The 62,623-nt window shown below is 53.1% G+C and overlaps 3 protein-coding genes across 6 annotated transcripts; 2 read left to right on the plus strand and 1 right to left on the minus strand.

Moving 5' to 3' along the window:
- Positions 1–5,698: 5,698 nt before the first annotated feature.
- On the plus strand, positions 5,699–18,413 carry LOC102933392 (glutathione S-transferase 2). The gene is made up of 8 exons (XM_037885131.2): positions 5,699–5,881; positions 9,690–9,768; positions 14,962–15,026; positions 15,534–15,615; positions 15,855–15,955; positions 16,593–16,688; positions 16,812–16,922; positions 18,103–18,413. The coding sequence occupies exons 1-8, from the start codon at positions 5,846–5,848 to the stop codon at positions 18,196–18,198; spliced, it is 666 nt and encodes a 221-aa protein (XP_037741059.1). The 5' UTR covers positions 5,699–5,845; the 3' UTR covers positions 18,199–18,413.
- A 2,473-nt stretch (positions 18,414–20,886) lies between these two features.
- On the plus strand, positions 20,887–30,699 carry LOC102933164 (glutathione S-transferase Mu 1). The gene is made up of 8 exons (XM_037885130.2): positions 20,887–21,136; positions 24,356–24,431; positions 27,434–27,498; positions 27,747–27,828; positions 27,932–28,032; positions 28,729–28,824; positions 28,907–29,017; positions 30,392–30,699. Exons 1-8 carry the CDS (start codon positions 21,101–21,103, stop codon positions 30,485–30,487), a joined length of 663 nt encoding a protein of 220 aa, XP_037741058.1. The 5' UTR covers positions 20,887–21,100; the 3' UTR covers positions 30,488–30,699.
- A 4,687-nt stretch (positions 30,700–35,386) lies between these two features.
- On the minus strand, positions 35,387–60,280 carry EPS8L3 (EPS8 like 3). Of its 4 annotated transcripts, none has more exons than XM_043533667.1 (20): positions 60,215–60,280; positions 58,006–58,067; positions 57,475–57,548; positions 51,878–51,942; positions 51,343–51,501; positions 50,904–51,053; positions 50,453–50,529; positions 49,761–49,942; positions 49,308–49,393; positions 47,425–47,539; positions 46,332–46,396; positions 44,745–44,822; positions 43,372–43,520; positions 42,567–42,675; positions 41,500–41,534; positions 40,201–40,285; positions 38,228–38,347; positions 37,770–37,855; positions 37,140–37,272; positions 35,387–36,097 (listed from the first exon to the last, which is right to left on the minus strand). In XM_043533667.1, exons 2-20 carry the CDS (start codon positions 58,041–58,043, stop codon positions 36,080–36,082), a joined length of 1,824 nt encoding a protein of 607 aa, XP_043389602.1. In that variant the 5' UTR covers positions 58,044–58,067; positions 60,215–60,280; the 3' UTR covers positions 35,387–36,079. The 4 variants fall into 4 exon arrangements, with proteins under 4 accessions (XP_043389602.1, XP_037740939.1, XP_037740941.1 ...); XM_037885011.2 differs by lacking the exon at positions 60,215–60,280 and adding an exon at positions 59,768–60,082 and having other exon boundaries at positions 37,140–37,267; XM_037885013.2 differs by lacking the exon at positions 60,215–60,280 and adding an exon at positions 59,768–60,078.
- Between the last annotated feature and the right edge of the window lie 2,343 nt (positions 60,281–62,623).

Genomic DNA, 62,623 nt, shown 5'->3' on the forward strand with positions numbered 1-62,623 from the left:
CTTAGGACTGGATCCTGCAGAGGGCTACCGAAATATACACTGTCACCCAAAATATAAAGAGCCCTCCTGGTTTATTTTGGGCCTGCATGCCTGGATCCCACAAAAAAACAGCAAAGGTCTCATCAGCGCTTTTCTGGGGACCATGGGCAACAGGCAGCCATGGCTTGGTGTTACACCAGGGATAAATATGGCCCCATCCATCTAACAGGCTTTCATATCATCCTACTCGCAGGCTCAGGCGCACCTGTCTTTTACAAGCTAAATTTCTTTCCTGTACTTGCATCTGCGTCCTCAGCGTGAAATTCACCACCGCTGCCCTGTATCTGTTCCCTGAGGCTAGTCTGTCGCTGCAGCAAAATAAATCTATTTAAAATTTATGGAGAGTCATGAACAAATATCCTGGATCAGAACTCTCCCGGGTTTAGCGGCATGGTTCCATCTAATGTTGTGGATCCAGCTAGTGGCCAGAGAGAACCTGCTGCAATCAGCTAATTGAGTTACCCCTATGGTTCACGTGTAGAAACGTGCTTTAGTGCTGAAGCTGCAGGGTTCACAGCCCCCTGCCAGTCCAGGCTAGGTGTTTATTTCACTGTAGATTGCTGGGTGGCAAAACATACAGGAGGCCCTCAAATCTCCTGGCATCCCTTATGGATGGGGAGCGATGCTTTCAGTGAACACCCCGTTCCCCTAACACGCTTTGTGAGCATCCCAACAGCCGGACACTGCCTGCCCTCACCACAGAGGCCGCAATGCGGAGGACAATCCAAGGTGAATGGTGCCTCTGAAATGAAGGCTTCAAACAGTGGCACGACCTGGCTCAGACCTGGGGTGCAGCAGGATCCGGAGCCCAAGAGTGTCCCTGAGCCTAGAGACAAGCAGCTGGAGATCCCGAAGGTCACAACCCGGCCGGAGCAGCTGTGAAAATAAACAGGGGCCTGTGGTAATTGTGCTTCTTGGCTTGACCTGTAACCACAGCTGTATTCGCAGCCAGGACGCCGCCCAAGAACACTTCGGTTCCGGTCTCAGGAGAAATCTGCTTTTGGCCAGAGGAACCCAGTCCCGTGGAGGCCTTGCAGCTGTGAATGTTCAGAAGTTTTCCCCCCTCCCTGGCTTCAGGCAGCCTCAGCAGCTGTGTGGAATAAAAAGCACCGTGGGGGATGGGTTGGGCTTGGAACATGGGGCAGATAGGCGGGGAGGATGGGGACTTGGTTTAACCAGGGGAGAGAGACGCTCTGCAAGCTAATACCCAGGAGAACACTGAGTAACCGTATACGCTCCAGCTAACCAGAACCCTGCGTTAACTGTCCCGCAGGGGTGTAACGGGTGGGTTAATGCCAGCCTACCCCAGGTCATGCAGTAGGTCAGTGGCACTGACAGGGTCTCCCAATTCCCACTCCAGGGGTCTAGTCGCTGGACCATCACACCCCTCATCTGGCCAGCGCTCTCGACCCTGCTCGCCACAGAACAAGTCAATGTCAAGGGCTCAGTCCTTCCCTTCAAGGCACTCACCAGCCTGGGCCCAAGCTCCCTAGTAAAGCTCCAGGATGAGCACAAAGGTCGATAGCTCTGCTCATCCAGCCGTCCACCACAAGGGACCATCACAAGCTCATTGGTGGAGGAGGCAGAGCTTCCTTGGGGCCCCTCAGAGACTGTGGAACCCCCTGTCCAGGAGCCAAGGACCATCACAGGCCTCCCCAGCTCCGGCTCCCAGTGCCAGGCACACATCTCCAGCCGGCCTCCTCGAACACCAGGACAGAGCAGTGCAATTGTTCAAGAACTCAACCGCCAGCCAGCCCTACCAAAACAAACCACTACACTGCGCACCCAACCCTCCCCCTGGGGAGACGCCGAGAGAACAAAACACACGGGATTCACGCTGCTTAATGCACAGCCGCACAGTGCTCCGACACCACCAGGATGAGGGTGGGATGAGACACCAAGTAGATTCCCACAAAGCTGGGATGCCTGCAGATGACTGTCCCCCGCTTGCGGGTTAACCTCTGCACATCGGTACACGGCTCTGCCGCGGTATGAGGAAGAGACCCTGGGAGCAGCTGTTGCTGGACAGAGATGGTGAGGACTTGACCCCACGATAAGGGAAAATGTTGAGCTCAGCATCTTATGGCTGCCAAACACATGCCAGCCAGTCGCACCTTTTGCTGTGGCTTGGCTACAATGACGAAGTAGCTCAGGATAACAAGACGCCATGCAGGCCAGTGGAGAGGGCGGAGTCTGGAGAGCTGGGTTCTGTTTCCACTCCTCTTTAACTCCAGGCCGATACAAGAGGCTTGGAAGCAATCAACGGGAGTACCATCTAGCTGTCCACACCTCAGGGAGCTGGGATTGCTGCTGGAGGTCGGTTACTGCTCGGGTTCACTCAGCCAAGTTGAGAAGCAAGATTTGTTTAGCCAACCATGAGCAGTAGCTGCTGCAGAGCACTGGTCAACAGGAGGACAATGGCTACCCACCGCTGCATGCAACTGGTAATTTCTCCTTCTCATGGCCATTCTCACCTTCCTTCGGCCCAGCTTTGACCCAGCATCCCTGTCTGGTTCCACCCCATCAACACTGACTCAGCCTATTATGACACTTATGGCAGTAGGCTCTCTTGGGTCCCTTTCTACAGGCATTTTGGGGTCTGTGACTACACCTTTGAACTTTCCTTCATGCAGAAGAGGAAAGAGAGGAAGAGGTGGAGGGTGAAGTGCATTAATGCTCTCTGGATGTGTGAGAAACTTTGGAGTAAGGGCGCAGAGAATTGTGGGACATGGAATCCTCACTGTTGGATGGTTCTGGGATCACACCTGGAGACAGTTCGGGAACCCCTGCTCTGCCCTTGCAAAAGATGGAGGAATGTGAATCAATAGGATCCTCTGACAGTCCTACTAACCCTGTCAGCAGCACTGCAAATGGGAACCAGAGAAACCGCTGGGAATAAAAGGTTTCAGAGTAACAGCCGTGTTAGTCTGTATTCGTGAAAAGAAAAGGAGTACTTGTGGCACCTTAGAGACTAACCAGTTTATTTGAGCATGAGCTTTCGTGAGCTACAGCTCACTTCATCGGATGCATAGCATATCGTGGAAACTGCAGAAGACATTATATACACACACAGAGACCATGAAACAAAACTTCCTCCCACCCCACTCCCCCGCTGGCAACAGCTTATCTAAAGTGATCATCAAGGGCTTTCTGTGACCCCTGAAGGTCTTAGAAGGCTGCCCTGGGGTAGGACAGGATCTGACAGTGGTACTGGAACATTTTTTATAGTGTGGATGCTGAGAGTCGTTGAACCAAACTGTAAACCCTGTATATAATGGAAACCACTTAAAATCAGGGGGTGCTGCTGCACCCCCAGCACCCCTACTTCCAGCACCTATGGGATTTGAACCATCCAGTAAAATTCAGTATTAGGGAAACTTGATTTACTCCAAACTCGGTCAATTCTTCTCCCTTGGGAGAATCATTAGCTAGTTTTCAGGTCAGCTGTAGCAAGCCGTCTATTACAATACGACCCACTACGGGGGCTTCGTGTGGCAACAATGTCTGTGTCAGGTTTGACTCTGACAGAGCAGGGGGCTTGGATTTGTCTCTGGAGGAAGCTGAGCCAAGGAATTGAGTCCTAGAGAGCTTGGCGAGAACTAAATACCTTCAAGTCTGCAGAGTTTTAGAGTCTGAGCAGAGTTAGTTAGAGCTCTAGAGTTTGGAATAGGAAGCTCACTGCCATCTACGGAACCCGGACTCCAGGTCAAAGATCCTTGGCTTTGGAGGTTGTACTATTTGATTTCCTTTCCAGATACAACAGAAGCACCCTTTGGATGAAAGTCCGAGTTCTCCAGTGTTCCCCTGGCTCTTGGTTTTATAGTTGTTGTTGTTCTCAGGACTCTTCCACTCCTTGCCTTGGAAATCCTGGGTCAGGGCAGAAGGGTGCACTAGGACGTGGGGTTTTCTACCACTTCCCCAGAAGGGTTTCTAGCATAGGCATTGTCCAGTGGGCAGGATCAGACCCATGAGCCATCTGAGCTAGTGTCCTGTCTGTGACGCTAGCCAACACCAGACATTTCAGAGCAAGGGGGACAGAATCCTGAGCTGAGCAGTTCCAGAACTGCCCTAGAGGCAGCTTCTCCTTCCTAAACCCCCTCAGTCAGAGGATGGTCTGTGCCCAGAAGCAGGAGGTAGTCACCCTGTGTAATGTAACTGTGGATGGTCTCACTATCCACAAAAACGGATAATCCTGGTTTGGGTCCTTCTGCAGTCTTGGCTTCAATTGCATATTGTGGCAATGAGTTGCAGGGTCTCATTATGCACAGTGTAAAAAGACTATTTCATGCCTTTCAATAATAATTTTAAAAAGTGTGTGTGTTGTGGGGGGGGCGGGGTAGGAGTTTTAGGCAGAAAGTGGGGAGGGGGAATGAGATTTTAAAACCCTAGAAGGGGAGTATTAGGGAAACCTGTATTATTTCATATGTAGTTGCCACTGGGGCAAATCTGATTATTGTGACATCTTCCGCTGATGGCTGGCTAGGACAGACACCAGTGTCGGGGCTTAGCGGACATAGCAAGGCCTTACATTTCCCACGGCAGAAACCGAGCCAAAGCCAAACAGATGAAGTTCTAACCTCAGGAAGGGGTAAGCAGGGGTCCCCTTCATTCATCCATGTCCACAGAGAGTCCAGGCTCCACGTCAAATACCCTTGGATTTTCTACATGTTCCGTCTCCATTTCATTTAAAGCAGAAAAAAGCGTCTTCTGGCCCTGGCCCAGAGGCTGCATGTTCTTCCATGCATCCCTGGTGAAAGGACTGGGTTGATAAATGCAAAGTAAGGCACATTGGAAACCATAATCCCAACGATACATATAAAATGGCGGGGTCTAAATTAGCTGTTACCATGCGAGAAAGAGATCTTGGAGTCACTGTGGATAGTTCTCTGCAAACATCCACTCAGTGTGCAGCGGCTGTCCAAAAAGCTAACACAATGTCGGGAACCATTAGGAAAGGGATAGATAATAAAACAGTAAATATCATAATGCCTCTATATAAATCCATGGTGCGCCCACACCTTCAATATGGACCAAACAGAAATGAACAAGTAAAGTAACAAGAAGTCCCTCTCAGGGGCTCCAGACCACCAGATCCCTTCAACGGCTACACTCAGGCCCTTTTCAGCAGGAGGTAAGGACCTAGTGCCTCCGGTGCCCCCTCTTCTCTGGTCCCAGTCTCACCACCGTCCCCCTATCTGCGACAGGAAGGGGACAGTGGTTATGGATGCCAGAGCCACCTCTGCTGCCTCCTGGGCTCTATTTTCTGCACCCAGCGGAGCTGAGCAAAGCGACTGCCCGAAGCTGGATGGGCAGGGTGCGAATGAAGGGGCCCAGGTGACCAGGGAAGGAAGGGTCAGTCACACCAGCTCAGAGTCCTGCCAACACACACGCTGCCCCACTGACCCCCAGGACGCGATGGAGAGAGCGCCATCCTGCGGCAGGGAGCTCCGCAGGTTGGCCAGCACCAGGGCATAACACTGCAGGGAGCCGCCAGCTCAGCGACCAGCTAAATTAACCCCAGCCCCCCAGAGATGGGGGGTCGGTCCCCCCGGGGGGCAGGGAGCTTGGGGGGCCAGGGGAGGGGTCTGGGGGGCTGCCCGGAGTGCAGGCCGCCAGGGCAGGGTTAACAGGCGGTCCGCAGGATTCAGGATCCGCCCCCCCCGCGACCGCCTGGGGCTTGGGAAAGCGAGTTTGGCCGGACGGGCAAGTAACCGGGTTCCGGGGCTGGACTCGGATCCCCGCCCCCGCGTCCCCACCCGAGCGCATCGCGTCGAGGCAGCCGCAGCGGGAGCGGAGCAGGGGCAGCATGGGGGTCACGCTGGGCTACTGGGACATCCGCGGGGTGAGTGCGGGCGGCCCCCCGCCGTGGGGAGGGGCGCGGGTGCAGGAGTGGGGCGGGCGGCCCCCCAGCTATGCGGGAGGGGCGGGGCTGCAGGAGTGGGGCGGGCGGCCCCCCAGCTATGCGGGAGGGGCGGGGCTGCAGGAGTGGGGCGGGCGGCCCCCCAGCTATGGGGGAGAAGCTGGGGTGCCGGAGCGGGGCAAGTAGCCCCCCAGCTATGGGGAAAGGGTAAAGGAGTGGGGCAGGCAGCCCTATCTATGGGGGAGTGGTGAGGGTGCAGGAGTGGGGCAGGCGGCCCTAGTTATGTGGGAGGGGTGGGGCTGCAGGAGTGGGGCAGGCGGCCCTAGCTATGGGGGAGTGGTGAGAGTACAGGAGTGGGGCAGGCGGCCCTAGTTATGCGGGAGGGGTGGGGCTGCAGGAGTGGGGCAGGCAGCCCTAGCTATGGGGGAGTGGTGAGGGTACAGGAGTGGGGCAGGCAGCCCTAGCTATGGGGGAGTGGTGAGGGTACAGGAGTGGGGCAGGCGGCTCTAGTTATGCGGGAGGGGTGGGGCTGCAGGAGTGGGGCAGGCGGCCCTAGTTATGTGGGAAGGGTGGGGCTGCAGGAGTGGGGCAGGCGGCCCTAGTTATGTGGGAGGGGTGGGGCTGCAGGAGTGGGGCAGGCAACCCCCTAGCTATGGGGGAGTGGTGAGGGTGCAGGAGTGGGGCAGGCGGCTCTAGTTATGCGGGAGGGGTGGGGCTGCAGGAGTGGGGCAGGCGGCCCTAGTTATGCGGGAGGGGTGGGGCTGCAGGAGTGGGGCAGGCGGCCCTAGTTATGTGGGAGGGGTGGGGCTGCAGGAGTGGGGCAGGCAGCCCCCTAGCTATGGGGGAGTGGTGAGGGTGCAGGAGTGGGGCAGGCAGCCCCCCAGCTATGGGGGAGGTCTCTGTAGGGGAATGTATGGGTTGGCTCTATCAGGTTTCCTTGGGGTCACTTGTCATGGTAGCCAAGATTTGCCTGGGAGAGGGGAATGGGCTCTGGCAAGCAGGTCAGTTGACTTTTTGCTGTGAGCCCTAGCAGAGCAGGGCTCCATCCCGTGAACCGGTCCCTCCCCCACCCTCATCCCCTCCCCAAGGGTGGGGCTGGGGGAGAGTCGTCCCTGCAGGGCAGCCAGTGCTAGGGTGACCAGATGTCCCGATTTTTGGGTCTTTGTCGTATATAGGCTCCTATTACCCCCCACCCCCGTCCCGACTTTTCACATTTGCTGTCTGGTCACCCTAGCCCAGGGGTCCCCAACGCGGTCGCTGGGGCCGTTGTGTGTGCCAGCAGGACACTGGGCACGGCCCCCGCAGAACCGCCCGCCGGAATGCGTTGCCGTTTCTCGGCGGCGGGGTGTCTGGCGCCCACCACAGTCTCCTGGGAATAGGACTATGCTATTCCCACAGCAAGGTTGGGGACACTGCCCCAGCCAGTGCCCATGTGCGTCCCTGCAGAAAGCCCTCCACATTCCTGCCCCTCTCTGCAGAGAAACTCTGATGGACCCGTCCCACTGCCAGGCCCTGACTGCGCGCTTCATTTGTAACAGTCTTTAAAAGTTTTCAGAGTAGCAGCCGTGTTAGTCTGTATCCGCAGAAAGAACAGGAGGACTTGTGGCACCTTAGAGACGAACAAATTTATTTGAGCATCAGCTTTTGTGAGCTACAGCTCACTTCATCGGATGTAGCTCACGAAAGCTTCTACTCAAATAAATTTGTTTGTCTCTAAGGTGCCACAAGTCCTCCTTTTTTAAAAAAGTTTTGTTTCCCAATAGCAGGTGCCTTGGGGAGGGGAGGAACGTCACTGGTGGGTGTAGTCCCCCCAGGGGCTTGAGGAAAGGAGCCCCATTGCAATTTTGCATTGGTTGCCGCAGGGTCTCATGGAAAAAGTCCCTCTTGGGGTCCACAGTGCAACGCAGGGTTCCAAGCTTGGCAGCACCTAACGCAGGCTCCTGAAACCCCAGAGCCAATGAATAGAAACAAATTCAGGCTACTGAAACTCCCCCGAGCATGTGAACGCCGTGGGGCAGGTGTGTTGTCAGTCTCCCCTCACGCGTACGTCTGCGCTCCATGGTGGATTTGAGTCTGATAGAGCTTTAGCTCAAGCTACAGCAGCTTGTGCTTTTACAGTTCCCCATGGGAACATTATTCATTAAATTGGAGAGGATGGGCATTAATTGAAAGGTGGATCAAGAACTGGTTAAAGGGGAGTCTAGAACTGGCCATGCTGAAAGGTGAACTGCCAGGAGGTTCCTAGGGGTGTCCCACTCAGGGATCGGTCTTGGCACTGATCTGATTTAACATTTTCATTCATGACCTTGGCACAAAAAGCGGGAGTGTGCTAATAAAATGTGTGAGCGACACAAAGCTGGGAGGTGTTGCCAATATGGAGGCGGACCGGAATATCGCACAAGAAGATCTGGAGGACCTTGAAAACTGAAGGAATAGAAATAGGATGAAATTTAATAGAGCAAAGTGCAAGGTCATGAATTTAGGGACTAACAAGAAGAATATTTGCTATAAGCTGGGGATGTATCTGCTGGAAGCAACAGAGGAACTAAAAGACCTGAGTATATTGCTTGATCACAGGATGACTATGAGCCCCCCGATGTGATGTGGCTGTGAAAAAGGCTAGTGCAGTCCTAGGATGCATCAGGTGAGGTATTCCCAGTAGAGACAGGGAAGTGTCAGTGCCGTTCTACGAGGCACTGGGGAGACCTCCCCTGGAACACTGTGTGCAGGTCTGGTCTCCCACGGTTAAGAAGGATGAATTCAAACTGAAATAGGGGCAGAGAAGGGCTACTAGGATAATCAGAGAAATGGAAAACTTACTGTACAAGACGCGACTCAAGGACTGTGGCTTGCTGAGTCTGACCAAACGAAGGCTGAGGGGAGATAGGATCGTTCTCTATTAATACATTTGGGGAGGGAGAGGAGTTATTTAAGTTAAGCGCCAATGCGGACACAAGAACAAATGGCTATAAATTGCCCATCAACAAGCTGAGCCTTGAGACTAGATGAAGGTTTCTGACCATCAGAGGAGTGAAGTTCTGGAGGAGCCTCCCAAGGGGAGCAGTGGGGGCAAACCACCGAACTGACTTCAAGACTGAGCCTGATGAGTTTATGGAGGGGATGATGTGATGAGGCTGACTACAGTGGCCCATCTGAAACTGCTAGTAGCAAAAATCCACAGTGGCTGGAGATGGGACACTAGATGGGGAGGGCTGTGAGTTACTCCAGAGGATTCTTTCCCAGGTGACTGGCTGGTGGGTCTTGCCACATACTCAGGGTTCAACAGATCACCATATTTGGGGGCGAGAAGGAATTTCCCCCAGGTCAGATTAGCAGAGACCCTGTGGTTCTTTTTACCTTCCTCTAAACTTGCAAGTGACCCATGCTGCAAACTAGTATCAATGGTGGATTCTCAGTAACTTGAAGTCTTTAAATCATGATTGGAGGACTTCAGTTACTCAGCCAGAGGTTAGGGGTCTGTTACAGGAGTGGGTGGGTGAGGTTCTGTGGCCTGCGATGTGCAGGAGGTCAGACTAGATAATCGTGATGGTCCCTTCTGGTCTTCAAGTCTGAGCAATGGAGGTTCCCTGGTTCAATCCTGTTTGGTGCGTTGGCTAAGATAGAAGCCGTCATGCTTGATCTGTGAATAGTTCTAGGCTCCAGCAGCTGTGAGCAGAATTGGGAGGAAGGTCAATTTATCTTGCTTTCTTGAAGAGGGGCAAGCTCTGGGCTCACCCAATGGAACTGGAGGGGCCCTGGGATGTAAATGCTCTCTTGTTCCTCTTTGCAGCTTGCTCACGCCATCCGACTGCTGTTGGAATACACGAACACTCCCTATGAGGAGAAGAAATACTGCGCCAGCGGGGAAGGTAAGGTGTCATGGGTGGAGATCACACCCCGGGCTGCCTTGGCCTGTGGAGTGTGAGACGGACACTTGCAACGTGCATTGTCTTTTGCAATCTTGGCAGGGAACCTGTGTGGAGATCAGAACTGGTGCTGGGGAAGGATACAGAAGTAGTTGGGTCTGTATCAATGCACTGGAGATCACATTGGGAGAGAGGGGTGCGCTGTTATCCTTAGGGCTAGGGAATGCTTTAAGATCCATGCTGAACAGTGTTAAAGTGTCCAGGTCCTTTAACAGCACTGAATGATGCCATCTTGGATCCCGAGTCACCTTTGAGCAGGCCCTTCACTTGGGGTCTAAACTTGTTGAAGGCAATAGAGAGGCTGATGCTGGATCAAGCCCAGATCGCTGCTGGAAATTGCAAGGAAACATTGACACAGGCCAGATTTTTTCCACGGCAAAAATCGATCAAGTTGCAATTTGCTGATCGCACCAGGCAGGAGAACAGCAGCTTTTGCTGCAGTCCCTGAAGTTAACCAGGAGAACTCTGCCGGGCTAGGGGTAGAAACCAGTTCTGAGCAGGCTGTAACCTTAGACTTGTTGTTAGCAGTGAGCTCCCTGGAGGTGCTCAGGTTTCAGCAGCTGTGTTAGAAGCTGCCTTTTACTCTCTAGCTGGGAATGGGAGGTGAGGATTTGTCAGCTAGCGAGGTCAGTTCTGGAGGCCCGTCTGTACAGCCCCTCCGGGGTTACCCCAGTGCCACTTTTACAGTCAGCACTGGTGGGACTGGGTGGAGTATTTGGCTCTTGGGCTGTTAGACTCAAGAAGGTGGCGTGTGCGTGTGCGTGCAGTGGGGGTGGGGGAATGGTGCGGAGTGGGGCAGGATGGCTGGAAGGGAGGTGCATTAATGGGGAGGAGGGTCAGACCCTCTGCTCCCTCCTGCCTTAGGTCGCTCCTCCTCCAAAGTCTGGTTTGGCCTGGCCTGTATCGGCTTCTATTTGCTGTTGCTTACAGGGCCCGGTCCTGCTCCCGTGGCAGTGGATAGCAGAACTCCCCTTGCTTTCAGCGAGAGCAGGGATCTGCCCTGTATTGAGACAGTGCCCTCTCTCCGAGCTGGCCTCTGTGCCGCTGTAAGGGACGGACTTTGAGGGGCCCAACGCCAGCTGGAGTCAACGGGAGCTGGGGGTGTTGCTCAACCCTCACCAGCCTGTTTCTAGAAGGCAGCTTTGTAAGAGCCACTTCCTATCTCCGCTCTCCCATGGGCCTGGGTTAACTCTTCGGTGGCTGCAGAGAGATTCTGTGACTCTCTTGGCTTGGACTAAGTTCCCACCTTTTTTTTTTTTTTTTTTTTGCTGAGTCACGCATCCCCAGGTTTGATTATATAATTCTGACGGTCACAGGGCTGCTCTTTGTTACAGTGAGCGATAAGAAACCCCAGTTGTGTCAAAGCAACACATTCTCCCCGAGCTGGATTAGTGCAGGGGCAGGGAGTGGCGAGGGGAGGAGTGATGAGGTCAGGTTGCTTTTGGGCACGGATGCTCTATTACAATGACATTCCACATTTCTGACCCTTGAGAACCACGATAAAATTCCACCTCACAACTTCCCGGGGCACCATGAAAGTAAAATTCCCCTTTCAACTGAGACTCAGAAAGGGCGAGTGACTTTGCGTTAAGGTCACAGGGGCTTTGTCCTCACTACAAAAAGGTGTGTTTTTTACATAGTTATTTCTCTCGCTGTAAACTCATGGCGGAGACAAGAGCCTGGAGTTTTTACCTTGATGCAGCTAGTTAAGGTCTGCCCTGTAGTCCACCTAGGCCTCAATCAGCCGTTCTCACCCTGTTTACCATGGTGGGCCACGTCCCAAAGCTACCTGTATGGCCCTGAGGGTGGCACATGGGCCGCAGCTCTGTGCTGATTGAGCCACAGGTTGAGAACCACTGAGCTACATCCAGGTAAGAACCGCAGTGCCTTGGCTCCACCAGAATATTGCATCGAGACAGCTATCGCTGTGTAAAAACACCCTTTCTTGCAGTGAAGACCAAGCCACAGTGAGTGAGTGACAGAGCTGGGCGTGGAACCCAGGTGTCCTCACTCCAAGTCTGTGCTCTGACCACTAGACTGTGCTCTCTTTTTGGAAAAGAACTAGCTGTGCACTGGACAGGGAAATCCAGTTCTTGCAGATTGTCCTCAGTATAAGGACAATCACAGAGCCTATCCTCTGGCTGGGACGCGGGACCCTGGCTGGAACCTGTACCAGGAGGGGCTTGTCACAAGCACTAGCATCATTTGTCTTGATTCAAGACCGTAAGAATTACAATACCTGCCTTTCGTGGCTGGGGAGAGGGAGATTCTCAGCTGGTGTAAACGAATCTGCATGGATGTACAGAAGCTGAGGGTAAGACCTTAGGTTTTTATCAGGGTAAGTGGCCCATGGGGCCCTATGAGTATTCTCAGGAACTCGTGCCTTGCCTCTCCCCTCTGATTCGGCTGGTTTTGGACTCTCCCTGCCCTCCCAGTAAATCCTCTCAGGGTCTGTCTACACTGCAGTTGGAGGTGTAACTGCAGCATGTGCCTCTGGCTAGCATGCATGCCAATGGCAGTGCCGGCTAGACAAGCTCCCCAGGGACCCTGGGTAGGTACGTGGGCAGCTGGCCCGTGCTGACACAGCTTTTCCGCTATCGGTACCCGCACGGTCGAGATCAAAGCTAGTTCGGGTATGTCTACATGTGTTGCAGTTACACCCCTAGGTTGCACTCCAGACAGACCCTATGTCCCAGGGGTTGGAGGACAGCCAGCTTATATCCCAGTTCAGGCTGCACGAGTAGGGATGGATTTGCTGCGTGTTTTATTTCATCGCTAGCATGGCACCTGCAGGTAAATAGCCCTTTGAGCACTGATAAGCAAAGCTGGATTGCATGTGGCCAGTTATGCTTTGCTTATTGCCCTGTGTCAGACTAAGTGGTGAGGGTTTCATATCATTCGGGCTTGCGGGCACCCTGCCTGATTTTAGAGGGGACCTGAGCCAGCAGGGAAGCGGTTAAATCCAGACGCAGAGCAGAGCACGGTGAGCTGGACTATTCATACTAGCTGCCAAGTCCTAGGAGGAAAGTGCAGTTTTAAGGTGGCCTAGAGCAAGGTTTCTATGGGATCCAAATACAGCTGAGGTTTCTGTAGGATCCACAGAAAATCCCTGTTAATACCACCTATCCTGGGGGCCTATATGGCCCCCAGAATCATAGTATCTGAGTACCTCACAGTTTTGACCGTATTTAGCCTCGCAATCCCCCAGTGTGGTAGGGAAGCGCGGCAAGTCTTGGATCTGTGTGTTACAGATGGGGAACTCAGGCTCGGAGCGGCTTTGTGATTTCCCCAAGGGAACCCAGGGAGTCTGGAGCAGAGCAGAGATTTGAACTTCAGTCTCCCCAGGCTCATGCTGTTAACTACTGGACCATCTTATTAGAGAAGGGCTTTGATTCTGTGTTTGTATGGAACCACTCCCCCACCTCCATTCTCAGCTAGCCCCAGACACTCAAGTAAGAAGCACCATATTGTGATCATGGTGTCTAGCCTTGGCACTGAGCCATTTCATTCTGTTTCTGGAAGGTTGGTAAATGGCACTGTCAGGGAACGAGAGGCCAGCGTGGGCGGGAGTGTTGGCTGAAAGGATCAGAATGTGGGACTTGATGTTGGGCACGTAAATGAGCAGCGTGAATTTTCTCAGAGTAGCTGCAACTCCCAGGGATTTCGATGGGAGCAAGGGGTGCTCGGTACTTCTGAAAATCAGAGGCCAGTGGGGAAAATTGTGGCCGTTAAGTATCTATCGCTGCAGCGCTGCTCCTTCATACTTAGATGTCCTGGGGCTTTTCCCTGTTTTTTCTAGGCCCAGATGCCAAGCTGCATGTCTGGAATGGCACAGCTCTGGAATGGGAGGGGGAACACCGGTGACTTTCAAAGTGGCCTGGCCCAGAGTGTTAGAGCAGCCCAGAGGGTGCTCTGAGCTGCCACAGCCTTGAGTGGCTGCTCTGTTATGTCAGAACAGGCAGGCCCCGTGCCAGGAGCTGAGCAGAAGTGTGGTATAGGGCAGGGGTGATGAGTTGTATGGGCCCGTGGTGCCTGGGCTCCAGGAATATTCAGGGCCCGTGGTGCCTGTGCTCCACCAATGTTTGGGGCCGGGTCTCTCCCCTGGCCCTGCCTGCTGCCCCCAGGGGATTTAAAAGGGTCTGGGGGACCCTGGCGGCTGCTGCCACCACCATCAGCAGTGCAGTGGGGCTAAGGTGGCTTCCTGCCCGGCCTCGCTCCTTGCACTCCTGGAAGCGGCCAGCATGGCCCTATGATCCTGGGAGGGGAGGGATGGTGTCTCCGTGCGCTGCCCCGGCCCCGAGCGCAGACTGAGCACCTCCCATTGGCCAGACCCCTCACCCTCTCCTGCACCCTTGCCCCAGCCCAGAGCCCGCACCCAAACTCCCTCCCGGAGCCAGCACCCCTCCCGCACCCAAACTCCCTCCCAGAGCCTTAGGTAGGGGTAGGGTGGGGGTGGGACTTGGACCCATTCTGGGCACCACCAAAAATTATACAAACCTGCTGTCCCAAGTATAGAGCTGTCCAGGGGTTTCCCTGGTGGGAAGCTCTGTCTGGGTTCTGGCCCTTTTCTGCTGCTCGAGTGGTGAAAAGGGGCCAGCTTGGAGACCTAAGTCTTTTTCTAGCCCTGGACTTGGAGAAGTGTTGGTTAGAGGCGAGTCATGGGCCAGGGCCTTCTCCCCTCAGCTCCTGGGTGTGGGGAGAGGGAGAGAGCAGGGGAGCTCTGCACTGGAAGAAAGGCAATTGGAGATTGAGTCTATCTGACTAAAAGTGAGGACTCTCGGCCTAGAGCCGCGGTGGAGGATGGGGAAGGAAGGAGACGAGGGGAAGGGAAGATGTAGGCTCGGGGTGAAGAGGATGGGAGGGAAAGGAATACAGTGAGTGTGTGGGTGGCAGGGGAGAGATGCAGTGGTGAGGGTGTTTGTGGGGTGGCAGTGCTGGTTGGAGATGCAGTGAAGGGGTTGGGATGCAGTGAGTGGGTGTGGGGAGTGGGGTGGGAGATGCAGCGGTGGGGAGGTGATGTTGATTAGGAGATGCAGTGGGGCGGGGGGTTGGTGGTGAGGGAGATGCAGTGTGTGGGGGGGGGTGGGGGGCAGGTCTCCGTGCCATAGGACTTACCATCCTGTTCTTTACCTCCAGGTCCTGATTATGATATAAGCCAATGGACTAACGAGAAAGAGAAGCTGGGGCTGGATTTCCCGAACGTATGTAGCAGCCTCCTTTGCCCTTACCCGTGTGTCACCAGGGAGGACAGGGTCAGAGGGGGAAGTGGCTGGGGACTAGCAGCTGGCTCTGAGCTGGAGCCAGGCTGTTGGCTGGAGAAGAGCTCCCGGCTCTCCAGTGCCCCCTTGGCTGGCGCAGGAGTCTCAGGCCTTGCGGTCTTCGCGGCAGTGACCACGCAGCCGCGCCCAGCCTCAGTGGGATCAGTGGTTGTGCGTGGCCATGAGGTTAAATGCCAGGCACTGAACAGGGAGTGTGGGGCCCTGGTGTCCACCTGCTCTCCCAAGCAGGGTAAAAGGGGCAGGAGAGGCTGTCTGAGCACAGGTGGACTCCAGCAATGTGCAGGGCCTGCTCATGAGACACTTGGCTCTGCTCTTTGACCTCCCGCCGACTAGGCGGCACAAGCAGCTTGGTGGCTGCAGTGCCCTCCGAGAGCAGGATAAATGGGTGGGGAGAACTTATCCCCTGACATCCTCTCTTTGCCCTCCCAGCTCCCCTATCTCATTGATGGCCAGACAAAGCTCACGCAGAGCAATGCTATCCTCCGCTACATAGCGCGCAAACACAAGATGGGTGAGTATCGCTGCGAGTCGAAGGCTTGTCTGCACGGGGAAGTTGACAGGACCAGCTCTTCTGGAGTAGGTCCCTAGTCCAGAGTAAAAGTGATGGGCCATTATTCTAGAAGACCTAGGTCATTCCAGAAGAGCTGTGCTGGTCAGTTCCCTCTGGTGAAGACAAGCCTTTAGAGGCTAGTTGAGATTTAAACCAGGGTTGCTGAGCCTCTCTGCCCCTGTGTGTTTTCTGACTCCCAGCTGGCGAGAGCGAGGAGGAGATACAGAGAGTGGACATGCTGGAGAACCAGGTGATGGATTTCCGCCTGGCCTTTGCAAGGATGTGCTACAACCCTGACTTTGTGAGTGCATCCCTGCTCCCCTGGGGGTGTGGGGGAGAGCTGGAGTGCACCAAATGACTCTGGAGGGTCACATGGGGCTAACAGGTGTAGCTATAATCCACAGCATTACAAGCCTCCATTAATTACCTGGGCAGAAGTGGTGTTATCCCCATTTTACAGAGGCGGGGGAGAGAGAGGTGACGTGACTTGCCTGAGGTCCCACAGTAAACCAGTAGCAGAGGTAGGATTAGAATTTGAGCCCTCCCTAGATTCAACACTGCCTGTTCCCCCGACCCACGTTGCCTCACGGACAAAGAGAGGTGGGATTGCTGGTCACAGGGATTGTGTCAGAGCAGACCAGTCTGTGAAGTCTGTTACCCGCGGCCCATCTTTAGCCACAGCCTCTTCCTTTAAAGGAAGGTGAATAATTTCTATCGTGCACCTGACTAGTTACCCGATACTGACATGGGAGGGAAGAGAGTGTCTGGGATGGGAGATCCCTTCAGATGATCAGTTTATGCCCCAAAGGCTGGGACTGAATTACTCTCGTCGCTGCCTTGGGCCGCACTAGAAAGCCGAAACTCCGAGTTGCTCCAGGGTGGTGGGGATTGTGAGGATTTGACCCACAGCTCCCTTGCTTCTATTTTCCCTTTTGCAGGAGAAACTGAAGCTGGAGTACTTGGAGCAGCTGCCCGGGAAGCTGAAGCTGTTCTCCCAGTTCCTGGGGGACAGGAAGTGGTTTGCTGGGGAGAAGGTATGTGGCTACAGAGGGACTGAAGACGTAGCTGCTCCGTGTTAGAGAGAGGCCAGAGATGGGAAGTGCAGATCTGGATGGTTCTGATCTGACGCTCTGCTTATTTTCATTCTAATTTTCCAGCTCACCTATGTCGACTTCCTTGCGTACGACGTCCTGGAGCAGCACCGCATGTTCGCGCCCAAGTGCCTGGATCAGCTGAAGAACCTGAAGGATTTTCTTGACCGATTTGAGGTAAGCTTGGCCCTGACTCCCCTGTGACATGCTGCTCTCTGGATCTCCAGGGCTGGCCAAGCTAGTTCCAGGTCTGCAGTGTCTGCAGCATGTGACCTTTGGTCAAGTTACTTTTCCCAATTAAGGTTAATAGATGGTTTCCATTCTAAGCCTTCTGCACCCTTTGTCTTGACAAAACAATAACCCACCTCTTGGTCCTTTTCACAATATATGGAAACGGAGTTCACCTTAAAAAGGAGGTGTTCACGGTAGAAGACAATCACACACTAAAGACACACAAACAAGTTTCCACGCAGCTCAAGTTCCAGCATTGTCTCCCTTGTGAAGAGCTCCAGACAGGGAACTGGTGAACAGCTAGTAGCTTTGAATAATATATTGCAAGTGCACATCATTTACAGTCCTGAATTTCTCAAGCTTGGATCTTGGGCAGAGGAGATTTTGAAGAGCAGAGTGAGTTTGGAACCAGACAAACTGTTTTTGAGAGATGGAGCTTTGAGAAGTTACAGGACTTCCTGCTCTTAGAAAGTGCTTTATGGGCTCCTAAACCTAGAGCAGCTCAGCAACATAAGGGCCTGGCTTTTAGAAGTGCTGAGTGAAATCAATCGGAGATGTGAATGGTCAACAGCTTTGAAAAATCACATCCTCGGGACCTGATCCAAAGCCTTGTGAAGTTTGTGTCAAGACTCCCATTGATTTCAGCACATTTTGGCTCAGGCCCTCGGTCCTCCAGAAGAACTGTTGCAGTAGGGGGAGGTTTAGGTTGGATATTAGGAAAAACTTTTTCACTAGGAGGGTGGTGAAACACTGGAATGCATTACCTAGGGAGGTGGTGGAATCTCCTTCCTTAGATATTTTTAAGGTCAGGCTTGACAAAGCCCTGGCTGGGATGATTTAGTTGGGGATTGGTCCTGCTTTGAGCAGGGGCTTGGACTAGATGACCTCCTGAGGTCCCTTCCAACCCTGATATTGTATGATTCTATGATTCTTTGAACTGGGCCATAGGGACACGTCTGACAAGCCGTGGCTGCATGCCTTTCTGGTTTGCCATGGGGAGCGATTCCCAAGGAGCTGTTTGGCTGCGGCCTGTGCTGAATTTCTGGCTGTGACGACGGGTAGGGGGCATGTGAGGAGCTGATGATGTCTCTTTACGTTGATAGATCTTCTTTTGCTTTCCCTGTAGGCCCTGGAGAAGATCGCTGCCTACATGAGTTCTGGCCGCTGCATGAAGGCTCCTGTTTTCTGGATAGCTGCCCAGTGGAGCAACAGAAAGGAGTAGGCTCAACTGGAGCTCAGCAAACGTCAAACAAGTCTCTTGGCATGGACCCACTGCAGCATCTGAGAAGGAGCTGCAGACTCCTGGGACCCCTCTAGCTTGCAAAGTCCCATTAATCAGCAATAGCTGAAATCCCCAAGCCCTATTGTAATCCTTCCCGCTAAGCTAGCTGTGCGATTTCCCAGTTGCTGGCTAATGAAAACATTTTGGTGACTGTACAGTCGTCTCCGCTTATTGACTCTCCTGGTTTCTATCTTTTAAAAACAAGTAGCTCTCTCGGGGGTTCTGATTAGCAGGTACTCATCAAGCCTTAGTTCTACTTTTGAACCTCTTCTGAGTTTCAGCATTTATCCCAGCATGCAGGCCAATTCCTGCTTCCACTGGTGCTCCCCAGATGGCCAAGTGGCTCTCTGACAAAGGGCTTTGAATTTCAGAGGTGTTGAACACCCATCACTCCTTTGAGCCCATGAGCATTTGAAAATATAAATAGAAGGATAATTCTCCCATCCCCTTACACCTGCTCTCTCTTGGAGCCACCCTACACACACCGGCTTGTGATCACACACACAGAAAGAACATGATGTTCCAAAGGGGAAATCTTCAGTCCCTTTTGTGACTAGAGACTTATAAGAAGTTGGCTAGTTCCTGGGGGCCATCGAGAGAAAGCCTAGTTGTCATATCCAATGCATAATCAAGGTACTAATTAAATCATGATCCTCCCCTCTGACAGGACAGCTCAGCCAGGTAGAGGGGAGAGAAAGCGGGACGCACCCAATCAGGTTTCTAAGTGTGCTGCACCCTGCAGCCCCTGTTCTGACACAGAGGGCCAGATCCCCAAGAGAACTCAGTCTGGGCCCTCCTTTAGGTGCCTGCAGCAGAGCTGAGCTGTCTGGAAGCTGGGGTCCAAAGCACTGAACTGCTGCCGGGTTGCACACAGCTGTGAGAATAAGTAATGCAATGCTTGTATGTACTGGGAGCCACAGTTGTGAGCAGTTTTAGGGAGAAGTCTGGATTTGTGCAACTGCAAAGAACCCAAAGGGAATTTGTGGAGAGTAGCAGAGAGGGACCCAGTCATTCCGATCAGGGGTAGAGGGTTTGAGACTTATGTAAATCCCTGGCCTTTCAACCTGCAAAGCCACAGGCCTCTGCTGCTTAAGCTAAAGGAGATCTCCCCTGGCTGGCAGATGTAACAGGTCCTTTATCTTCCTTTGGGTTCAGCTACTCGAGGACACCATCACACACTTGCTCCTGGGTACACAGAGCCAGTACATTACACAGTGAGCGCCAGTGTTCACGGCAACGTTTGTGACTATATCTCCCTTGCTGAGCACCGTGTGAGCCAGGGGGTCCCTGTGTTTCTTCCTCCAATCTCTAGCAAACTAGGAGTGTACGCCCTTTGTTCCCCACAACGATCACACAACATGGCTCTCCCCTGTGCCTAAACACAAGGGCCAGCTACCCCGACACTAGCATGGAGAAATGGTGACCCCAGGGGGGCAGAGGGTGAGGTGCCAATGGGGAAGGAAAGGGGGAGCAGCAAGGAAGAAGTCATGCTGGTGGGAAGAGAAGAAAACCTTGGGGGACGTAAGTGGGGCCTGGGCCTTTTGGAAACCCCTGCGTGGGGATGGGGAGGGATCGACTGCCCGCCCAGAGTACTGTTCCTGGAGTACTGCATTGGGAGGATGCCAGCTCGGCCCAGTCCCCTCTTTGCCCTGGCAGTTGGTGCTCAGTGCAACCATGGCTGAGGCCCGCTGGTGCCACGGGCAGTGCCCCTCTCAATTTCCGGGGCGCTTGTTTTCTTCCTCTTGCTTCTCCTGTTTGCAGCACATAGTAGAGACATCTCCCCTAGCTGGGAAGCAGGGGCCTGATTCTGATCATACCCTGGTGTAAATCAGGAGTAACCCCGCTGGGCCCCATTCCCTCTCCCTCACCCAGGAGTAAATCAGGAGTAACTCCACTGGGCCCCATTCCCCTCTCCCTCACCCGGGGGTAAATCAGGAGTAACTCCATTGGGCCCCATTCCCTCTCCCTCACCCAGGGGTAAATCAGGAGTAACTCCATTGGGCCCCATTCCCCTCTCCCTCACCCAGGGGTAAATCAGGAGTAACTCCACTGGGCCCCATTCCCTCTCCCTCACCCAGGAGTAAATCAGGAGTAACTCCATTGGGCCCCATTCCCCTCTCCCTCACCCAGGGGTAAATCAGGAGTAACTCCACTGGGCCCCATTCCCTCTCCCTCACCCAGGGGTAAAACAGGAGTAACTCCACTGGGCCCCATTCCCTCTCCCTCACCCAGGGGTAAATCAGGAGTAACTCCACTGGGCCCCATTCCCCTCTCCCTCACCCAGGGGTAAAACAGGAGTAACTCCATTGGGCCCCATTCCCTCTCCCTCACCCAGGGGTAAATCAGGAGTAACTCCACTGGGCCCCATTCCCTCTCCCTCACCCAGGGGTAAATCAGGAGTAACTCCATTCAGGTCAGGGGAGCTGCCTTGGTGCTAAACTGACTCGGGCCCGCTGTTTTCCGGGAGGCTGAGCGCGAGCTTGGCTTCGGATTAACTCTCCGTGCAGTCCCCTTGCTTCGAGCCCCATCTCCTCTGCGAGCGGCTCGGGCCGTTTTCCAGCCGCTCCCTCCTCCTCCCTTTCTGCCCAGGCTCCACCCCTGCCGGGAGTTGATTCATTTAAAAAGGTACTGCCCCGTGTAAAACAAAAGCCGGGCGAGAACGATTCGGGCGGCGCGTTCCCTTTAACCCCCCTCCCCCTCCTTCCGCCCAATTCGGTTTTGCTCCGCAGCCGCACCCCTTGCTGGGCAGGTTATAAACCTGCCGCCGCGCTCGTGTGACCGGTTCCCCGCCAGGTGCAGCCGCCGGAGCAGCAGCGGAAAGCGCCCGGGAAAGCAGCGCAGGATGCCGGCGGTTCTCGGGTACTGGGACATCCGCGGGGTGAGTCAGTCCGTGCCGCAGCCTAGGCTCGGGGGGGCTGTCTAGCAAAACCTGCTGTTTTCACTTCTCCCTCCTCTGGGCAATCATGGGCCGCCCTGGGCCTGACTCTCCGGGTCCTGTCTCTGCGTGGGGCCCCACCAAATTCACCCCCCGGAAAAACGTGTCACCGACCGTGACATCTGGCGTGTGTGTGTGTGTGTGTGTGTGCGTGTGCGCGCGCTTGCTGTTACCCTCCACTCCACAGATCTCACTGGGAGACCAGCGTGTCTCAAACTGGGGGCCCTGACCCAAAGGGGAGTTGCGGGGGCGGTCATAAGGTAACTTTAGGGGTTACGGTATGGCCACCCTTACTTCTGAGCCGCTTGCAGAGCTGGGCGGCCGGAGAGCGGTGGCTGTTTGCTGGGCACCCAGCTCTGAAGGCAGCACCCTGCCCGCAGCGGTGCAGACCTATGGGTGGCCATGCCGTACTGTGCCATGTTTACTTCTGGGCCGCTGTCTAGCGCTGAAGAAATAGTACCACTCCCCCCCCCCCCCATAACATTGTGACTGCTGTCTTCCCCCCCCCCGACTCCTTGTTGGATCAGGACCCCTACAACATTGTGACATTTCTGATTTAAATAGCTGGAATCATGAAACTTGCAGTTTTTAAAAATCCTAGGACTGTGAAATTGACCAAAATCGGCCATGAATTTGGCTGGGCCCTATTGATGGAGCTGATGCTGCCCCTGCTTGTTAATTATGCCCTGAAGCCCACCTGCCCCTCCTTGCAGCGAACGCAGCCTGTGGGCCCTGCTGCTTTCCTGCATGGCTTTCAACAGAGCCCTCTGCTTTTGCAAGAGTCTCTGTAGATGAGCACCAAGAAAAACCAAATAAGGTTGCCCCGTGCTTTTGTCCTGGGGGTGTCTCGGGATCTGTAGGCAGCTTCAGAGCAGTGGGACAGGTGTTGGGGAAGTGGCCTCTGTTCGCTCGCCACAGTGAAGAGTGAGGAAGGGGCAAGTAGAGGGCTAAAGCACCTGACTCAAGATTGGAGGTGGGGGAGATCTCGCTCCATGATCTATTTCCCTTCCCACCCCAAGGGGACAACTGGCTGCTCAGAACAGGGATGGTCTCAAACTGTTCCATGCCACTGGAAGGCAGAAATGGCCTTACCCCTGAGCATGCCATCTCCTGCTCCCATGCGTGTGGTGCTGTGCGCTGTAGCCCTCGTGCCTTGCACGGTGTCCATGTGGGAAGGGCTGGATTGCAAAACTGTTACACGTACAAGCCCTGTGTGCAGCTGGGGGTGGTAAGTTTTGAGGCTGGGTTGGCACTGGGCACCAAACTGCTCTGCCTGGGCTTGTTTGAGCCTGCCTTGTGTTGTCAGACACCACCGGTGTGGTGTTCTGCTCTGTTCAGTGTTGATAACAGTTGGCTGCATGCGTGTGTTCCCTCTGTGTGCTGCCCCGGCTCTGCAGATAGCTGACCCAGCAGACCCCGAGAGAACCCCCAATGACCACAGACTCCGATAAGGTACGAAGGCACCCAGCCAGGTTTATTGTCAAACGAAGCACAGTAATAGTTCCCCGTAGACTCTACAGGACATACTACGAATATGTGCCCCCAAGAGTGGACCGGCTCAGTCAGTGGTGGGACTTTCCACTGCCCCCTAGGCCAGACAAAGACACTGCCCCAGGGATGCATCTTATACATAGGTACAAACAAGTTATACATAATTCCTGACGTATTGAGGTGCATCCCCTCTATGTAGCAAGGTGCCGCCTCTCACCTTGTACATGTTGGTTCGAACAAAACAACCCCATCCATCATAGTACCCTTTTGCCCCTGTCTGTAGGATGGGTCGGCCTGTTCCTTGTTATGTGTGTGGAACGTGCAAGTATCAGTGTTCTGGTATCTAGCCTCCAGGACCTTCTAGGTCTGTATCTTCTTGCAGCATCAGCCCTTTCCTTGCCAGCGTCTGTGAGCAGAGCCTGCCTCTGGTTCCCAGCTTAACTTTGCTTTGTCAGCAGAGTCTTGACCATTCCTTTAGCTCAGGCTTTAGGCCTCCCACTGGGCCTCTGATACCAAGGGTTTCTGTTTCAGGGCTTCATCTTACTACAGCTTGGTGAGGATCTCCGCGAGTTATGCAGCCTCTTCGGTGTTGGTGGAACTGATGTAGTGTTTCTGGGCATCTGACAGGAGCGTGGAGCTGCCTGTCTCTGCGGGCAGGGTGCTGCTCTGGTGGTGCTGAGTTCTAATCTAGCTCCTCTCACTGACTACATGTCCTCAGGCAGGAATGTTGGCTTCATGCAGGGTTTTTCCCAGTGTTTGAGTACCCGATTTGTGACGGCTGGGCCCTGGTCTTCAGGTGATGCCCTGGTCTTCAGGTGCTGCCCAAAATTAGGGACCATTCTTTAGACACTAGATCTTAATCTGTGCCTCAGTTTTCCTATCTGTAAAGGGTGTGTGAGACTGACCTGCCTTTTGTATGGGCTAAGAGGTGTCTAAGGCACTTGAGGACAAGTGCTGTAGTGCCTGTCACCAGGGAGGGTACTGACAGGTGAAAGAGAAGTCACGGCTCCCGTTCGTTGCTGCAACCACAGTGACCTGGCTCCTGAAAGACAAACCAAGGGGTGACATGAGTGCTGCCCTCTGTGATGGGTCCTCGCCTCCTGTACCCCACCCCCAAAAAAGCCTGGAAATTCAACCCCAAGAGATTCCTTTGATGAAGGTGGTGGGATGTTATAAGCTGCAGAGACCCTAGCTCAGGGAGCCAGGTCTGAGCCTGTGGGGATGGGGGCCTAGATGACCTCTTGAGGCCTCTTCCAACCCTAATCTTCTATTATTCTAATTACTTTAGACCAGTAAGACTCAGACTCAGGCTTGCAGGCTGCCAGTGACTCTGTCGTGTCTTCTGTGGCTCTTTGCAGCACATTATTAAAACACTGATTTAATTATTAACCAATCAGGATGCTTTTGCTATGGTAGCCGATTGTAGTCGATAAATTAATACTTGTACCGTCATTTTGCTGTGAGACTAATATAGTCACGAGATGTTTCCTGTCAACTGTCTCAGTATGACTCTCTAGTACTGTAGTAGATGAAATCATGCATTCACACCCCTGTGGCTCTTCTGGGTAAAGCTGATGGCTAACTTGACCCCTGGACCCCTGAGGTCGGAATCTCTCTGCTCTAACACGGATACATGCAGGCTCTCACGTTGCCATGCTCTTCTCCCTGCAGCTTGCTCACTCCATCCGACTGCTGCTGGAATACACGGGCACAGCATATGAGGACAAGATGTACAGCTGTGGGGAAGGTGAGTGCTGCAGGCAGGGAGCAAAGCTAGCCCTCCCCTGGCTCACTGAGTGGAAAGCATTCAAAGGGGCCAGGAATTGCTGGTTTGTGTAGGAGTTCTGTTCCTGGCTCTACAGAGCCACCCCTTTCCCTTGCCTAGGCAAAAGGCTCTAGTGAGCCTGCTGGTAGCTTTGAGGGCTTTTTGCCGGGCTGACTTGGACTAGTCCCAGCTGTGTGCAGTCTGAGTTTCCAGAGAGTAAAGGGGCTTCCTGGTCCCACAAGAAATTCTTAGCATGAATCTCCTTCAGTGGCGTGCCATGCATTCCAGAGGGTCGTGTGCTGCAACATGCTGACCTGGTGTTTGATGGGGTAATGTTTACACTAAGGAAGTAGGGAGTGGATCCCACAGTCCTTGGCTGTTGGATTGGTATCTGACGAACCATGTAGTCAGGGCTGGATTAACCAACATACCAAAGAGGCCTGAGCCAGCCTAGGGCTGCTAATCCTCTGATGTCTAGCCTGTTGTTTCCTAGTGGCTAGGTCGTTAGAGAGAACTCTTATTTCATTAATTTCAGGACTGCGTCATGTTTTACCATTCTGCTCAATGTTATGAATTACACCTGGTAGGACATGCACACAAATGCTGCGAATTACACCTGGTAGGACACGCACAGTTCAAATCTAGGCTGAGGCACATAAACAAAGTCCACAACTGCAGAGTTCCCAAAAAACACCAAGTTTATTACGCTCGAGCGTGGTGCCCCCCTGTTAGCCAGGAGGGGACCCTGAATACAGATTATACAAAGGTTATATACTTTTTAGCAAAGCATATTGTCCTCGTGCATCGGAAACCTTAGCCAATAAACAAACCCTCTTCTTATCTACCACCTGTCCCTGCTTGGTGCATTCCTCGTGCTAAACCAGTATGTTAATTACACAGCATGGTCCTAAAGCCATGCATCAGTAACTTTTATTATCAGGATGGGAGGCCTCACATCAAGGCCAAGAGACAGGGAGTTAGAGACTGACAAAAACCAGATACTGGGAGTCAAGGCAGGCTGGAGACAAGGAGGAGGATTTTCACAGGGATTCAGTATCTAAGGATCACTCCTCCTGGTGTATGATGTGCTGGCATTTAAACAATGGTGGGCCCCAAACCAAAATGGAGTCACATGTGCTAACTTTTCCTTAACATCAAACACCTGCTCCTAGCTCTCAGCAAATCCCATTGCATTGGATTCTCTCGAATCCAGCTTAGTGAGTGTGCTAATAGTCTGCCTTTAAAAACATCTAGAAAACTACTTATTGCAAGGAATGCTTTCCCAGAACAAACTTCCCAGAAAGTTGCATGCTCGTTAGCTTGGGTTTCTAATCCTCCATCCCCGGCGTGTGCTCTGGATTCTCTTGGTGCCTGAGTGCTTTCAGCATAAAGGGTGTTGCTCCAGATGACCTCCCTAAATATCTTCCCTGCTCTTGTGTGGCAGTTCAGCATCTAAACACTTGTTAACAGTGGCTTAGGTTATTGCTCAGATGGAGAAGCCACCGTTTTATCCTGTACCATGGGGTTGGGTGTGTATGTTCTGGCACCCTCCTTGCATGCAGCTCTAACAGCAGACGTCCGCTGCAGTCCACACTACTGCTCAGCATCTGTTGCATGCAGCTGTACGGTCTTAGGTTGGGAGCATGTAGGATCCGGGGAAGTGAAGCTGGGCTGGTTCCCTCTTCAGGGGTGGGGCAGAGCTTGGTACTGCTGACCTCCAGGGTGAACAGTGAATCTGGGTCATTCCCCCCCAAGTGCTCCACTGAGTGCCGGTAGTAGTTTGGGCATGTCACCCTGCAAAAAGTGTTTGTCTGGGTTGGCTAACTCTAGTTGCCTTCACTGCCTAGTTAAGGCAGTTGTCGTCCTAATGTAAGGTAGCAAATAGACTTAAACACCAGACTCCCCTCTAGTCTTTACCATTGGTCGACAGGTTAAGTTAAAACTACAACTGCCACGTCTGTCGTCACTAGGATTTTAACTTGTGGTAAGAACGCTTTCGCTTGGTGTGAAAACACCTTTCGTGTTCTCCTCGTGCCCTGGCCAAATTCTAAATCGTCTCCACATTCTACCAAGGTGAAACCGCAGAGGACGACCAGCTAGATGGAGAATGCCCTGCATTGTGCCCTAATGTGTTGCATAGGGTTGTGGAGAGCTCATGGGGCTGCCCCATCTCACACTAGGGGCAGTAAGTGTGCATGGATGACTGCTCTTATCTGCCAAATAAAGCCCCAGTTGGCTGTGAGGTTTTGCACTCAACATTGCCCTCTAGAAACCGAGAAGGCTTATTTCCTCTTTTCTGGTGTAGGCTCTTTTAACTTGTATTCCCAGCAGGTGTAGTTCCACGCTTGTTATCCAGGCCAGAGTTTTTGGATGCACTGCAAGTTGAGTTTGGCTGACAGTGGACTTTGAGTTAAGTTATTGACAGAGTTGTAAATAATAAACAGGGTGGACTCAAGTTAATTGGCAGCCGGTTCAAATTACAACAGGTCCTGAAACTGTGCACCTGTTCTAAAGAAAACTGCATCTGTCTTAGGGTGCAATTTTTTTTAAACTGGCTTAGCTAAACTGGTGCAAAGGGCTATGTAGACCTTTTGATTTCAGTTCAGACCAGGCTTATAGTTATGCTAAAATGAAATACACCTGACTTAAACCAGAGTAAAGGGGAGCCATGCAGCTTTTTGCATCAGTTTAACCTACACCAGGTTAAATCACCAAAGCAGCCTTCTTGTGTAGATATGGCTACTGGATGGCTGGAGGAGAGCTGGCCTGGAAGGATTCAGGCTCAGGCCATCTTTGACTTAGGACCTGACTTTCAGGAGTGCTGAGCCCCTGGTATGTTCTCCGCCTTCAGTGAGCTGATGTTTCTCAGCACCACGGAGAATCTGCACCACAAGTGTGTGGCATGCTGCCCTAAGATGCCAGGGGAAGGAATTAGGTGGATATTTTGGCAGTGGCCTGTGATCTATCCTCTGTTCTCCTTCCAGCTCCAGACTATGACAAAAGCCAGTGGATTAATGAGAAGGAGAAGCTGGGACTGGATTTCCCAAATGTATGTAGAATTGCCCTGGGTGGGTGGGCGGGCAGGCAGGTCCTTCCTTGGGGTGTGGTGGGTTTGGGGGTTTCACTGATCAAGATGGATTCTGGGTGGGGACCAGCGCCGGGCTATCAGTGGGGTTCTTGTGCAGCTGTAGCAGGGAGGCGATGAAGAGTCAGGGAGTGTGTCCAGATGAGGGAGTGTGGGAGCCGGAGAAGTGGGAAGAGGTTGCTTACTAACCCTGCCTCTGACTGCCCTTCCAGCTGCCCTACCTCCTTGATGGCAAGAACAAGCTTACGCAGAGCAATGCCATCCTCCGGTACATTGCCCGCAAGCACAAGTTGTGTGAGTATCAGTGGGGAAGGTCTGGACCTCCCTAATGACCAAGGGGCTGGGATTTGGCTGGGTAGCTGCCAGTGAGCACTCTGACGTTTGTTCCGTCTCACAGGTGGCGAGACAGAGGAGGAGATGCTGCGAGTGGACATGCTGGAGAACCAGGCCATGGATTTCCGTATGAGCCTCGTAATGATCTGCTACAATCCCGACTTCGTGAGTTCATCCATGGTGTCCTGGGGGGCTGCAACAAGACCCTGTTGATGCCACGACAAATCCCACTCCAGCACAATGCTATTGGCACCACAGGGTTTTCCTTACGAGATTGGGTCCGTTTAGCTGGTATTCTTTTTCTGGTCCAATACTTAATCCTTCAGGGCAGGTGAATAACGGTCTCTGTCACTTGCATAATGCTGTACCTGGGGGATTCCTTCCTGGCCCTCCCAGGTGACCTGCCCTGAAGTTTGATGCTGCTCACCCTTAGGGTACGTCTACACTAGCCGTCGGATCGGCGGGTAGCGATCGATCTATCGGGGATCTATTTATCGCATCTAGTGTAGACACAATAAATCAATCCCTGATTGCTCTGCCGTCGACTCCTGTACTCCACCACGGCGAGAGGCGGAAGCAGAGTCGACGGGGGAGCGGCGGCCGTCGACCCCGTGCTGTGAGGGCACGAGGGAAGTCGACCTAAGATGCCTCGACTTCAGCTACGCTATTCTCGTAGCTGAAGTTGTGTATCATAGGTTGATCCCCCCCCAGTGTAGACCGGGCCTTAGGTTCCTATTATGACAATGGCAAACTCTAGGTGCCCTTCCCACTAGAAGAATTTACTGTAACTTGGGTGGGCACAGGGTTGCCTTGGTCTAATCCACAGCTGTCTCTGAAATCTTTCCCTCTTCCTCTCTGCAGGAGAAACTGAAGCCTGGCTACTTGGAGCAGCTGCCTGGGAAGCTGAAGCTGTTCTCCCAGTTCCTGGGGAAGAGGAAGTGGTTTGCTGGGGAGAAGGTACATGGTGGGGGTGTGATTGGGGGAGGGGCATGGGAACAAACTCTACTGCCCTGTATCACCTCTGTCTCTCTGTCTCCAGATCACTTTTGTTGACTTTCTCATGTACGACGTCCTGGACCAGAACCGCATGCTTGAGCCCAAGTGCCTGGATCAGTTCCAAAACCTGAAGGATTTTCTTGACCGCTTTGAGGTGAGGTTTGCCCTGACTCCTGTAATGCACTACTCTGGTTACCCAGGGATAGCCCAGCTTGCCGTGGGGGCATGGGGCTGTGACCCAATCCGCTTGGTGTAACCAGTTTCTCCATTCCAGCTGCAAACATTAACTCCTTTGCAGAGAACTTGGCCTCCCAAGCTTCTAGCAACAGGCAAAGAGTTTATTCTCTAACAGATACAGCAGCTGCCGGAGTTATTGCTAACAAGTACTTGTTAGTGCTTCGGGTGGTAATGGAGATGTCTGCCCTATTGGTGCCAGAGAGGGGCAGTCTGACAACTCTGGAGAGAGTGAAGTCCCCTCTGCTCTGTAGCCACACAGGTTTCTCCCCCTCCCCAGTGCCCTATAGATGTGCTTCAGCCCCGACTCTGAGGCATTGCTCTGAGAGAGTCTCTCTCTCCTTGGCCATGTATCTGATGGGCTCTCTGCTGGCCTCTGAGGACTGGCTACCTCCTTCTCTAATGGAGAGGTAGCCACTTCTTGGTGCCCTGCTTGCTTGGTGATCTTGGCAGACACTCTTCAGGTGGCACTGGCAAGCTGGGATGGGACACTCCTACCCTGTGAGCTCTCCTAAGCAATGTCTCTTGGGATTCCCAAAGCGCATTTGCTCCTGTTCTACTTAGCCCTTGCTCTGTAGGTTGTTGGTCATGAGCTGCTCTAGAAATGGCTGAAGTGGCAGGCTCCAGGGGGAAATAGGCGCTGGGACAGAAAGTCCATACCTGCCATTGGTAGTTTGCTGTATTATTCCTGCCTGACTTCAGCCATAGCTTTGGTGAAGCAAGAGAGTCCTCGTATGAGGATCAGGAGCAATGGGCCAGCCTCCAGCCTGCCAAGGTACAAGGCAGTATCCGGGAGCTGGTTATGGATTCCTACCTTTGGCCTGGCCCGAGCAGAGAGCAGCACTGGGGCTTCTCTAACCTGTGGCAGGAGGCAACAGTCCCTAAAAGGTTATCTTAAAACAGAGGACGTGCTCTGGCCACTCCTGCCCTGGGGACTGTAGGGAGGAAGTACAGGAGCCAACTTTGTACTCAGGGGTTCACCACTCTTCAGTGCTGGGGGAAACCCTATCTAGTTAGGCCTGTGGTCACTCCTTGAGCAGCACAAAGGGAGTAGGGCGGAAAATGTCCCACCATGCCATCAGGTATAACTGGTTCCTCAGGGGCTTGCTAGACATAACACTGATCAGACTCCTGACCCGGGGGCATAGGGGACCTCCTTTGGTGTGGCCCAGAAGAGGCTCAGGCTTCATGTTCATGTTTCAGGGGGTTGAGGCTGCTGTGAGGTGGTCTGGGAAGCAGACTGTGTGTCTTCCCTCTGCTCAGGGCTCTTCCTCTGCTCTCTCCTCCCCCCCAGGCCCTGGAGAAGATTGCAGTCTATATGAGCTCTAGCCGCTTCATGAAGACTCCCATCAACAACAGGATGGCCAAATGGAGCAACCAGAAGAAGTAGATTTGTGTGGAGGGGAGGGGCTGGAGAGGAATAATCCAGAGCCCCCACTTGCTGTCTGTGTAGGGACTCCCTCAGATTGGATGTTGTGAGGGGGTGAACGGTTGACTCTGTTAAGTGGCAGCTTTAGTGAATTGCTCTCTGTGGAACCATCACTAAACGTGTGTAGTGACCCTACTCTGAAATGCCCAGCCAATAAATGTTTAGTAATTGCACAATGGCTCCCTCTTGCTGAACTGCCGTAGCCTCCCTGGGAGGAAACCAGCCTCTTCCCCGTGTCTGTTCAGTTAACACAGCTGGGAATAGCCATGTACCCAGCACCCCATCACGTCTCCTACAGGGCATTAAGACCAAATCCTGCCTTGGCTTTTACACCTCTGCAGTTGTCAGTGGAGTGGCTAAGGTGGAACACGACCCCATTTCCCCCAACCCCTGCTCATGGGAGAATTGTGCTGGTGACACACCTGCCTGGGTGGCAAGGGTGAACTTCAGGCTGAGAGGTGTCTGAACCAAGCTAACAGCCTGACACTCATTTGGTGCCGATCCGTGTTGCTTAGTGGATTTAGGGGGCTGCTGTTACTGTAGATCCTCTCCAAGGGAAGAGGCTCTGGCCTGTTTCTCATTCCATCCTTGTTGGTGCTTAAAAGCCTTGTCTCCTGGCAACCAACCACTTTCCTGCGGTACTCTACCCTGATGTCCCTGGCCTTAGAGGTTGTGGGGGAGTGATGCCGCAGGCTGGGTTGCCATGGCTCTGGCAACTCAAGGACCAGCATCATCTGAACTTGCAGGGAGGTTTCCTGTGCCCCATCAATTCCTCTGCAGATACTTAATGCTATTTAAACTAGGTAGCTTTAGTAAACTGGGGGTTTGGGAAAGTCCAGCTGTTGGTGAAAGACTTAATACTACATCAGTAAACAGGTTGTCAAGGCCCCAGTGATCTAGATCTGCTTTAGTGTTCTGGAAGAAGGGAAGCTATGTCTAGCCTGGATGTAGATGGACTGGTCTAGGAACAGGGTGGATTTGATTTAAACCACTAGTCAGGAAGACTTGATTTAATCATGGTTTTCTACATAAAAGTGCATTCTTGTTGGTGGTTATAACCTTCATACATATTCTTCTACAATCTGAGTTGTGGTTTCATTTTTAGAAGGTACACACTATACATTTTTAAACAGTAATTTATTTTGAAAACTTTTCAGATTAGTTTTTTACAGCTATACTGGGTCAGAAAACGAACAATTGTTTGGTTATTTCCTTTACCAAAGGTAATTGAAGCAGATAGTTCACCTCCCAATGACTTCATAAATATCTCCAATTCAACAGGTTAATCATTAATATTTGGAGGATTTTCTTGCCATGCTGTATTAGGAGGAGAACATCACCAGACATTTAAATTGTTTTATTTAACTAAAACAACGTTAAATATTCTGGATTTTTTTCTTCAACAGCAGACATGTAATTTAACAAAACAAGCATAAGTCCCTCGCTTCTCACATTTATCTCCAGAGTTCTTCTCCTTGTCCAGATCTATTCTGCCCCCAACAATCTTCTATTCACTGAACTTTTTGAAACTTTGCACCTTTTAGAGATAGGTAAGGGACTGACTCTTTGTACACAAATTTGCAGAGGGACAAATAGAGTTGAGGTCTGTTATTTCTCACCTCTCTATTTATTTAAAAACATTTTTGCTGTTAAAAAGCATGTTACCTCTGGAGACACAAATCCACAGTTTGAAAACTGCAAAACTAAGCATCTCTGATGGTATCTTCTAGACTGAGCACTGAGTCCCATTGGGTTGATAAATGATTTAGGTTAATCTTTCTATACAGAAGCCCCTGGAACCCCATAAAATTGGGTCCCTAATCCATGAACTATTGCAACTCATTTACAAAACTTTTCTTAAACATTACATGAATATATTGTCTCATACTCTAGAATTAGAATTTATAATCCCTCTTCCATGATGAGATATGAGCTCTAACATATCTTCGTTTTAACTATTTTGAGATAGGTTTTATGCTTACAGGGAAGTAGAGTGAATCAAGGGGTGGGGGCGGGGGGGCGTTAATCAAGGAGAAACAAACTGAACTTTGACACCGTAGCCTGGCCAGTCATGAAACTGGTTTTCAAAGCTTCTCTGATGCACCCTGTGCTCTTCTAAACGCCCTCATGTCTGGCTGCGCGTAACCAGTGACCAGGCGATTTGCCTCAACCTCCCACCCCGCCATAAACGTCTCCCACTTACTCTCACAGATAGTGTGGAGCGCACAGCAAGCAGTAATAACAAGGGGAATATTGGTTTTGCTGAGGTCTAACCGAGTCAGGAAACTGTGCCACACACTTTTAAATGTCCAAATGCACATTCTACCACCATTCTGCACTTGCTCAGCCTGTAGTTGAACAGCTCCTGACTACTGTCCAGGCTGCCTGTGCACGGCTTCATGAGCCATGGCATTAAGGGGTAGGCTGGGTCCCCAAGGATAACTATAGGCATTTCAACATCCCCAACGGTTATTTTCTGGTCTGGGAAGAAAGTCCCTTGCTGCAGCTTTTGAAACAGACCAGAGTTCCTGAAGATTCAAGCGTCATGTACCTTTCCCGGCCATCCCATGTTGATGAAACGTCCCTGGTGATCCACCAGTGCCTGCAGCACTATTGAAAAGTACCCCTTGCGGTTTATGTACTTGCCGGCTTGGTGCTCCGGTGCCAAGATAGGGATATGGGTTCCGTCTATGGCCCCACCACAGTTAGGGAATCCCATTGCAGCAAAGCCATCCACTATGACCGGCACATTTCCCAGGGTCACTACCCTTGATATCAGCAGATCTTTGATTGCATTGGCTACTTGCATCACAGCAGCCCCACAGTTGCTTTCCCCATTCCAAATTGATTCCCGACTGACCGGTAGCTGTTTGGCATTGCAAGCTTCCACAGGGCTATTGCCACTCGCTTCTCAACTTTGAGGGCTGCTCTCATCTTGGTATTCTGGTGCTTCAGGGCAGGGGAAAGCAAGTCACAAAGTTCCATGAAAGTGCCCTTACGCATGTGAAAGTTTTGCAGCCACTGGGAATCATCCCAGACCTGCAACACTATGCGGTCCCACCAGTCTGTGCTTGTTTCCCAGGCACAGAATCAGCGTTCCACCACATGAACCTGCCCCATTAGCACCATGATGCCCACATTGCCAGGGCCTGTGCTTTGAGAGAAGTCTCTGTCCAAGTCCTCATCACCGCACTGATGTTGCCTACTCGCCCGGTTTTGCTTTGGCAGCTTCTGGTGCTGCATATACTACTGGATAATGTGTGTGGTGTTCAATGTGCTCCTAATTGCCAAAGTGATCTGAGCGGGCTCCATGCTTGCCGTGGTATGGCGTCTGCATGGATAAAAGGTGTGGAACGATTGTCTGCCGTTGCTCTGACGGAGGGAGGGGCGACTGATGACAAGGCTTACAGGGTTGGCTTGCAGGGAATTAAAATCAACAAAGGGGGTGGCTTTACATCAAGGAGAAACAAAAACAACTGTCACACAGAATGGCCCCCGCAAGGATTGAACTCAAAACCCTGGGTTTAGCAGGCCAATGCTCAACCCACTGAGCTATCCCTACCTCGGGTAGTTCAGGCAGGACTCAATCTCCATTAAAGTTTTCAAGGTGCCCCTGACAGACCTCACCAAAACAATTGTTGGCCATTGATTTCACAGAGGGAGAGGGGAGCAAATGAATACAAAACAAATCTGGTCTATTTCTTGTTTTAATCCACTCCATCTATCTTTTACATCTTTGGCTGGCAGCAGACAGTGCAGTAGGACTGCTAGCCATCCGCATCTCCTGGCTGCTCACTAGAAGACGGTGCAATACAACTGATGGCAGGGCTAAAGCGAATGACCTGGTCGAGTCACTCCTATTTCAGTCCCTGCACCCATGTCTGCCCAGGCACTCCTCACCGAGGCGGCCAAGAGCACCTAGGACATGATGAGGATGGTTTTCAGGCCTATTGCACCGTCTACTGCCAAAAGGCAATGGGTTGCTGCTGCTGTGTAGCAATGCAGTACCACGTGTGACGGTGAGCTGAGCGGGCTCCCTGATTGCCATGGTATGGCGTCTGCACGGGTAACTCAGGAAAAAAGGCACGAAACAATTGACTGCCGTTGCTTTCACGGCATGAGGGAGGGCCTGACGACACGTACCCAGAACCACCCGCGACAATGTTTTTGCCCCATCAGGCATTGGGATCTCAACCCAGAATTCCAATGGGCGGCAGAGACTGCAGGAACTGTGGGATAGCTACCCACAGTGCAACGCGCCGGAAGTCGACGCTAGCCTCGGTCCTGAGGAAGCACTCCGCCGAGTTAATGCACTTAGAGCATTTTGTGTGGCGACACACGATCGACTATATAAAAACGATTTCTAAAAAAACCCGACTTCTATAAATTCGACCTAATTTTGTAGTGCAGACATACCCTAAGTAGCTGCATGGATTAAGGTTGCGCAGACAAATGCCCTCTTTAAAGAGGCTGCTGTCCACCCGTCACCATACGCACAGAGCCAATGGGGAGGGAAGTCACTCATCCAATACAAAGTGCGTCACATACAATGTAGAATGTAAGCTACCCAAGGCTTGAGGACTTCTGGTCCTGTGCAGTTCATAACCCAGTTCTTTAGTGGCTAGATCAGTGTCAGTCACTTCACTAGGTTGTGAATTTTCCCCAAACTGAAATGTTCAGCTTGATGGGTGCCAAACAACTTGACACACACATGCCCATCTCCCCTTTCTCATCGTAATCTCCACTTCATCAAAACCATTTTACCATCCCCAGTGTCCGCGGAAGAGGGAGGTAAGAGGCTGTCCCCTATTCCCAAGACTCTTCCAAAGTCAGCTCCTAAAAGGGGCTAGGAAAGAGCAGTTGATTCAATCACTTTATTTGTAGTCAAGAACTTTCTTTACAGACCATTAAACAACCTTTACCTAATAACTGCTTAAATTGCTCTGGCTAGAAGAACCTGGGAGAACAGTACATGCTTTTGGGGAGCATCTTGGCTCTGCAGGCTTGATCTTATTGCATCTAAAAGAAAAACTTTCTAGGTGAGACTTACCCAGCTCTGCAAAGGGAGAATAGTAGGGAAAGAAAGCCAAGCATGCTAGGGGGTGTATCCTCTTGGGTGATATGTATTAAACTCTAGTGCAGATGCTGTACAACTGGGAGAACTGGACAAAGCCTGCTGGGGAGCTAAACTTATCTGCCTTTGACCAGACTGCTGAAGTCCATGCTTAGCTGGAGCGTATGTAGCTCTAAGAATAAACAGCATGATTTGTAGGGCAGGAGTCTCTAGCAGCCCCAGTCATGGACCAGGACCCCCCTGTGTGAGGTGCTGTACAAACACTGAACAAAAACAGTCCATGACAGGTAGGTGACACATGGCTTTCGGGGATCACTGCACCCACTCTCTGCACTGGGCACAAGAGGCAGGGGAAGAGACTCAGAAGACTCCTAGAAGAGCAGTAGGGCTAATGCTGGGAGAGACCTGCTGTCCCTCTGTTCAGTCTCTGGTCCCTGTGCTGCTTCTGCCAGACTGGAGATGGTGTGGAAGGGAGCCAGCTAATCGTGAGGGCCAATCTGCAACAAGGAAGAGAAATGCAGGGTGCTGAGGTTCCAGAGGCTGCTGGATGGACAAACCTTGGGCCTCGGGCTGTGCCCTGCGGAGCCCAGGGGCCAGGCTAGTGCTCCGTGCAGCGGGACTAGTCCCCGCAGAGCTAGCAGAGTGGGAAGAAAAGGTCAGTCGGTGCCACTCTCCAGTTTTCAGGGGGAACCTTTCACGGATGTGCCCCTCTCCTCCCCTGCACATTTTGGGAAACTTCCTTCACCCCACTCCCCAGTTTTGTCTCTTTTTTTGGTTTTCCGTCCCCCCACCAACTGCATTTTACCACTGGGTCCCCCCCCCCATTTCAAACAACTGGAAAAGCTGCTCGGTTTTTTCCTAGTTTATCAAAATTAATTTTCTAACTGGAAACTTGTTCAGGGGTTTGAAAAGCCCTTTTTTGACAAACAGTGTTTGAACATTTTTGCTCAGTTCCATGCTACTGATCTTCAGTAGCTTTCAGACAGCTAGCTCTGGTACTTCCCTAGCAGCAGAGAATCTAAGCACCTCGCACTCCTTAGAGTATTTATCCTCACCGCCCCCTATGCTAGGTGCTTCTCTGCCTGCCTTCCCCGGGTCTGCAGATGGCACCGGGGTGCAGGCAGGAGCTAGGCCAGAGCTTAGAGGGAGACACCAGTGCGTATGCCCAGAGGCAAAACCTTAAAGGCCTAGGGAACTTTTACAGCAAAAATTTAGGCTCTGAGTTTAAGTGCCTATGGTGTTCGGTGGCTGCCAAGCAGGGTTTTGTAAAGTGCAGTGGTGCCTAAAACTGGGCAATAAGTACCTTTGTGGATCTGGGTTGAAGGGTCTCAAAAGGAACCCCAAAGCACCCAACCTTGGAAGACTATGGCCTTCCCATAAGTCAGATATGAATACCTGAGCTAGGCCCCCTATGCTCATCTCTCCCCTGCACACTAGCCCGCTGTATGTTTGGGGAGACCCCTACAGAGTGTTCAGTGATGGCCCAGGCAGGGGCCTGGGATGCTGGCTATGTATCTAGCAAGCCTGTAGCAGACTCACCCCCAGGGACGATTTAACAGCAGAGAGCTTGAAGAAGACACGTCTCCCCTCTTCCCGGCAGACAGTTTTCAACTCCTCCTGGCTCATCCCCAGCAGCTGGTTGCCACTGAGCACGCCAAGGCACTTCACTGTGCTGCGGGGAGACAGACAGATGGTGAGGGAGGGGTCAATGGGTGCTCAGGGGAAGTAACCCCTGGAGTAACCCCTGGAGATCAGCTCCCTGGTGAAGGGCGGGATTGCAAAGAAAAACCATGGACTGAAGAAATGGCAACTGCTCCCCAGTCAGACCATCAGCAGGGGAGACTGGCCTGGTGGGCGCGGTCTCTGTTCTAGCAGCAGCTAGAGCTGGACACAGGCAGATCTGCACCAGGGGAGATGCAGATTGACGGTGTGGGGGGTAGCCCCCCTGGCTAGGTATCAGTGTCCTTGACCCACACAGCTCTGGGCCTAACCCCAACCTGCCCAACGGTGGCTTTACCAATTCTGTGCCATTGAAGTCCGTGGGCACAGGATCAGCCCCCAGGGCTTCAGGATTGGGCCGATGTGACTCAGGGAGTGATGGGTGATGGCAGGGAGGGGCCTTTCTCAGAGAGAGGCCAGTTCCCAGGGTTAGCGACTGAGGGGACCTACATCTCGGAGAAGCCCATGTCCCTCAGCCAGGCCGTCACCTCCGCCGGCGTGGAGTTCTGCTGGAGACCAGGGGAGCTGCTTGGCGCCTAGATCCAAGAGAGAGGAGGGGACTGAGGCGTCTCACGGCAAATGAGAGCGCTGATCAAACCACCGATCCCCCAAACAGACAAGGGAACACTTCCCTCTTCCCCCTCCCAGCCACCCCGCAAGCCACTGCCTGCAGGGGACAAGCTTTCATCTCAGAGCTGGTGTCTGGGAGATCAGGAACCGTTAGCTCAGTGCAGGGGATGAGATCAGGAAACCTTTATTCTACAGCCAGCATGCGCTGAACTGAGAGCAAGCTAGTTCCCATAACCCCATCCCCCAAAGGGGGGGGGACAGCGCCACAGCTCATGGGGGGCAAAGGCCCAGCCAGGTCAGTGCGTTGCTGCATCTTGGAGTGGAACAGGGCGACCTACTTGGTTCATGCTGTTCTCTGCAGGCTTCTGACCCACTGGCCCCACGATGTTGTTCGGGATATAGCCCCTCTCGCCTGCTCTGTTTCTAGCAAGCCACCACTTCTTCCGCTGGTCTAGAATCTGAGCCAAAGGACACAGCATAATTCAAATCCGCCCCCAGGAGCCGAGGCGGTGAAATGTGTGAAAGCCATCACCCTGGCTACCAGAGCAGGGGGTCACCCTCATGGCACGGGGACTTTCTAGGGCATCTCTTGGCAATTAGAGTCCTAGAGACTAAGGCCAGACAGGACCATTCTGATCACCCAATCTGATCTCCTGCAGAGCACAGGCCAGAGAGGGTCACCCCCTGATTCCTGGCTGACACCAGCTGAGGATCAAATTAAATAAATATCACACAAGATTCTGGACTGATTGGACTGGGTTCCTGGGGAGACAACTCCAGGTGCCTGCTGTGTAATGCAGTGCTATCGTCCCACACGACACTGTGTCCTATATAGATCCATCAATCCGAAGGCCGGAAAGGCCCCCTCTCACCATCGTCTGACCTCCTTCGTAGCCCAGCCCAGAGAATTGTGCACAGTGTCTAGTCCCTGCTGTAATGTGTCACACTACTGGGCCATTGTCACGGAGTCCCTGGGCGATGCTCTGGAACTGCTCCCCATGAAGCCAGTCAGGACTCTGGGGAAGTCTTCTTTCTGTGAGCAGCCTGTCTTCAGGACACACAGCTCACACAGCTTCCACCTTCCTGGGTCTGCCCTCAGAGCATTCAGCATTCTCTGCCCCTCCGTGTGCTTCCCACAGCGAGTCCACTCAGGCGGGCTCCTGGGGAAGCCAGGGGGTCCTGCACCCCAACTTTGCAGTCAGACGTGACTCTCAGCCAGCCAGTAAAACAGAGGTTTATTAGATGACAGGAACATGGTCTAAAACAGAGCTTGCAGGTGCAGAGAACAGGACCCCTCAGCTGGGTCCATTTTGGGGGGCCGTGAGCCAGACAACCACGTCTGCACTTCACTCCATGTCACAGCCAGCCCCAAACTGAAACTCTCTCCACCCCCTCCTCCTCTGGGCTTTGTCCCTTTCCGGGCCAGGAGGTCACCTGATTCCTTTGTTCTCCAACCCTTTAGCTCTCACCTTGCAGGGGGGAGAGGCCCAGGCCATCAGTTGCCAGGAAACAGGGTGTCGGCCATTCTCTGTGTCCAGACCCCTGCACACACCTGCCCTCTAGGGCTCTGCAGTGATCATACACCCTTATCCCACCACCTAGATACTTAAGAACTGCCTAGGGGAAACTGAGGCACCCCCACACTATTCAGAGGAAACATTAAGAACAGTCCCACTTCGTCACAGCCATCGAGTCCAGTGTTCTGTTTCCAGATGAAAATAAAGAGCCTCCCCCAAGATTGCATCTAGCCAGACATGCCCAGGGAGGGGGCGACATTTCCTTCCTATCCCCTGCCTACCTTCCCAAAATCCGTAACATCCAACTTCCACTCTCATGAGACCTGAGCATGCATCATTATAGTATGGGCATTATTAGCGGGCTTCATTTTAGTAGATGTCTGAAAACCCAACTCCTCTACTGGGCACAGTACCGTCGGAAGAAGCAACCCCCCACAGGCCGACCCTGTGCATGATATTTAGTCCTTGTTCCCAGCCATGCCACTGCTGTGCTTTGATCACTGTGCAGCCTCTGGGCTGGTGGCATTTAGTGTAGTCAGCAATCAAAGGTCATTCTGTGCCTTGGTGCTTTAAGCCCTCTCTGCCTGTTGTCCAATCTCCATTCACCTTGATCCACCAGTCCCTAGTAGCCGCCCTCCCTCTATATCTGTAAGTAGTCCCAGAGGAAGGCACTGTACTTTATAGAGAGAATGGAGACCCAGTTTCCTCCCAAAGGTATCTAAGTTTTGGTGCTGAGATCGCCTAGCAGAGACTGTGAACAATTCCCTGGCTTCATAGGACAGTTCCTGCCTTACCTCCAGCAGTTCCCCTTTCATGACAGTCAGCTCCTTGTTGTTCCTGGCCTGGAATTCGTACATGGCTTGCATGAGCTGCGGGGGACTAGAAGGAGGAGACCATGTATGGAGTTAGAGCCCAGGAGAATGGAGATCTGTGACCATCTCAGTCCTAGATCCCTAGGGACCCAGCTAAGAGATCCAGCTGCTGCTTACAAAAAGAGAACCCCATCCTGATCTCTCTCACAAAGCTCTGCAGGGCAGGTAACTGTTGATTTCAGTACTACTCCAGTCACCAAGAGCAGGTCTAGTCCCATAGGATTTTTGTCTAGACACAGCGAGAGGGCCTGATCCTGAAGGGTGCTGAGCACCCTCAGCTCTTGTCACTCTCGCCATGGGAGTTGCGGGTGCTGCCCCCACCCGCCCCCAGGAAGTGCTCAGCGCCTTGCAGGGTCAGGCCCATAGTCTGTTACTGTTGGGAGAACACAGCCACTCGGCTACCCTGACATACTCAAGGGGAAAGAGCAACCGGCTGGGGCCAGGTGGCCCAAAGGTGAACAGCAGGGGCTCGGGACGGGCTGTGCCCACAGAGATGGCATAGACAGCAGTCAGGAGTGGCAGGCTGGCATGGAGAGAGCTCTCAGACCATATGGGGGGGACAGGACAGGGTGACCCACTTTCAGAGGCAATAATGCAGTGAGCAATTAAGATACTCGACAAGGGAGCCAAATGAGCTACTCATTTGCTGTCTCCAGAGGGTTTGACCTTCCTGTCTCACACAGACCCCCTTTTGTTCCAGGGATGCTTCCCCCACTTCTGACACAGTGTGAACTGCTGAACCCAATGGTGGCCAAAGGCCCCACCTTGGGTTTCTCTCCCTGGCATCACTGCAGCCTGTGCCAGCAGGGCTGACAACAGGGCCCCTTTGTAATGAGCTGCCCTTGCCCCCACCCACGGGCTCAGAGACATCCCAGGATGGAAGCCCGGCTCTACTGGCAGGCTGAAACCAGTCAGCTGTGGCAGATTCTTCTGCTGGTAGGTCAGAAAGAACCTTGTGTGTGTAGCAACAGCAGTGGGAGTATGTGTGTAGCGTGTGTAGGATTTGGGGAACAGGGACTGTGTTGAGCACGTGCGGTCTCAAGAGGGGATCCCAGCAAGTTCTGAGCAGGAGTTATTTGCCCCTCATAGCCAGGGGCCCTGTGCTGCCCATGTTCATTCATGCACACTGAAGTCCAAGGGGCCGCCCTGCATACAGCGCATTGGGACATTTCCCAGAACCCCAATAGGAAGCCAGGCCAGCCTGGAGACAGGAGCACGTACCTGGACGTGGCATGGTTCTGGCTTCCCAGGGGCTGCTGCATGGAGAGAAGGCAAACATGCTTTAGTTACATCCGAGGGGGGCATTCCAGGGAAGCTGAGGGTGGCACAAGAGCCCTTCATGGCTCCCTCTGAACAGACGGGCGATAACCCCCAGAGCCAGAGAGACATCCTGGAGAGGCTACGCAGCACGTGTGACCCCAGCAGCTTCTGCTCTGCAAACATGAGCCTGTCTTTCCAAGCTACAGAAGAATCTCCCTCAGCTGTTAGCAATAGTAGGGCTTTTATCACTGCTAGACCCTGGGGGGCGGCAGGAGGAAGCAGTCCACACACAGCAAAGTCTGCATACACTAAATCCCCTGGCAGGGGACGTAATCCTTTCCCAGAGACTCATTCACTGCACAAGGGGCCAAGTCATGGCCTGGCTACAACCTACTGTTCAGTGTTTCAAGGGAAGGATGGGCTTACAGCAGTGCAAACCACCTTCCCCTCCCCTGGACTCGGAGTTCCGATGTCTGTCTATGGCACCCATCCCTATAACATCTGAGTGCCTGATAACCATTAATGAGGCTGTCCTAAGACTCCCATGGTGAGACAGAGCAGTGCTACTATCCCATTTTGAAGATGGGAAATGAAGACACAGGTCCTCAAAGGTATTTAGGCATCTAACACCTATGGAAGTTAAGTACCTGAATACCTTTGAGGCTCTGTGCCTAAGTAACTTGCCCAAGGTCATATGGGCAGTCAGTGGCAGAGCAGGAGCTTGAACCCGGGTCTCCCAGGGCCCAGGCTAGTGCTCTAACCACTAGACAACCCTCCCTCTCTTACAAGGGATCTGGGGCAAAACTGCCTCATTAGCTTTGCTTCTGTGAGATGAGCCCATTAGATGTCCCTTGTGCTATTCCCCATTCCCAGTGATAGTGCTTAAAGTGGTCTTAGTGATGTGAGGGGAATCAATCATAATCGGGGAGTAGCAGCTTTGGGAAGACAGTACTTAAAGTGCGCCCCTAAGCCACCCAGCTCAAATTTTAATTTGTGCCGCCACGAACAGCCTGGCAGTCAAGACTCACCCTCTCCACATGAGTGGCAGTCTCCCTCTGGGTCGGCAGGGGGGGCACCCACCCATCTGAGAAGATGGGGATGTAGGGAGGGATGAACTGTCTGTCTGGGTACTCTGCCCTGGGGTGGGGAAGAAAGAGAAGACTTTGCAATGCTGGTCTCCAGACAGGACCATAAACGCGTCTCTAACCACCGGCAACTGCACAGGGTGGGTAGAAGCGACTCGAACGGGGACCCATAGCTCTGACAACAAGCAATGGCTGCAGCAAGCAAAGAACAGGTCAAGGGGCTCAGGCTGGGAAGGGAGGCACCAGTCATAGCCCTGCGGGAGGGTACATGTGGGGGTGGAGGGGACGATGGAAAGCTCAGTGACTTGGTAAGGGGAGAACAGTCTCTTACAACCCCAGTAGAGGCTGCTGGTTCAGATCCGGCTCGGGCTGGCAGAGAGACAGACACTATTCCTGGGTGTCTGATGCCTGTCTGGGAGGAGCTGACACAGAAGCCCTCAGCACAGCTTCTCTCCCCATCTCAGCCCAATGGGGCTCGAGATCTCCTCTCAGATCCAGACAGGGCTGGGTAATGCGGGGAAGCTGTTGCCTGGGGCTAAAGAGTGGACTTCAGACCAGCAACCACAATCTGGATTAACATTAAAGGGGGAGATGGCTCCACTGGATCCCAGTCCAAGTTCTTTCCACATTCGCCGGCTTAAGATCCTCCCCGTTAACAGCAACGGACGGTGCACTTTCCAAGCGGCTGCTCCGCGCCCTGCCGGCTCGGCAGAGGGAATGGCCTGGGTGGCCGAGGGATTCTCCTCACCTCGTGGTGTGCCAAGCCTTGCCCAGACTCTTCCATGTGTCACGATCCTTCTTCTCCAAAGACTCGTCCATCAGGTCGATGGCTGCCTCGGTCAGCAGAGGGGAAACAATGGAGGAGGCCAGGCTGGGCCAGGGACAGGTGGACAAAATCTGGATATTGGGCAGATGGGGAGGAATGACAGTGATAAGTCAGGTCAGCCCAGTACCTCCCCGCTCTGGCGGTCATGTCCGAGGGCAGCTGTGTTGTCAGGGTGCCCCGCTCACACCTGCTTTGGGTGCAGCTGGGGGTGATGAGTCACTGGTGGTCAGATGTTTGCAGGGGGATCTGTAACTCTGAAGCGCACAGCGCTGGGTGCGGGGGAACGATTCACACGATCACTGTGCAGCGGAGCTCCAAAGTGCTCTATGAACAGAGCCCATCCACACAGCCCTTGGGGGCGGCGGGCGGATGCCGGTTTTACAGATCAGGACATGGAACCACAGAGTGGGGAAGTGACTTGCTCAAGGTCACAAAGCGAGCCAGCGGCAAAGGTGGGAACAAAAGCCAGGAGTCCTGACTCCCAGGCCTGTGCTTGAATCACTAGCCCATGCCCTCTCCTGGTAGCCACAAGGCTATGTCCTGAGAATTTTACTGCCAGGGAAAATCTGGGGTCTCTCAGACTCCTGTGGTGGGGAAAAATCTGCCTGCAACCCATTGTCCACTCTGTGCCCACATAGGACAAAGGGGCTTAGATCTGAAATTTCTGGCAGAAGCCACAATGGCAGTCGTTACACCTACCCCTGAAGAATGCTGCTGCTTGCTAAAGGAGCTGATCGTCCCCTAGGCTGGGTGTTTGGCGCTCTGTCTCCCAAGGTTTCTCTTTGCTGCTGCAATGAGCACGTGGGATACAGCAAAGGCAAACGACAGAACCTTACAAGCACCAGTGAAACGCGAGGACAGCGTTTCCTTCCCTTTGTGTAGGTTTGCAGCTCAGGAAAGCACTGTGCTTATGAGCTTTCCTTATTTTGTGAGGCTCAGAGACCTGGGCTTTGGGCTCAGTCAACAATCAGTTTTTCTGGAGCCCTCAATCCAACTCCCAGCGTATGAGTTTTGGGGGCAGTTCTTCACCTGGGATAAGCTGGTTTAGTGCCATTGAAGTCATGGAGATGGAGGCAGCTCCACCAAAGCTGATGGAGCTCTACCAATTGACACCAGTTGCGGATCTGGCCTGCATTCCCGTAAGCAATTCCCAAGGAGAGCAGGATCAATTTGGAATAATGGTGTCATTCGGAGACTACAATTCGCATCCTGGTATTTTCCAGCCTGCCAGCCCATTGGCTGCATGGATACAAGGGGGGTCAATGAGATGGATCCGAACGGTCTGGGATACTCACAAAGGAGAGGGTGGAGAAGATGAGTCGAACCAGTTCCGGGGCACTGGGCTGCTGCTGCAGCTTAGGTTTCAGCTTCCCCTGGGCAGAGACAAAACACAGGTGAAGCTTTTCACCCCTCTGCCTTGGCCCCACCGCCAGGGAGGTAGCTGCACCCTGGGCGGCTAACGCAAGGAGGAGCAATGCAGAGGGGTTGCAAACTTGGCTGCAGCATGTGCTCATCCGATGAAGTGAGCTGTAGCTCACGAAAGCTTATGCTCAAATAAATTGGTTAGTCTCTAAGTTGCCCAAAGTACTCCTTTTCTTTCTGTAACAAGTGTGGCTGGCCCTGGTAGAGCAGGGGAGTTGGCCGCAGAGCCCCCAGCACCCAGGAACTCCCTGCTGCATGGAGAGGACAAACCCGTACCTATGCCATATGCAGTGTTCTTGCTCTAGCTGTGAGACATCTGACCCCTGCAGGTGCAAAGTGTCGGGGAGGCTGCGATCTTGGCAGGGCAGAGCAGAGACGCCTGGCCAGGACTGTGAGGACTAGAGGATGAGCACCCCAGCCATGGGGGAGTCCACCCAATGGTCTATCCCAGGTAGGAGCCATTCAGCAACCAGTCCCCGCCCCCTACGGCTGGGGGCTCTTCTTCCTCCTTGTAGACCTGGCTGGGGATCTCTGCCCCTCCAGGCCAAGACGACTGCAGCCTCTCCAGCACCTTGTGCTCTGGCGTCTTGGGCCCCTTGGCCATGTGGGGGGCCCCCTGCAGCCCCACTGCCAGCACAACCCTAGTCCTAGCTCCAGCCAGTCCCCCCACTTAATTTACAGCAACCTTAACAATTAAAATAACTAAAAATAGAAAAAAATCATTATTAATCATCAAAATTAGAGACAATAAAACCTGAATTCTGCCAAGCCGACATACGCACCCCCCGACCATACCCCCACCGCCCTGGCTTACGATCCCACAGGAGGGACAGCCAGGGACATACAACACAGTCAGCTCCAGATACTCTTCTCTATATCGGTTCTAATGCCACACTCATCACCAACATTTCTGAGCGCCTCAGCAGAGGAACCCCACGGGAACTGCCTTGCAAGACCAGACCAGTCCCCCGGCCCTCACTGCTTGTGCCAGGTCAGACCAATGACCCCGCTAGTCCCATGGCGGCTGACGGAAACTTCTTCGACTCAAGCGATAGGGCCCGAGCAGCGCCAGGGGTTTCCTGGCTCCAGAAGGCTGCCAAGTAGCCATAGATTTATCCCGGCGTTATAGGCCCTCTGACCCCACCCTCCACCCCCAGATCCCTCCATCCCAGATCCTGTTTTGTTTCAATAACTAACATGATTCCCTGGCGGCGCTGAGGGGAGTGGGCCACAGGGGGTTGGGTGCACAGGGTCTCTGCATCCAGGCATTTATACCATGCTCATCTCCACTGTATCCCAGTGCTCAGCCTCTTGCGGGGAGGGGATAGGTTCCCCTGCTGGCCTTGTGCCCTCTGCTAATTGGGCCGCGCGGTGTCAATGGGCCCTGTGTGGTGCTGCCATGGACACCCCTCTTCAACCCCCAGCCAGCTCTGCCCACCCAGCCAGTAGCCCAGACCTACCAGCAGGTTTAAGGCGTATTTGATCTTCTGGAAGCAGGTCTCCCACTCAGGCTCTGGGAGCAGCACTGGGAGAGATGGGAGAGAGAGACGGGAGAGACAGGAGGGAGCTGTCAGCCTGGTAGCTGGACGCTTCGCCCACTTCTCCCACATCGCAGCAAGCAGACAGCCAGATGCCCAGAGACAGATCAGCCTCTCCACCCACGCCTCTCAGGGCAGGCAGCTTCGCTCTCAGGAGTGGGCCCTGTCCATCCGTCCATCCATCCGTCCACCGCCCGCCTCCTCCCCATCCCTCCTCCTAACAGCTGAGAACAGCAGGGAGCCTCAAGAGATGGGCCCCAGCCCCAGCCCCAGCTTTGGAACTGGCTCTCAGAGAGGCAGAACAGGCCTGGGGACTGAGCCGGGGCAGGAGCAGCCCAGGCCCCGGGACCCCGCCTAGCCATTCGGAAGGGGCAGAGGCTGTGCCAAAGGGCACGGAGCTCTGTTCATGGGGTAATTCCTCGCCCGCCCCAATGTCATGAAAGCCGCATGCTCTCCACTGCCCACCGCAGGCTGGAGATATGGATATGCTAGCCAGGGGCACGGATCCTAGCCTCATGAGACACTTCCTTCCCCTGGGGGCCCCCACAGAGACCTGCCCCCCAGATCCACCTCTCCCCAGGGGGCCCCCACAGAGACCTGCCCCCCAGATCCTCCTCTCCCATCCCAGGGTGTGTCTACACTCACTACAGCTGGGAGTGAGTGTCCCACCCCGGGTAGACGGACACATACCACATAAATCGCATTGTGGGTGCTCAGCACAGGCGGGGACATGGAGTCCAAGCCTGCCCGAGCCCCTGGCTCCACGATAGGGTGAGCAACCTGTGCCATGCGCATGCTGCAACATGCACACGGCTACTCTGAAGTGCATTCGCTGAAGCAGAGCTCGTGCATCTGCCTACCGAGGCTGGGAGGCTCACTCCACAGCTGCGGAGATGTCCCCTCAGAGACCTCCCCAGGTCACCTTTCCCCTGAAGGGACCACGCAGAGACTGACCCTGGCTCTCCTAGGAGTCCCAGGCCCCCTTCTTTCCACAGAAACTTTCCCCCTCCCTCACCTCCTCTCTCCTTGTCCTTTTTCTTCGACTTCTTCTTGCTGCTCACCGAGCCGCTCGTCTCCTTCAGCTTCCCCACAAAGAGCTCGATGTCACTCAGCACATGGTTCAGGATTTCCTGCCGACACAGAAGCAGCCGGGATGTATCTGAGGCATGGCAGGGCCCCAGGCCAGCCTCTGTCTCTGGGGAGAACGCCCAGGCCTAACTGCAGCCAGAGCACAGAGCAAGGTGATACCAGTCAGCTCTGTGTTCTTGGGGAACCAGGGCACAGTATCCAGCCTGTCTGACTCATGAAAGGACACCCCCCCCCCCCCCCCCAGCCTCTGCTGGAACCAAAACCGATCAGAGAAAAGACTTACAGAGAGCAGTGAAGGGCAGTGGGAGACACACCTACACCCCTCCTGACAAGGGTGACAAGATTAAGGCAACTCCCCCAGCCTCATCTGCATCAAAGATGGGACAGGGAGGCATCCTCATTAGCATACAGAATGGAGAACGGAGATTCCAAGACAAGAACTGCACTGAACTCTGGGACCAGAAAAGCAGGGAAGCACTGCATCCTGGGGGATCTCTGCGCCAGATGTTAATGAACCCACGCCTGCACACATCCAGCTCAGCAGTTATCAGACCAATTCTAGTAATAAGTCCTTGATTGATATCCAAAATACGGAAGCAGTCTAATTGCATTGTGAGCTCCCTGGAGGGAACACCACCTATAGCCAAGAGTGATCAGCTTGTGACAGGGTCAGGCCAGATGGCTACAGGAGAGTGATAGAGGGAGATATATTAGCTCCAGGTTAAGCAGGTCCTTTTTCCCTGGATAAGGTAACAGGGGCGGTTCCAGAACAATGAGGAACTTGCTAGAATCAATTAAGACAGGCAGACTAATCAGGGCATCTGGTTTGAGAAGGATCTCACTTCAGTCAGTGAGGGGCACGCAAGGAGCTGAGCGTGAGAGGGCATGCTGCTGGAGGACTGAGGAGTTCAAACGCTGTCTGGCGTCAGGAGGAAGTTCCTGCAGTGAGGATACAGAAGGTGCGGGGGGGAAGGCCATGGGGAAGTAGCCCAGGGAGTTGTAGCTGTCACACAGCTGTTACAAGAAACACTGTAGATATCTGTGATCCACAGGGCCCTGGGCTGGAACCCGGAGTAGAGGGTGGGCCTGGGATCCCCCCATCCCCCCATCTCCCTATTGGATAGAGGAGGAGTTCTCCTGGACTGTGGGTCCCACCAGAGGGGAAGGTCCCTGGCCTGTCCCTCAACCTACTGGCTGGATCAGCAGAGACTGTGGGGATTGTTCTCCTTCTGTTTCCCCATGCTGGCCAGTGATGAGGTTAGCTGAGTGAATGGCAGGTTTGAGCCACTAGCAAAAGTGGCCAAACTGAGGGCTGCTGTGAACCTCTGAGGCGAGCAAACCTGATCTCCCCAGCTCCTCCTTTGGCTGTTTCCCCACTTCCACTCGCCGGCCGGCCCACAGCTCCTTCTGGGCAGGGCTGGGACACAACTTGTCCCCTAAGCCAGCTGGCAGAGCTGCAGAGGCTAAAAATCCACCCAGTTACCCCCTGGCAGCTACTTCTCCTCCCTCTTCTGCCAGCTGCTCTCTAGGCCTTTCTAAGGCAGAGGCCATTCTTCTCGGGTCTGGCAGGGCGCTTGGAGAGTTCCTTCCCATGCGGGTCCCAGCCCAACACCGCAGCCCCCGAGAGGGTCAGAAGCGTGTCAGTACCAAACCCAAACAAGCTCTGCCCTACTGCAAGTTTGCCTGGTGATGCACCAGGGGCCAAGCCTATCCTTGGGGGCAGGCTCCACCAGGCGATGAGGGGGGCTGCAGCAGTCCCAGGAAAAGCTGGTGTCAGGGAAGCAGCTGGAGCAGTCCTGGGGCACTTACAGTGTCTCTGTCCAAGTCCTGCATTGCCTGCAAGCTGGGATCCGTCCACTCGTCTCTCGGCTTTGGGGGCCACGGCTGGCCAGGCCCTGCAAAACCCAGAAGGCTGGGGTCAGTCACAGCAGGCAGGGGTTTGTGGTGGGGTTTCCATTCCACGCCCCCCTACGTCAGGGCTCAGACTTACAGCTCCTCCCCCAACCCTGTCCCCCGCATTGCCCTCTGCACCCTCCCACAGCACCTCCAGCGCTCTGCAGACATCAGTGAATGCAGCCTGGCTAAGGGGAGTCAGTATCATGAGCCCCATGTTACAGAGAGTCAGTGGCAGAGCTGGGAAGGGAATCCAGGAGTCCTGAGTCCAAATCCTGCTCCGAACCTATACCTCCCTGGCCTGCCCCTCCTCCGCACCAACCCTCCCCCACTCACCACCCCCTCCCTGCCACACCCGAGCCTGTTTACCATAATCCATGAAGGCTGGAGGATTCCGGGGCACCTGGTCTTGGCTCTGCCACCCTTGTGGTGTGGGAGGAATAAAGGGGTCTGGCTCTGACAGTCCAGCACACCTATCCTGGCTGATCCATGGGGGGCTGCTGTGGAAGGACCCTCGGCTCTGCTGGGACAGCATAGTCTCCAAACTGTTCCTGAGAAAGGGAACAAGGAGGGCATCTTCTAGTCATGCTGCACTGAGTGCTATCCCTGCAGAAGGGGTGGGGGATCAGGTCACTGGGGGCTGGGAGAAGGCTTCTTCTGCCATAGACAAGGGACTGCATTACACCCCCTGGGGACACTGGAGGAGAAATCCCTGGTGTCCCCTAGGAAGAGGGGTGGGGGGGACACATCCCACCCATGAGGGTTCTGTGTGGCTCAACCCTAGGAGCACCCCAACTCTATGGAAGGACTGAGGGCCCCTGTCTAGAGCTAGGGTGTGGGCTGTATCCCTTGGGGACCTCAAAAGGTGGGGAATTTTTTGTACCTTTATGGGGGGGATTCCTTACTGGAAATCCAGGGGTGTGTGGAGGAGGAGAGGGGGGCTCCTGGGAATCCAGGGTTGTGGGACTGTGTCAAACCTGGAAGTGCCCCATCAGGAGACAGTGGTTGGGGGGTTGCACCTAACTTACCCTGCTGGAGACAGGCTCTCTGCACCCCATTACCTGAGCATGTCCTGACTCTCCCGTTCCCCTTTCCACTCCTTGATGGCCTTCTCCAGGTTGGCTTTCATCAGCTCTGCCTGATGGGAAGGGAAGAGGAAACAGCAGAACCGTGAGTTCCCCTCCACAGCCCTGCAGTCGAGAGCTGCAGTCCCTACGCCGCACGCCGCAGCCACGCAGAACTTCCTGCCAATAGTGGGGATAGATCCCAGAGCATCCAGCTCTGAAAGCGACTGCTACTGGAGCTATAGGAGACTCTCCCTAGCAGTGTGGGGACAATGAAACGCCATCCTGATTCCATCCAGTACAGGCCTGCAGTGTCACATGCACCCCATGCTAACAAGTCTCCCATTCCCGTGCTCCGAGGAGGGGGCCAAGCCGCTGGCTGAAGCCGTCCTTAGACCTGCTGCCGCCCCCCCGAGGTGGTTCTGTGTAGCCGGCCCGTGCTGCTCACCCCAAGCTGCTCGCACTGGAAGAGGAGGATGCTGCTCCCGTGCTGGCTCTGCTCCCTCACGGTGACGGCCAGGATGGAATTGTAGACACAGTGGCTGAGTATGGCAGCGCACTCCTGGACACTCTCAAGGGGGTAGCTCTCCAGCTCCTCCTGCAGCGGAGGGGAGGGGGAGGAAACAGGGGCCGATCAGCAGGACAGTGGGTGTCTCTGCTCTGCTGGGGATCCAAGCTCCTCTCCCATGAACATGGGGTGTGTGGGGAACCCAATGGGCCAGAGGCAGCATATCCCCTCCCATAGGGCTTGCAGGAAAAGAGTAAGCCCCCCAATGCACTCTGCTATCTCCCCCAGGACCCTAAAGAGAGTGCATGCTGCAGGGTGGGGCTGGGCCCTGCTGGGAGGAGGGGAGGTGGCTGAGATGGGCTGGGAGACCCCCATGCACCTTGGTCTCGATGTCGCTCAACAGCAGCTCAGGGCCCTTCACTTGCAGGATCATGTCCTGTCCCCAGACCCGTCCCTGCGCATCCATCATCTTCAGCTGTGCCACACAGTCGTCCACGCCACGGATGTCCTTGGAGTCCACGTGGGCGGTGAGCAGGTGCTGGGGACACACAGTACAGAGTCCAGGCCTTCCCCAGTGCCCCCGACCCCGGCCCCTGACCACAGGAGAGGGGACCGCGTGACGTGGCTGAGCGAGGGGGCGGTGGGTGGTACTGGCCAGTGCAGAGCACGAGGCTGGGATGTCTCGTCTGCAATCAGGGCTTTGCTGGGCGGTGGGGAACCCAGCCACGGTGCAAGCCCAGAGGAAGCAGCATGCACCTGCATTGCCCATCCTGGCGCACCGGAGCATGCTGGGAAGGCCCCTCCCCGCTGAGGAGAGGTGACAGCGCGGGGGCAGCTGGTCGGGCTCTGATGAGCGGGGGTGCACAGGGCATTTTCTCCAGGGAGGGAAAACAGGCCACCTGGGCTTCTCCTACCTCCACGCGGTGCTGGAAATTGCTTTGCTGCTTCAGTGTGGAGAGGGCGTAATTCTTGCGCTGGCCTGCAGGCGGAGAGGGGCAAGAGGGATGAAAGGGTGAGGCAGAAATCTGGGGAGAAGAAGGGGCTGGCTGACAGGAGACGTGGTGCAAGGAGAAATCATTTCTTGCACTCATGGGAGGGACACAGCGGGGGTGTCACGTGACCTCCCCACGTAACCCTCCATGTGACTCCTCCCCACCCCACCCCCAGCCCGGGGCCCCCACACTCTCCCCGTCCCCTCCGACACCCCCCTTACTTGTCTAAAATTTTACAACTCCATTAAACAGATGCGATGGTAAAATGATGCTTTGGGCCCCTGGTGCCACCTGTACTTCCAGCAGCACCCCAAATTGAAAACTTTTTTAATGAAAGAAGGATAGGAAGGACAATCACCCACTTTCCCTTTAATGTGACTTTAACCCACGCTTTAACGTGGCTGTGGAGTTGCGGGGGAGTAGCTTCCAGCACTGGGACACTGTCTACACTGGCACATTACAGCACTGAAACTTGCATCGCTCGCGGGGGGTGTTTTTTCACACTCCTGAGTGAGAAATTTTCAGTGCTGTAAAGTGGCAGTGTAGACAAGGCCTAAGTATTGCTCTCTGCCAGGCACTAGGCAAGCAAAGATGCTGCACCATCTGGGTATGATGCAAAAGAGGCATAGAACTGTGTGTGCCATGTACATCTTGATAGAACTACAGCCCAAATTGTTTTATTACTTTCCTCAGCATGACGTACAGGACGGACAATCAAAATCAGCCTGGCAGAACGTGCATGAGAACTATCTCTGGACAGATAAGCAATTGATCAAAAGTACATTCTCTAATCTCTTGGGACCAAATCCTGTTCCCACTGAAATCAAAAGGAGTTTTGCTATTGAGTTCAATGGGAACAGGTTTTGACATTTGGAGGGGAAAGAACAAAATCACTCAAGCAAGGGCTATGTTGCTTGCACCACAGCTGTCAAAGGCTGCTGACTCATGTGAGAAAGTCAGCAGAGATCTGATCTTTGTCCATTGCAAGGGAGAAATCAGCAATCAATGAGGCTAGAACAGTCTCTGTACCATATCCAACTCATAAGTCCATCTGCAAAGGATCAAGGAAATATGAAGGCTCCAGATTACCTTAAAGTCCTCAGTCCCTTGGTTAGAATGCTCCCATCAATATATGTTCATAGTCCAGAGGCGGGAGCAGGAATCAAAAACTCTGTCTAAACACCTTCCGTCCCCCCACCCTTCCCCTCAGCTCCCAGACTACTGCACTGGGCAGCACAGCATGGGGAGGAGGTGACCAGCCCTCTGTGGAGAAAGAAGTGGTTCGGGACTATTTAGAAAAACTGGACGTGCACAAGTCCATGGGGCCGGATGCGCTGCATCCGAGAGTGCTAAAGGAGTTGGCGGATGTGATTGCAGAGCCATTGGCCATTATCTTTGAAAACTCATGGCGATCGGGGGAAGTCCCGGACGACTGGAAAAAGGCTAATGTAGTGCCCATCTTTAAAAAAGGGAAGAAGGAGGATCCTGGAAACTACAGGCCAGTCAGCCTCACCTCAGTCCCTGGAAAAATCATGGAGCAGGTCCTCAAGGACTCAATTCTGAAGCACTTAGAGGAGAGGAAAGTGATCAGGAACAGTCAGCATGGATTCACCAAGGGCAAGTCATGCCTGACTAATCTAATTGCCTTCTGTGACGAGATAACTGGCTCTGTGGATGAAGGGAAAGCAGTGGACGTGTTGTTCCTTGACTTTAGCAAAGCTTTTGACATGGTCTCCCACAGTATTCTTGCCAGTAAGTTAAAGAAGTATGGGCTGGATGAATGGACTATAAGGTGGATAGAAAGCTGGCTAGATTGTCGGACTCAGCGGGTAGTGATTAATGGCTCCATGTCTAGTTGGCAGCCGGTATCAAGTGGAGTGCCCCAAGGGTCGGTCCTGAGGCCGGTTTTGTTCAATATCTTCATAAATGATCTGGAGGATGGTGTGGATTGCACCCTCAGCAAGTTTGCAGATGACACTAAACTGGGAGGAGAGGTAGATACGCTGGAGGGTAGGGATAGGATACAGAGGGACCTAGACAAATTGGAGGATTGGGCCAAAAGAAATCTGATGAGGTTCAACAAGGACAAGTGCAGAGTCCTGCACTTAGGACGGAAGAATCCCATGCACCGCTACAGACTAGGGACCGAATGGCTCGGCAGCAGTTCGGCAGAAAAGGACCTAGGGGTTACAGAGGACGAGAAGCTGGATATGAGTCAACAGTGTGCCCTTGTTGCCAAGAAGGCCAATGGCATTTTGGGATGTATACGTAGGGGCATTGCCAGCAGATCGAGGGACGTGATCGTTCCCCTCTATTTGACACTGGTGAGGCCTCATCTGGAGTACTGTGTCCAGTTTTGGGCCCCACACTACAAGAAGGATGTGGAAAAATTGGAAAGAGTCCAGCGAAGGGCAACAAAAATGATTAGGGGACTGGAACACATGAGTTATGAGGAGAGGCTGAGGGAACTGGGGATGTTTAGTCTATGGAAAAGAAGAATGAGGAGGGATTTGATAGCGGCTTTTATCTACCTGAAAGGGGGTTCCAAAGAGGATGGCTCTAGACTGTTCTCAGTGGTAGCAGATGACAGAACAAGGAGTAATGGTCTCAAGTTGCAGTGGGGGAGATTTAGGTTGGATATTAGGAAAAACTTTCACTAGGAGGGTGGTGAAACACTGGAATGCGTTACCTAGGGAGGTGGTGGAATCTCCTTCCTTAGAAGTTTTTAAGGTCAGGCTTGACAAAGCCCTGGCTGGGATAATTTAATTGGGGATCAGTCCTGCTTTGAGCAGGGGGTTGGACTAGATGACCTCCTGAGGTCCCTTCCAACCCTGATATTCTATGATTCTATGACTCCTGACCAACTTAACAGCACAATACATATGCTAACAAACTTAAACAAAGCTTTTGTTTAATGACAGGTTTCAGAGTAACAGGCCTGTTAGTCTGTATTCGCAAAAAGAAAAGGAGGACTTGTGGCACCTTAGAGACTTACCAATTTATTTGAGCATAAGCTTTCGTGAGCTACAGCTCACTTCATCGGATGCATACTGTGGAAAGTGTAGAAGATCTTTTTATACACACAAAGCATGAAAAAATACCCCCCCCACCCCACTCTCCTGCTGGCAATAGCTTATCTAAAGTCATCACTCTCCTTACAATGTGTATGATAATCAAGTTGGGCCATTTCCAGCACTGGAAATGGCCCAACTTGATTGTCATACACATTGTAAGGAGAGTGATGACTTTAGATAAGCTATTGCCAGCAGGAGAGTGGGGTGGGGGGGGTATTTTTTCATGCTTTGTGTGTATAAAAAGATCTTCTACACTTTCCACAGTATGCATCCGATGAAGTGAGCTGTAGCTCACGAAAGCTTATGCTCAAATAAATTGGTTAGTCTCTAAGGTGCCACAAGTACTCCTTTTCTATTATCGGGGATAGTGTTCTTGACGGCTTGTAGTCCATCTTTGTGTGGAATGTTGGTGTAGAGGGCTTCTACATCCATAGTGGCCAGGATAATGTCACGGCTAACCTGGTGGCTGAACTTTGTGACTTTGTCCTTACCCATAACTATTTTACATTTGGGGACAATGTATACCTTCAAATCAGCGGCACTGCTATGGGTACCCGCATGGCCCCACAGTATGCCAACATTTTTATGGCTGACTTAAAACAACGCTTCCTCAGCTCTCGTCCCCTAACGCCTCTACTCTACTTGCCTATATTGATGACATCTTCATCATCTGGACCCATGGAAAAGAAGCCCTTGAGGAATTCCACCATGATTTCAACAATTTCCATCCCACCGTCAACCTCAACCTGGTCCAGTCCACACAAGAGATCTACTTCCTGGACACTACAGTGCTAATAAACGATGGTCACATAAACACCACCCTATACCGGAAACCTACTGACCGCTATTCCTACCTACATGCCTCCAGCTTTCACCCTGACCACACCACACGATCCATCGTCTACAGCCAATCTCTGCTATACAACCGCATTTGCTCCAACCCCTCAGACAGAGACAAACACCTACAAGATCTCTTTTAAGCATTCTTACAACTACAATACCCACCTGCGGAAGTGAAGAAACAGATTGATAAAGCCAGAAGAGCTCCCAGAAGTCACCTACTACAGGACAGGCCTAACAAAGAAAATAACAGAACGCCACTAGCCGTCACCTTCAGCCCCCAACTAAAACCCCTCCAACGCATTATCAAGGATCTACAACCTATCCTGAAGGATGACCCAACACTCTCACAAATCTTGGGAGACAGGCCAGTCCTTGCTTACAGACAGCCCCCCAACCTGAAGCAAATACTCACCAGCAACCACACACCACGCAACAGAACCACTAACCCAGGAACCTATCCTTGCAACAAAGCCCGTTGCCAACTGTGTCCACACATCTATTCAGGGGACACCATCACAGGGCCTAATAACATCAGCCACACTATCAGAGGCTCGTTCACCTGCACATCCACCAATGTGATATATGCCATCATGTGCCAGCAATGCCCCTCTGCCATGTACATTGGTCAAACTGGACAGTCTCTACGTAAAAGAATCAATGGACACAAATCAGATGTCAAGAATTATAACATTCATAAACCAGTCGGAGAACACTTTAATCTCTCTGGTCAGGCGATTACAGACATGAAAGTTGCGATATTACAACAGAAAAACTCCAAATCCAGACTCCAGTGAGAGACTGCTGAATTGGAATTCATGTGCAAATTGGATACAATTAACTTAGGCTTGAATAGAGACTGGGAGTGGCTAAGTCATTATGCAAGGTAACCTATTTCCCCTTGTTTTCCTACCCCCCCGCCCTTCCTCAGACGTTCTTGTTAAACCCTGGATTTGTGCTGGAAATGGCCCACCTTGATTATCATACAAATTGTAAGGAGAGTGATCACTTTAGATAAGCTATTACCAACAGGAGAGTGGGGTTTTTTTTTTTTTGGGGGGGGGGGGGAAGGGGAAGGGGAGAAAACCTGGATTTGTGCTGGAAATGGCCCACCTTGATTATCATACACATTGTAAGGAGAGTGATCACTTTACATAAGCTATTACCAGCAGGAGAGTGGGGTGGGGGGAGAGAAAACCTTTTGTAGTGATAAACACCCATTTTTTCATGATTTGTGTGTATAAAAACAATCTTATGTATTTTCCACAGTATGCATCCGATGAAGTGAGCTGTAGCTCACGAAAGCTTATGCTCAAATAAATTGGTTAATCTCTAAGGTGCCACAAGTCCTCCTTTTCTTTTGTTTAAGTTTGTTAGCATATGTATTGTGCTGTTAAACCCATATAAGGAACGAATGCTCTCCCTAGCTTCGTTCTGCTCCTTTAAGGCTAGCTAGCTACGTCTTTCCGGTACCCCGTACCCGCTAAAAATCTTGCTAGCATACTGGAGTGTACCACCCTACTTGCACTCCTGAACGGGAGGTGCAGAGACATGAGGGAGGGGAAGGGGATGGGTAGGCTGAAGGGAGGGGGACGCTGTTCTTACGGTAAATGGCTTTGCTGCTGGGCCTGGACGTGCTGTTGGCTCTGATGAGGTCTGGGCTGCCATTGCTGAACTCACTGTAGAGAGGACAGACAAACATACAGACACCTGGGTCATAAGATCTGCCAGGATCCCAAGGACCCTGCTTCCTCCCCCCCTGAGCTTGGGCCCTTGCTCCCCAGTGCAGGGACCTGCTGGCACATGCCAGGTTGTGCACCGGAGCTGGGTGAGTGGGGTTTGACGACAGTCGGCCTTTGCCTGGCCCCCACTGGCCCGTGAGGAATCTCAGGGGGTGCCTCCTCACCCAGATGGGGAGATGCAGAGAGAGCAGTGCCTGGGCCCTGTTTGGAAGATGCTCCCTGTCTCCCAGGGTAGGCTGCTCTGCCCAAGAGCCCTGGGGATGGTCAGAGAAGCAGTTGTCAGATGGAGCATTGATTGTACTGTGTGCCTGTGGGGTGGGGGAGTACAGCCCCCAGAGCTCACCACAGCAGGGTAGGGGGCACCCCCAGAGCCCTAAGAGAGACGGGCACTCACTTGTACTCAGACTTGGTCCTGTGGCCAAAGGGCTCCATCACCGTTGTCCCAGAGGGCAGGGCCTGCAAAACAGAAACATCAGAGCCCACACCCAAAGGTGGGATCAGCTGCAGGAGGGCAAGGCAGAGGGAGCTGAAAGGAGGCAGAGCCACAGTAGTAGGATGATCATATGTCCCATTTTGGCCAGGACAGTCCCTTTTTTAAGCCCTGTCCCGGCCGTCCTGACTTTTCTGGCCAGGGTGGGCATTTGTCTCGATTGCTCTTGCAAAGCTGATCAGTTGGCAAGAGCAAATGGGCCAAATGCCCACTTCTGTCAAAAGCGTGGGTGCGCAGGAACGTGCCTGGCGGTGAGTGGTGATTCCAGCCCCATGCAGGGGGAGAGGCAGGGCTCGAGTGAGCAGCGACACCAGTCCCAGCCTCGGATGGGGGGCAGGCAGGGCTCCAGCGAGCAGTGACGCCAGCCCCATGCAGGGAGGGGGCCTCGGGCAAGTGGCTCGGGCCACAAGAGGGCTTGGGCTAGCCCCACAGGGTGACCATTTTGTCGTTGGGAAATATGGTCACCTACATAGTAGCGGTGCTGGTTCCAGTGTCAGAGCCCTAATTGCACGGCTTTCCTTCCCCCCCCCCCACCCCCGCCCAGCCTCTGCCCCCTCGGCTCCAATGCACACGAATCACTGATCACCTCCCTCAGTACATGGGCACACCCTGATCCTGCCCAGCCATGCAGCCCTGCTGCAGGGAATAAGGGGCTTCCAAAGAGTGAGGTTTGGGGACTCCGGGAGGGTTGGAGGCTGGAACCACCATTTTCCAGTGGGGGAGCCCAGGGGGGCAAGCTTATGATTTAGCCTTCACTAAAGGGCTTCAGCTAAACTCTCTCCCTGTCTTCTTCCCCAGCTTCCACGCCTCAAACTCTTACCTGCTGCATCGCGGGCTGGATCTGCCCCGCAGGGGCAGGGACAATGCGAGGCCAGCTCCCACAATTACCCCAAATGCCTCCCCTCCTGAAAATAGATCCCCTGGATGTTTGGAGGGACTATAAACTCTCCTGCTTCAGGGCATGAGCTACCCTTTAACAAACGGGGTCAGGCTATTTCACAATTGTCCACTGGGGAGGGGGGTTTCTTGCACCTTCCTCTGAAGTAGCTGGCGCTGGGCAGGGCCAGAGCCAGGAGACTAGGCTAGATGGGCCCCTGCTCTGATCCCTGTGCCACAAATCTTGGTCTCGACTGAGCCCCGTGGCTAATCAGGCTTCCATTCTCGCCCGCCCTGTCTCCTCACAGCCGCCGATGCCACTTATCAGACAAGGGCTGCGATCAATCCAAGCCCTTCCTGGCCAGCCGCCTCCCCACCGCCCTGGCTCTAGCGAAGAGCACCAGGAAGTTTGTGGCGTCACGGCCTTGACAGCCATCTTGCTTTTAAGAAGCCCCAGGTCAGGCATTTTCCCTGCAGGGCTTGAAATGCTGGAGGGAGGGCAACTCGCCTGGCTTGAGAGGGAGCTCCCCCTTAGTAACCATGTGTCTGAGTTGCTGCTGGTTAACCCCAGCTCACATCGATCCCCTTCCAGAGCCGCCCGTCGCAGCACACCAGCACTGCCCGCCCGCCGGACCCAGAGAGCAGGGCCTTTCCCCGAGCAATTAGCTGCTCCTGGCAGAGTCTTCTCCCTGGGGAGCCATCATCACCTGGACCTGCCTGCCGCTTACTCCTCCCTCGCTAAGGCTTGGAGCCGGCAGCTGGCGTCGAGGGAACACTGCAAGTTGGTTACCTGGCAGGTTGTCGGGCGATGGCTCCTACCAGTTCCCAGTGGGCGATCACAGGGGCATTCTCTCCTGGAGAAACTCAGGGGAAGAGGAGGGGGCCAGGAGCTGCGGCTTGGACAATCTACAGCTCCGACTGCAGACTTTGATCTCCCCAGCTCTGGACTCACTCTCTTGGTAACTGGACCCAGAGGGAGTGAATCATAATAATCTCGTCTGGCTTCTGACGCAGGGACCACGCCTGCTGCTCTTTGCTCTCTCACGTAGGGAAATCATCAACCCTGCAGGTCCCTGCCGATGCATAGTAATCCTAGGCTACAGCAGCTTCAGAGCGGACCCTCACCCAGCTCTGTCCAGGCACCTCCACCCTCATTGTCAGCACCCTGACTAACCCAGCTCCGGAGATCCCTGCACAGCAGACCCTCCCCTCCCACAATGCCATGACCCTCACGCACAGCTCTGCCGGCCCCCCTCCTGTGAACATCCTGCCCTCCAGCGCTTCCTCCTCGCACAGCGCTGAGCTCCCGGCATCGCTCTGCCAGTGCCCCTGAGTCCTGACCCACTTTGCCACTCCAGCACTGGCTGCTTGTGGATCACATGCTGGTTTTGTGACGCCGCCGGGGGATTCGTTCACTAGATCCGTTCCACCTGTGGTTTATTCTGAATTCGGGCTCACAGCCCCCTCCCTGGCAAGCTATTCACCCCTGCCGGAGGGGGCTTCTCCAAACCAAACCCAGCCCCACCGCCTGCTGGTTCTTCAGCACAGCTCCCTCCTCACTCTGCCTTTCCCAGTCACCTCCCAGCAATCCAGTGTCTCCAGCGCTGTCCTCTCCAGTCCTGGATAGGACCCCTCCCTCTCTGTTTACCCTCAGGCTCCTGGTCTCCACCCCTCAAGACACGTCCAGGGCTCCTCCCTGGCCTTCATTTCTCCACAGAGATGCCTTGTTGATAGTGTGGACCTTGGACAGACCTTCTTGGTTTAGTTGTGAGGACAGCACCTCCCTTGTTCTCCTGACAACCAGCAAATACAAATCCCAGCAACTCAGCCTCCCCCGCACCCCAGCACAGGCAGGGGCAAAGCACCACAGGGGCGCCTGGAGATTATACAGCAGCCTTGGCTTCTCCATCAGGGGTTTAGTAGCACTGCAGATTGGGGGGAGGGCTGGCCTCAGACTGCAGACCGTGTCCCACACCCTCTCTCCTTCTCCTCCCACTGCCCCTCCCCATAACACTCACCCTCACCTCCCCCGTCCCTGCCCCTTCCCACTCTTATTTGCCCCTCTATTCTTTCCCCCTCACTCTCCTGTGGCTAGAGTAGTCAGGACAGGGTTAAACTAATCACAAAAGGGAAGGGTAAAAAGAGCAAAGATATGAGTGCTCAGCACAAAAATCAAGATGTTGAAAATAAAATGAATCAAGGCACCAAAGGACAGAAGAGAATAAATTCTTGAATTTGCCTACACACCGACGCTAGAAGCCTGGGTAACAAACAAGAGGAATTGGAACTGTTCATTTATTCCATCTAGTTAATATTACTGAAACCTGGTGGGATGATTCACATGACTAATGTTAAAACCAATTGTTATAACCTCTTTAGAAAGGATCAGGTGGGCAGAAGCGGAGGGGGAGTGGCACTCTATGTCAAAAATGGTATTATCTGTTTCCGAGTCACTGATCACTGGGAAGATAATGATCTTGAATGCTTATGGATCAATGTTCTAACAGAGAAAGCACAAGATGGGGTATTCATTGGTGTCTGCTACAGATCATCAAATCACACCAGGGAAGAGGATGACCACCTCTTTACACACCTGTCTATAATGTGTAGGGAAAAAACCATGGGGACTTGAGTGACATCTGCTGGAGGTCTCATGCTGTCAGTACGAAAACATTCTTGGAATTTCTAAACATTATAGAGGACAATTTCCTAACTCAAAATGTGTTGCAGCCAACACGGGGGAACTCTGCATTAGACCTTGTCCTGCCAGATAAAGAGGAACTGATCACAGAACTAAAAGTTAATGGTAGCTTAGGTACAAGTGATCAAGACTTGTTCACATTTATAATGTACGAGCAGAATAAAATCCAGACCAGTAATATATAAATACTTGACGCTTGAATAGGATCGGTTTCACAAAGCTGAAAACAATTATGAGCTAAAACAGCTGGGAGGAAGGATTTAATCAGAAAAATGTGAATGATAATTGGGAATCATTTAAGGACACCCTACTAGATGCTCCAAAAGCCACAATCCCACAATGAAGGAAGAAGCTTCTTCTGATGTGCTGGTTAAAAAACCAACCTGGTACAGAGGGTAAGCGAAGGGAGCTGTAAAAAACAAAAAAACAAAAAACCCAACAACAAATGGAAGAAAGGGGAAGTTGATAGTAAAAAATCATAGAACTGGAAGGGACCTCAAGAGATCATCTAGTCCAGTCCCCTGCACTCATGGCAGGATTAAGTATTATCTAGACCATCCCTGACAGGTGTTTGTCCAACCTGCTCTTAAAAATGTCCAATGATGGAGATTCCACAACCTCCCTAGGCAATTTATTCCAGTGCTTAACCACCCTGACAGTTAGGAAGTTTTTCCTGATGTCCAACCTAAACCTCCTTTGCTGCAATTTAAGCTCATTTCGTCTTGTCCTATCCTCAGCGGTTAAGAAGAACAATTTTTCTCCCTCCTCCTTGTAACAACCTTTTATGTACTTGAAAACTGTTCTCATGTCCCCTCTCAGTCTTCTCTTCTCCAGACTAAACAAACCCAATTTTTTCAATCTTCCCTCTTAGGTCATGTTTTCTAAACCTTTCATCATTTTTGTTGCTCTTCTCTGGCCTTTCTCCAATTTGTCCACATCTTTCCT

This window comes from Chelonia mydas, chromosome 21 (assembly GCF_015237465.2).
Source record: "Chelonia mydas isolate rCheMyd1 chromosome 21, rCheMyd1.pri.v2, whole genome shotgun sequence".
In the NCBI taxonomy this organism is placed as follows: domain Eukaryota; kingdom Metazoa; phylum Chordata; order Testudines; family Cheloniidae; genus Chelonia; species Chelonia mydas.

Excerpts from the sequence above, each read along its gene's own strand:
- LOC102933392 (XM_037885131.2), top strand. The coding sequence starts at position 5,846 with ATGGGGGTCACGCTGGGCTACTGGGACATCCGCGGG. Across the intron at positions 15,956-16,592 it reads TGTGCTACAACCCTGACTTT|GAGAAACTGAAGCTGGAGTA; the intron begins GTGAGTGCATCC and ends TCCCTTTTGCAG. Across the intron at positions 16,689-16,811 it reads AGTGGTTTGCTGGGGAGAAG|CTCACCTATGTCGACTTCCT; the intron begins GTATGTGGCTAC and ends CTAATTTTCCAG.
- LOC102933164 (XM_037885130.2), top strand. The coding sequence starts at position 21,101 with ATGCCGGCGGTTCTCGGGTACTGGGACATCCGCGGG. Across the intron at positions 21,137-24,355 it reads GGTACTGGGACATCCGCGGG|CTTGCTCACTCCATCCGACT; the intron begins GTGAGTCAGTCC and ends TTCTCCCTGCAG. Across the intron at positions 28,033-28,728 it reads TCTGCTACAATCCCGACTTC|GAGAAACTGAAGCCTGGCTA; the intron begins GTGAGTTCATCC and ends TCCTCTCTGCAG.
- EPS8L3 (XM_043533667.1), bottom strand. The coding sequence starts at position 58,043 with ATGGAGCCCTTTGGCCACAGGACCAAGTCTGAGTACAA. Across the intron at positions 51,943-57,474 it reads CAGCAGCAAAGCCATTTACC|GCCAGCGCAAGAATTACGCC; the intron begins GTAAGAACAGCG and ends CTCCGCCTGCAG. Across the intron at positions 50,530-50,903 it reads TCCAGTGCGAGCAGCTTGGG|GCAGAGCTGATGAAAGCCAA; the intron begins GTGAGCAGCACG and ends CCTTCCCATCAG.